Source organism: Salvelinus namaycush, chromosome 17 (genome assembly GCF_016432855.1).
Source record: "Salvelinus namaycush isolate Seneca chromosome 17, SaNama_1.0, whole genome shotgun sequence".
Taxonomy (NCBI): domain Eukaryota; kingdom Metazoa; phylum Chordata; class Actinopteri; order Salmoniformes; family Salmonidae; genus Salvelinus; species Salvelinus namaycush.
The window spans coordinates 22611114-22681415 of NC_052323.1; the positions used below are offsets into that span (position 1 = coordinate 22611114).

Consider the following 70302-nt stretch of genomic DNA (forward strand, 5'->3'; position numbering starts at 1 on the left):
GTCTTCAATCATCAACATTGTGCTCTGTCCTGTACTTCAAACAACTCAGCCAAGACACTGCTCCAATACACTCAAGATAATAAATTATTCAGACCCTTAATGTAATTAATGCCACTTAACTGATGCTTTTATCCAAAGCGACTTACAGTAGAGTGCGCATATATATTCGTATGGGTGAATCAAATATGAGCCAACCCTGACTGAGGGCCACTGAACCACTGACTTCATTGTGAGACGAGAGGATGGACAGTGTCACGGTGCTGTAGCAGCAGCTCTTCATGGTCTGCATCTTTACTATCACTACAAACCATGACGTGCTGCTACGACAGCTGCCTGAAATACGTGCTCACTGGTTCAAAGGTAACTTTAAAAAGATGAAGTGTACATAGTAAAATGTGTTGCATTAAATAGGAAGTTGGTTGGGATACCATCGAGGATCAACTGTTATGCAAAAGATATGGAAAGAGATTAATGTGATCTCCAGCCAGCTATTTTACAGGAGACGACTTAACGTAGGCCCTACTAGGCCAAGAGTACTCAAAGAAGCAAAATAATGTTTAGTAGTATGTATTGGAAAGCCTGTAAGACTAGATATTTTTCATGCAAAATAAATGTATACATCTCTGGTAAGAACAGTACATTTCTTGATATAAATTAATGGCGGTAAAAACATTGGGTAACAAAAAAAACATTGGGTATAGATAGCTCCTCCGGATGGACACTAGAGCAGCAGCAGAGGCCCAGCCCCCTTTCCTTCTGCCTCCATAAGGTATGGTTAAAAAATAAAATGTTTTCATTGATTGATCTAATAATGTGGCCATTTTGAGAAAGTAAGGAAGGCAAGTATACATTATTAAAGTATTATTGGAAGTCCATTTGTCAAGGGCTCCTTACCTCCAGTAAATGCCTGTTGTTTACGTTTCCTAAGCTCTAAACCTACAGGGCACATACAGGACTCCTTGACTTTGAATAGATTAGGTTGGGTTAGTGACAATTCCTGCCTTGTAAAAAAATAACAGTTAGGCTACCCATATATGACAATGTTAAAATGCAGTACAAGAACAGCAGGCCAATATTGTGTCAAACGTTTAAATAATTGTTTAGAAAATGTGTATAATCTGAAAATAATAGCTTTTTAAAATTTGAATGAATAGTGAATTGAGCGTGAGCAACAACTGATGACGCATAACAGCAGCCTAGAACATGACTAATCACACCCTTTGCAACATGTCCATTCTTATCACTCTTTTCTGTCAAAAGCAGTGGCCTGTGTCACAGTCATCCACTTGTACTAACACTGATTGATCATCACATAAAATGGTAATAATAATATAGCTTTTTTAATCAATGTGGTTCTGCTTACTAGACTAAATTTGTATGGTTTAAAGCAGTTCAACATGTGTACAAAATAGCCTATCCTTAAAAGGGCACATAATTTCAACAAAATGTTATTATTGTTATGATAGGCTACTATTTATACTGTTATGTAGGCTAATATATGTGTTGTACTAATAGTCTATCAGCCTATTCAGAGAATGTTTCCCCATCTTTTGAAAAAAAAAACGAACACATTTTGAAATGCAGTTATATTCATAATGTTGTTGCAGGAATAGCATGCTCACTTTACGTGCATCGATGTAGCCAATTGTATCGTTTCAGCTAAAGTTTGTTATTCGCAACAAAGTAGCCTAACCTTTTGCGCGCTACGTGTAATTAAACAATGCCGTGTTCATCATAAACCAATCGATGCAGCGCCACTGACTTATGTCATGTGTGAAATAACGCATATTCAGCAAAAACCTCTACCTTATTATGAAGTCAGCGGCAATAATAAGACATTGCGCAAAATGGTGAAAGTCGTATATTACAAACTCGAAAAGTATATTTTAATGAATTAAGTTTATAGTAATTAAACCTCCGAATTTACTAAATTACTGAATGGGTTGAACAGATGTGAATATGAGAAAAATACACGAAAAATAATCCCCAAAAATATCCAAACTTACCTCCAACCCAATCGAAAATGGCGCCGAAACGTGAAAAAAAAGTCCTACGTTTCATTGTATGCTCTCCAGCAAGGCTGCAGTGACGGCTACATCATCCCCCATGGCGTAGTCGGGGGAGGAGAGCATTTCAGTCTGTCGTGGCACTCTTTTTTTTTTACGAAGAATAATGTTCAAGAATAATGTTCATGATATCAAATCATTTTACTTTGCAGGAAAAATGTATAAGAGTCATGGAACGCTATATCAATTCCCTGAAATAAAAAACTATTATTTCTTTATGAATGAATGAAGTACAGACAAATATAGAGCCACACCTACCTACAGAAACTATTTACTCCCCTACCACCACCACCAGCCTTATGTAGGCCTAGTTTTCAACCATTAGAATTAGTGGATCAACAAAACAGCACTTTTATTCACATACAAAATATGTGTTTGCATTCATCAATAAATGGTCCATTTTTTACCTTTATTTAACTAGGCAAGTCAGTTAAGAACAAATTCTTATTCTCAATGGCGACCTAGGAACAGGTGGTTAACTGCCTTGTTCAGGGGCAGAAAGATCGATTTTTACCTTGTCAGCTCAGGGATTCGATCTTGCAACTTCCCAGTACTAGTCCAATGCTCTAACCGCTAGGCTACCTGCCGCTCCATTGACCCCCTGTATATAGCGTCGTTTGTGTTACTTTTTATTTGTAACGATTTTCGTCGTCAGATGAAGAGTAATCGGACCAAAGCGCAGCGTGGTAAGTGTTCATGTTAATTCATTAAAAACAAAATAACAAAGAGAATGAAACGAAACAGTCCTGTCTGGTACAGACAAAAAGACAGAAAACAACTATCCACAAAACACAGGTGGGAAAAGGCTACCTAAGTATGGTTCTCAATCAGAGACAACGATAGACAGCTGCCTCTGATTGAGAACCACACCCGGCCAAACACACAGAAAAGAAAACAGAACACAAAACATAGAATGCCCACCCCAACTCACGCCCTGACCAACCAAAATAGAGACATAAAAAGGATCTCTAAGGTCAGGGCGTGACAGTACCCCCCCAAAGGTGCGGACTCCGGCCGCAAAACCTAAACCTATAGGGGAGGGTCTGGGTGGGCATCTATCCGCGGTGGCGGCTCTGGTTCGGGACGTGGACCCCGCTTGGCCCACTTATGTGGCACCTCTTTTGCGGGGACCCTCGCCGCCCACCCCGTACTGGGGACCCTCGCAGCGGGCCCCAGACAGGAGGGCGACTCTGGCGGCTCCGGACAGGAGGGCGACTCTGGCGGCTCCGGACAGGAGGGCGACTCTGGCGGCTCCGGACTGGAGGAAGACTCTGGAGGGAGGAGACGCAGAGACAGCCTGGTGCGTGGGGCTGCCACAGGGCCCACCAGGCTGGGGAGACCTACAGGAGGCCTGGTGTGTAGAGGAGGCACCGGATAAACCGGGCTGTGGGGGAGCACTGGAGCGCAGCCTTGGCACCACTCCTCCAGGCTGAATGCCCACTTTGTGCCCACCCCTGTGCAGGCACAGGTCGAACCGGGCTGTGGGGGCGCACTGGAAATCTGGTGCTTACCGCTCGCACCTCTCCAATAGGCTCAATGCCCACTTTCGCCCGGCACGGGCGGAGCGCAGGCATAGGATGAACAGCACCCTCCTAGCGCCCCGGAGACACAGTACGGCGCAGGATACCCTGGGCCGAAACGGCGCACTGGAGACCAAACACGCTGAGCTGGCACAATCCACCCTGGCTGGATGCCCACTCTCGCATGACACTTGCGGGGGGCTGGCCTATAGCGTTCCGGGCTATGAGCGCGCACTGGGGACACCTTGCGCTTCACCGCATAACACGGTGCCTGACCAGTACCACGCTGCTCCCCGTGTGCCCCCCCCACAATTTTTGGGGGGCTGTCTCTCGTGCCTGCTGCGCTGCCTTGCCTCATATCGCCGCCTCTCAGCTATAGCTGTCTCCAGCTCTTTTTTCGGGCGGTGATATTCCCCAGCCTGTCTCCAGGGAACCTTACCGTCCAATATCTCCTCCCAAGTCCAGGAGTCCTGAACCCTCTGCTCCTCGTTACCACGCTGCTTGGTCTGTTGGTGGTGGGTAGTTCTGTAACGTTCGTCGTCTGAAGATGAGGAATCATCGGACCAAAGCGCAGCGTGGTAAGTGTTCATGTTAATTTATTAAAAATAGAACACTAAACAAAATAACAAAGAGAATGAAACGAAACAAAACAGTCCTGTCTGGTACAGACACAAAGACAGAAAACAACTACCCACAAAACACAGATGGGAAAAGGCTACCTAAGTATGGTTCTCAATCAGAGACAATGATAGACAGCTGCCTCTGATTGAGAACCACACCCGGCCAAACACACAGAAAAGAAAACATAGAACACAAAACATAGAATGCCCACCCAACTCACGCCCTAACCAACCAAAATAGAGACATAAAAAAGATCTCTAGGGCCTCCCGGGTGGCGCAGTGGTCTAGGGCACTGCATCGCAGTGCTAGCTGCGCCACCAGAGTCTCTGGGTTCGCGCCCAGGCTCTGTCGCAGCCGGCTGCGACCGGGAGGTCCGTGGGGCGACGCACAATTGGCATAGCGTCGTCCGGGTTAGGGAGGGTTTGGCCGGTAGGGATATCCTTGTCTCATCGCGCTCCAGCGACTCCTGTGGCGGGCCGGGCGCAGTGCGTGCTAACCAAGGGGGCCAGGTACACAGTGTTTCCTCCGACACATTGGTGCGGCTGGCTTCCGGGTTGGAGGCGCGCTGTGTTAAGAAGCAGTGCGGCTTGGTTGGGTTGTGCTTCGGAGGACGCATGGCTTTCGACCTTCGTCTCTCCCGAGCCCGTACGGGAGTTGTAGCGATGAGACAAGATAGTAATTACTAGCGATTGGATACCACGAAAATTGGGGAGAAAATGGGATAAAACTTATTTAAAAAAAAAAAAAAGACAATTTTTTTTAACTTAAGTTTATTTGGTAAATATTTTCTTAACTCTTTCTTGAACTGCATTGTTGGTTAAGGGCATTTAAGTAAGCATTTCACGGTAAGGTCGTATTCGGCGCACGTGACAAAAAGTTTGATTTGATTTATCTGTGGTATAATAAATAAATAAAATAATATGGAGTATGTGGATATTCAAATACACAACACAAAGCAGAGGTTTTTCCAATTCATGGAATTATATTTTGAACCATGAAAAATATTTCTAAAGGACTACCCAAGTCTAGCCTACTCAGACTCCCTCAGATTTTAGCACTTTTTTTGTTGTTGGTATCACCTGACCCTAGTAATGGCCTTCTTATCTCCTGGCCTAACAGCTAATGACGTCCTAGTCTCTTGGCCCAACAGCTTGTGTCTGTTATTAAGAAGACAGGGCTGTATTGGAGCAGGTTTTAAGAGCTTCAAGCTCCTTGGCATCCACATCATCAACAAACTAATATGGTCCAAGCGCACCAAGACAGTCGTGAAGAGGGCACGACAAAACCTATTCCCCCTCAGGAGACTGAAAAGATTTGTCATGGGTCCTCAGATCCTCAAAAGGTTCTACAGCTGCACCATCGAGAGCATCCTGACTGGTTGCATCACTGCCTGGTATGGCAATTGCTCAGCCTCCGACCGCAAGGCACTACAGAGGGTAGTACATCACCGGGCCCAAGCTTCCTACCATCCAGAACCTCTATACCAGGCGGTGTCAGAGGAAGGCCCTAGAAATTGTCAAAGACTCCAGCCACCCTAGTCATAGACTGTTCTCTCTGCTACCGCACGGCATGCGGTACCGGAGTGCCAAGTCTAGGTCCAAGAGGCTTCTAAACAGCTTCTAACCCCAAGCCATAAGACTTCTGAACAGCTAATCAAATAACTACCCAGACTATTTGCATTGCCCCCCTCATTTACGCTGCTGCTACTCTGTTATTATCTACGCATAGTCACTTTAATAACTCTACCTACCTTTGAAGTCGGGAGTTTACATACACCTTAGCCAAATTGTAGTGAGGTGCGTACTGGTGGCAGAGAAGTCAGGCGCAGGAGAGCGAAAACTGATTTACAACAGTGTCGTTTAATATCCATAAACCACCGTCAACAGAACAATACAAATAAATGGGTCAAACAAAACCCGGTAATACCAGCATACCGTGCACAAGCACTACGAGAAAACAATTACGGACAAGGACATGGCGGGAAAACAGAGGGTTAAATACACAACATGTAATTGATGGAATTGGAACCAGGTGTGATGGAAGACAAGACAACACCAATGGAAAATGAAAAGTGGATCAGCGATGGCTAGAAGGTCAGTGACATCGACCGCCGAACGCCGCCCGAACAAGGAGAGGGACCAACTTCGGCGGAAGTCGTGACAGTACCCCCCCTTGACGCTACCACTGGCCAGCAGCTCGTCGACACCGGCCTCGGGGATGACCCGGATGGCGAGGCGCAGGGCGATCCGGATGAAGACGGTGGAACTCCTGCAGCATTAAAAGGTCCAACACGTCCTCGACTGTAACCCAGCACCTCTCCTCCGGACCGTACCTCTCCCACTCCACGAGATACTGAAGGCCCCTCGCCCGACGCCTCGAATCCAGTATGGAGCGAACGGAGTACGCCGGGGCCCCCCCAATGTACAGAGGGGGCGGAGGAACCTCCCGCACCTCAGACTCCTGGAGCGGGCCAGCCACCACCGGCCTGAGGAGAGACACATGGAACGAGGGGTTAATACGGTAATCGAGTGGAAGCTGTAACCTATAACAAACCTCGTTCACTCTCCTCAGGACTTTAAATGGCCCCACAAACCGTGGACCCAGCTTCCGGCAGGCGGAGGGGCAGGTTTCTGGTCAAGAGCCAGACCCGGTCCCCCGGTGCAAACACCGGGGCCTCACTGCGGTGGCGATCTGCGTTCTCCTTTTGGCGCCTCACGGCCTGCTGAAGGTGAACACGGACAGCTTCCCATGTCTCCTCCGCGCGCCTGAACCAGTCGTCTACCGCAGGAACCTCAGTCTGACTCTGATGCCAAGGCGCCAGAACCGGCTGGTACCCCAGTACGCACTGGAAGGGAGAGACGTTAGTGGAGGAGTGGCGAAGCGGCCATCTCGGCCCATTACTCGCGGGGTGAAACCCTGAAGTAAGGCTGACCGAGACCCCCAGACGTTCCATGAACGCCTTCCAGACCCTAGACGTGAACTGGGGACCCAGATCAGACACTATATCCTCAGGTACCCCGTAGTGCCAGAAGACGTGTGTAAACAAGGCCTCCGCAGTCTGTAGGGCCGTAGGGAGACCGGGCAGAGGGAGGAGACGACAGGACTTAGAGAAACGATCCACAACGACCAGGATCGCGGTGTTACCCTGTGAGGATGGAAGATCAGTCAGAAAATCCACCGACAGGTGCGACCAAGGCCGCTGTGGAACGGGTAAGGGGTGTAGCTTACCTCTGGGCAGGTGCCTAGGAGCCTTACACTGGGCGCACACAGAGCAGGAGGAAACATAAACCCTCACGTCCTTAGCCAAGGTAGGCCACCAGTACCTCCCGCACAAACAGCGCACTGTCCGACCGATCCCAGGATGACCAGAGGAGGGTGACGTGTGGGCCCAATAGATCAACTGGTCACAAACAGCAGACGGGACTTACAGGCACCCAGCGGGACACTGGACGGGAGCGGGCTCTGCACGTAATGCCTGCTCAATGTCCGTGTCCAGCTCCCACACTACCAGCTCCATCAGGCAGGAGGCGGGGAGTATGGGAGTGGGTCAAGGTCACGCCTTGACCTTAGAGATCCTTATTATTCTCTATGTTTGGTTAGGTCAGGGTGTGACTCGGTTGGGAAATTCTATGTTTTCTATTTCTTTGTTTTTGGCCAAGTGTGGTTCCCAATCAGAGGAAGCTGTCTATCGTTGTCTCTGATTGGGGATCATACTTAGGCAGCCCTTTTTCCCACCATTAGATTGTGGGATCTTGTTTTCTGTTTAGTGTCTGTACCTGACAGAACTGTTCGCTTTTGTTTTCGCTTTGTTATTTTGTTTGAGTGTTTTTTGATAATAAAAATCATGAACACTTTCCACGCTGCGCTTTGGTCCACTCCTTTCGACGAGCGTAACAGAAGATCCCACCAAAAACGCAGCGTGGCCAGGATGAATGGACATGGGAGGAGATCCTGGATGGAGAAGGACCCTGGACGCGGGCTGGGGAGTTTCGCGTCCAAGGGAGCAGATGGAGGCAGCGAGAGAGGAACGGCGGCGATACGAGGAGTTAAGTCATCGACGGAAGACCGAGAGGCAGCTCCCCAATTTTTTTGGGTGGGGGCACACGGGGAGATTGGCGGAGTCAGGGTTTATACCTGAGTCAACTCCCCGTGCTTACCGTGAGGAGCGAGTGACCGGTCAGGCACCGTGTTATGCGGTGATGCGCAGTGTCTCCAGTGCGCATTCACAGCCCGGTGCACTCTGTACTAGCTCCCCGCATTTGCCGTGCTAGAGTGGGCATTCAGCCTGGACGGATTGTGCCGGCTCAGCGCTCCTGGTCTGCGTCTCTTCGGCCCAGGATATTCTGCGCCAGCTCTATGCACGGTATCCCCAGTTCGCCAGCACAACCCAGTGCGGCCTGTGCCAGCTCCCCGCACTTGCCGTGCTACAGGGGGTATTCAGCCAGGACGTGTTGTGCCAGCTCTACGCTCCAGACCTCCAGTGCGCCTCCACGGCCCAGTATATCCTGCGCCGGCTCTACGCACTATGCCTCCAGTGCGCCTTCTTAGCCCAGTGTGTCCTGTGCCAGCTCTTCACACTCACCGAGCTAAAGTGGGTATCCAGCCAGGACGCGTTGTGGCAGCTCCACGTACAAGGCTTGCAGTACGTCTCCTCAGTCCGGTGAGACCTGTTCCTGCTCCACGTACGAAGCCTCCAGTGATGATCCATGGCAAGAAGCCTCCAGTGATGATCCATGGCAAGAAGCCTCCAGTGATGATCCATGGCACGAAGCCTCCGGTGATGATCCATGGCCCGGAGCCTGTAGTGATAATCCATGGCACGAAGCCTCCAGTGATGATCCATGGCCCGGAGCCTTCTGTGAAAATCCAGCGCACGAAGCCTCCAGTGACGATCCATGGCCCGGAGCCTGTAGCGACGGTCCATGGCACGGAGCCTGCAGCGACGGTCCCCGGTCCGGAGCCTCCAGCGACGGTCTCCGGTCCGGAGCCTCCAGCGACTATCCCCGGTCCGGAGCCTCCAACGACGGTCTCCGGTCCGGATTCTCCAGCGACGGTCCCCAGTCCGGAGCCTCCAGCGAGGGTTCCCAGTCCGGAGCCTTCAGTGAAGGGTTCCCAGTCCGGAGCCTTCAGCGAGGGTTCCCAGTACGGAGCCTTCAGCGAGGGTTCCCAGTCCAGAGCCTCTGGCGACGATCTACGGTCCGGGGGTCCCGGCGACAATCCCTGCACCAGAGTCGCCACCGAAGTGGGGGGAGCCTCAAGCGGAGCGGGGTCTGCGTCCCGCACCGGAGCCCCCACCGAAAGTAGATGCCCACCCGGACCCTCCCCTATAGGTTCAGGTTTGCGGCCGGAGTCCGCACCTTTGGGGGGGGGGGGGGGGGTACTGTCACGCCCTGACCTTAGAGATCCTTATTATTCTCCTTGTTTGGTTAGGTCAGGTTGTGACTCGGGTGGGAAAATCTATGTTTTCTGTTTCTTTGTTTTTGGCCGAGTGTGGTTCCCAATCAGAGGCAGCTGTCTATCGTTGTCTCTGATTGGGGATCATACTTAGGCAGCCCTTTTTCCCACCATTAGATTGTGGGATCTTGTTTTCTGTTTAGTGTCTGTACCTGACAGAACTGTTCGCTTTTGTTTTCGCTTTGTTATTTTGTTTGAGTGTTTTTTGATAATAAAAATCATGAACACTTTCCACGCTGCGCTTTGGTCCACTCCTTTCGACGAGCGTAACAATAATAGTAGAGAGAATGATTTATTTCAGCTTTTATTTCTTTCATCACATTCCCAGTGGGTCAGATGTTTGCATACACTCAATTAGTATTTGGTAGCATTGCCTTTAAATTGTTTAACTTGGGTCAAACGTTTTGGATAGCCTTCCACAAGCTTCCCACAATAAGTTGGGTAAATTTTGGTCCATTCCTCCTGACAGAGCAGATGTAACTGAGTCAGGTTTGTAGGCCTCCTTGCTCTCACACACTTTTTCCAGTTCTGCCCACACATTTTCTATAAGATTGAGGTCAGGGCTTTGTGATGGCCACTCCAATACCTTGACTTTGTTGTCCTTAAGCCATTTTGCCACAACTTTGGAAGTATGCTTGTGGTCATTGTCCATTTGGAAGACCCAGTTGCGACCAAGCTTTAACTTCCTGACTGATGTCTTGAGACGTTGCTTCAATATATCCACATAATTTTCCTTCCTCGTGATGCCATCTATTTTGTGAAGTGCACCACTTCCTGCAGCAAAGCACCCCACATCATGATGCTGCCACCCCCGTGCTTCACGGTTGGGAATGTGTTCTTCGGCTTACAAGCCTCCCCCTTTTTCCTCCAAACATAACAATGGTCATTATGGCCAAACAGTTCAATTTCTGTTTCATCAGACCAGAGGACATTTCTCCAAAAAGTATGATCTTTGTCCGCATGTGCAGTTGCAAACCGTAGTCTGGCTTTTTTATGGTGGTTTTGGAGCAGTGGCTTCTTCCTTGCTGAGCGGCCACACAGGTTATGTCGATATAGGACTCATTTTACTGTGGATATAGATACTTTTGTACCTGTTTCCTCCAGCATCTTCACAAGGTCCTGCTGTTTTTCTGGGATTGATTTGCCTTCAAAGTATGTTCATCTCTAGGAGACAGAACGCGTCTCCTTCCTGAGCGGTATGACGACTGCATGGTCTCATGGTGTTTATTCTTGCGTATTATTGTTTGTACAGATGAACGTGGTACCTTCAGGTGTTTGGAAATTGCTCCCAAGGATGAACCAGACTTGCGGAGGTCTATAATTTTTTTCTGAGGTCTTGGCTGATTTCTTTTGATTTTCCCATGATGTCTAGCAAAGAGGCACTGAGTTTGAAGGTAAGCCTTGAAATACATCCACAGGTACACCTCCAATTGACTCAAATGATGTCAATAAGCCTATCAGAAGCTTCTAAAGCCATGCCATCCTTTTCTGGAATTTTTCAAGCTGTTTAAATGCACAGTCAACTTAGTGTATGTAAACTTCTGACCCACTGGAATTGTGATACAATGATTTTAAGTGAAATAATCTGTCTGTAAACAATTGTTGGAAAAATTACTTGTGTCATGCACAAAGTATATGTCCTATCCGACTTGCCAAAACTATAGTTTGTTAACAAGACATTTGTGGAGTGGTTGAAAAACGAGTTTTAATGACTCCAATCTAAGTCTATGTAAACTTCCGACTTAAACTGTACATGTACATACTCCCTCAATTACCTCAAATAACCGGTGCCCCCGCACATTGACTCTGTACCAGTACCCACTGTATATAGACTCGCTATTGTTAATTTACTGCTGCTCTTTAATTATTTGTTACTTTTATTTCTTACTTTTTGGGAGGAATTCTTCTTAAAACTGCATTGTTGGTTAAGAGCTTGTAAGTAAGCATTTCACTGTATTCGGCGCATGTGACAAATACGATTTGATTTGGAGACACATTGTCTGTTTCACTGCAAGACAGAGAGCCAAGAAAGAGCTGTAGTGAACATGTGACCCTGCGGAAGCATATTCCTGGGCTAAGTTTGTCCCAAATAGTACCCTAACCCTATATGCTATAGTGCACTAGTTTTGATCAGAGCCCCATGCACTACATATGGAATTGGTGCCATTTGGGACGTAACATGGTCTGGTCTCGGTAGAGAGAGATGCAACTATGTGAAGCTATGAGGTTTGGTAAAGGGGTCATGGATGGTTGAGAGCAGCGTCTATTCAGAATGAAATTAAATTGTTTTTGTCATATGCGCCGAATACAACAAAACCTTACAGAGTTTAAAAAAAGTAAGTGAGACAAATGTGCTAAATAAACGGAAAAATAGTAACACAATTAACATAACAATAACAAGGCTATATACAGGGGGTACAGGTACCGAGTCAATGTGCAGGGGTACACGGTAGTCAAGCTAATTGAGGTAATATGTTCATGTAGGTAGGCGTAAAGTGACCATGCATAGATAATAAACAAAGAGGAGCAGCAGCGTATGGGAAGAGGGTGAAGGAATGTGAATGTGTGTGTGGCGTCAATATGCATGTGTGTGTGTGTGTGTCCATGTGTGTGTGTTGGAGTGTCAGTGTAGCATGTGTTAGTGTGTGGTTAGAGTCCAGTGAGTGTACATTGAGCCTTTGCAAGAGAGTCAGTGCAAAAAATAATAATAAATAAGATTAAAATAAGGGGGTTCAATGCAAATAGTCTGGGTAGCCATTTGATTAATTGTTCAGCAGTCTTATGGCTTGGGGGTGGAAGCTGTTAAGGAGCCTTTTGGTCCCGGTACCGCTTGCCGTGCTGTAGCAAAGACTTGGGTGGCTGGAGTTTTTGAAAAAAAAATGGGGGCCTTCCTCTGTCACTGCCTGGTATAGAGGTCCTGGATGGCAGGGAGCTCGGCCCCAGTGATGTACTGGGCTGTACGCACTACCTTCTGTAGCCCCTTGCGGTCGGATGCCGAGCAATTGCCATACCAAGCGGTGATGCAACCAGTCAGGATGCTCTCGATGGTGCAGCACACAGGCGGCTGGTGGCACCTTAATTGGGGAGGTCGGGCTCATAGTAATGTCTGGAACGGACTATATGGAATGGTATTAAACACATCAAACACATTGTTTCCATGTGTTTGATAGTGTGGCCGATGTGAAATGGCTAGCTAGTTAGCGGTGGTGCGCGCTAATAGTGTTTCAATCGGTGACGTCACTCGCTCTGAGACCTAGAAGTAGTTGTTCCCCTTGCTCTGCAAGGGCTGCGGCTTTTGTGGCGCGATGGGTAACGATGCTTCGTGAGTGACTGTGGTTGATGTGTGCAGACGGTCCCTGGTTCGAGCTCGGGTTGGGGCGAGGAGAGGGCCGGAACCTATACTGTTACATTGATGCCGTGACCCGGATCAACATATCAGCTGCAGCAGATCGCCGGGGGACCCCTACACAGAACTGGATCGACATCACACGTTTAGAACATTTGAGGGCAAGGTGAACTTTGGACAATATGTTGCGTACACCTCAGTTGTATGAGACTACAGAACAGGAGAGAGAAGACATATCAGGTGTTGGTGATAACAATGTGCATGTTACTCCGGTTGGTGTTACTGTGAGAGGTCCACAAGGTATTGCCACTGGGGTGGGGCGGGGGGCTCATAGTGCTAGAGCCAGTCCTCTTAGATACCCAGCAGTCGATACTAGAGTGCCAAGTGTTAGCAGTAGCCAACCAGAGCATGTTAGCAGTAGCCAACCAGGCAACGATAACAGTGAAGAGTCCCAGAAAGCCATAGGGGGTGAAAATGAAAACCGAACCCAATTTCAAGCCCTAGCAGAGTTAGTCAAACAACTGGGCAGTGAAATAGGAAATCAAGTTGCCGCTAGTCTAGCAGGGGCTGGTGCAAGCACTCCCCCTCCCCAACCAATAGTAGAAGTACCTGATTGGTCAAAGGTCAACCTAATTCTGAAGTCAGACAGAGAACCACCCCACTTCCGGGTTGATAGCACAGACAGGTGCACAGTGACTGAATGGCAAGAACTTATGCAAGCTTACTTGAAAAAGAAGGGATGCAGTATATCAGAACAGGGGCAAGAGATACAGGATAGACTGATGGGGCGGGCTAAAGACATAGTCAGAATTGGGCTCAGTGGAAACCCTCTTGTTAATATAAGCAGAGACCCTAAAGCCATATACAATATCTTGAGGCAGCACTTTGGAGAAGCAATCTCATCCACAATTCCATTAGGATACTTCTATGAAACATTACCAAGACAGTCAGAGAGCTGCTTGGATTATTGGGTTAGACTGAACAAAGCAATTGACCTTGCCAATGAGTGGTTGCAAAGACAGGGAAAAAGAGTGGATGATCCAGGTCATGAGGTGACCATGATGTTTGTTGAGCACTACCCTGATCCAGCACTATATGCCGCTCTTAGGTGCAGGCCTATTGAAAATTGGACCGTTGGAGATTTGCAGGCAATGATTGACAGCCATCACAGAGACAAACAGTCAGCCAGACACAGGGCGCAAAGTACTGCCAAGGTAGAAGTTGTGATGACGCCCGACGCTTGGTGTATGACTCAACAACAAGCAGTCGGTCATGATAATTCAGCCACACCCATTAACAGTGATCAGGCTCCATTGAACAAAGTGATTTCTCTCCTGGAAAAGCTCCTGTCAACCCAGGAATAGAATCAAAGGAGAACTTCGGCCAGAACGCCACAAACTAATACAGCTGCTGGTGCCTGTAGAATTTGTAAGGCCTCAGACCATTCAACTCAGTCGCACTGCTTTAAGGAGGGTTTATGCTTCAAGTGTCACAGGACAGACCACAGAGGCTTTGAATGTCCAGCAAGAAAACAAGTTGGAGAGGCAACTGCCGAGGCTCCCCCTGGGCCCGCTAAACTAACATGCTCACGCCAAGAGGGGGGCAGTGTGGGCGAACATGTTACACCCCCACAGAACATCACAGATATACGTACTGGAAACACAATGAAAACCGAGGCGATTTATCCGAAAATAGAGAGTAAAGACAGTCTTTTCTATGTTCCAGTAATGGTGTAAGAAATTGTAGAACTTCAAGCTCTGATAGATAGTAGGTCTATGACCTGCACTTTAAGTGAGTCAGCTGAAGACACACTTCTGAGATGTAATGTGATAAAACCAGAGTCTAGAAAGCCAACTCAAGTAGTACTTGTAGGCTGTGGGGGCAACCAGGCACAGCCTAAGTATGAATATGACTTGAACATTGATCTTTTAGATTGCAAGATGGCAGTGTCTGTTTTAGTTGTACCTGGCCAGACAGACGATATGATAGTTGGATCGAACGCCATAAAACACATAATGCAACAGGTTAAGAAAACAAAGTGGTATTGGGACAGCCTATCCAAACCTGCCAAAGGAAATTCACATGGACTTTTACTCAGCATGCTAGCCAACGTGAACCGCTGGCACGGTGACAAAATAGCAGACAAAGTGGGAACCGTAATGCTCAAGCAGAGTGTGACTCTCATGCCTCAACATGAACATTTGGTCTGGGGAAAACTGAAAGAAAAGGTGCCGCTATCAGTTGGTAGTACTGTAGTCATAGAGGCCACTACAGCACGATCTACACCAAGAAATGTCCTAGTAGGATGCACTGTATGTCCTTTGAGGGGTGACAAGTGGGTCCCCATGAAAGTGATCAACATGTTGGACCACCCTATTGTTCTCCGCCGTAACACCAAGTTGGCTGATGTGCACCCATGCCTAGCCCTAGAAGACCTAGAGCTCTATTCCAGCCATGCTGAGAACCCCAGTAAGGTCCAGTCTGCTCTTCAGAATGTCACCCAAGCTGGGGAAGAATGTTCAGTTAGTGGAAAAAGGGTAAAGGAGTATCTACAAAAGTTGGAAGAGTTGGGCTTAACAGAAGTTGACAGAGTCCTGTGAAGTGTCTGATATGTGGAAAGGAAAACTAGTGGACCTTATTGCTCAGTATGAAGGCATCTTCTCCAGGGACCGACTTGACTGTGAAGAAGCGAAGAACGTCATCCACCGTATCCGACTCAAAGATGAAAAGCCTTTCAGGCTGCCGTACAGGAGGGTCTCTCCATCCGACTACCAGAAACTGAGGCAGACGTTAGAGGAAATGGAGGAGCGAGAGCATCGGCTTGATGGGGCAATGGGTATGCATCTTTCTCTGTCCTCTGGTTCAACCATCTGAAATCAGTGCAAATTCTCAACTCTCCTGACGGCTTCCAAACCAGGACAAGGGGGGAGGCCCACTCACTACTGGACTTTCGGATGATGCCCCGCTCCTCCATTCCAATACCATTCCATTCACTCCATTCCAGCCATTATTATGAGCCGTCCTCCCCTCAGCAGCTTCCTGTGGTGCAACTGTATAACTTTTTGAGGATCTGAGGGCCAATGCCAAATCTTTTCAGCCTCCTGAGGGGGAAGAGGCATTGTGTTTGAACCATGATATGTCCTTAGTGATGTGGACACCAAGGAACTTGAAGCTCTCAACTTTCTCCACGACAGCCCTGTCGATGTGAATTGGGACGTGCTCGGCCCTCCTTTTCCTGTAGTCCACGATCAGCTCCTTTGTCTTGCTTACGTTGAGAGAGAGGTTGTTGTCCTGGCACCACATTGCCAGGTATCTGACTTCCTTCCTATAGGCTGTCTCATTGTCGTCGGTGATCAGGCCTTCCACCGCTGTGTCGTGGCAAACTTAATTATGCTGTTGTAGTCGTGCGTGGCCACGCAGTCATGGGTGAAACAGGGAGTACCCGAGGGATCTAATCACTCACCCCTGAGGGGCCCCCGTGTTGAGGGTCAGCGTGGTGGATACATTGTTGCCTACCTTACCACCTGGGGGTGGGTCATCAGGAAGTCCAGGATCCAGTTACAGAGGGAAGTGTTCAGAAGGATGTTACAGACTACTAGAGCCACACACACACACACACCACAAGAGTGTATTAGAGTTTATTTTATTTCCCAGCATTTTAAAAATGATTTTACAGAATAGGATTTGGGGGGGTGCATTATGTTCCATAAAGATTTCATAATGATTTTTCATTTCACAAGTAGTAGTTATTACATATTTCTAGAATGTAATTGATTGATGAACATTTACGTACAATTTTATCCACTGTATATTTATTACATAGGCCCAAGCCTACTCTTCCAGAAGATTATGCAGTAAGGCCATGGCTGCCCTTCTATCGTCAACAATATGTAACAAACGTTTGAAGTTGACATGTTGCACACATTACATAGATCAAGTGTCTGGAGGGGTGACCCGTCATAACAATTGATCAACACCGTAAATTCATATAAGTAGAAAATTGGGCTGTTGGACTGTATGACGTCTCTAGGATATAACTCACAATCGCTGCAGCCATTGGTCAATTGTCTGCTTTTCAAACGGGCACATTAAAGACTTTTTATTGGATCCTTCTGCTGTCGGTCAGCCTGAAAGCACCAAAAGGGGCGGGAAATTTGGTACTGGTGGAGCGTTCTCGGCTGTTCCAGTAGCAGATTGATTAACAAAATTGGTCATCGACTATAGCAGCTAGCGACACTTTTTCAGAGTATTGTGAAGGGAAATGCTCGATATATGGCTGAGGGAGAACTATACAAGTTATGTAGGTTGATGAACCTCTGAACATGGTAATGTAACTTTCAAACTAGCATAGCTTCATCATCACATCACCATTTGATTTAGCTAACGACGTTACCGTTAACTAACGTTAGCCAGTTGGTTTGATATCCTATTATCTTCGAGCTAACTCACGTTAAATAGCTTTTGCCGTTCTATATACAAGCTGATAACGAGACGTCGTTATACAAACTACAGTCATTTTGGATTGTATCGTTTCAATTGTCGACATGGATTCACTTGGCTAACGTTAACCTGTCTTTCTAAACAGTTGGCTACATATCACTTGCTTGCTCCTCGAGACTAGCTAACGTTAACTGGGAACCACTATTTTCACGCACTTTGATATCGAAATAGTTTCCCCCCGTAACAGGTTGAGAATTACTGTAACAGATGAGACTGAGATTACGGCTAGGGAAACGGTTATCTAGCGAAAATGCTCTCCTTACCTGCTACGAAAATCACTTTGTATCGAAGTGCGGTGAGGAGGGTTTCCCAAACTCTGTCGGTGGGGGGAAACCATGTTTGGGAAACCATGCCCTAGTTAACGTTTACTCACTAGCTAGTTTAATTAGCAAGTACCGTAGTTAGCAAGCAACTTGGCATTGTCTGTAGATAGCTAGGCTAACTAGCATAGGCCAGGGTTCTGTGTGAGCTCTGATTAGCTTGCTAGCTAGCAGCAACAAGTACTAGAAGTTGCCTTAGCCAAAGATAACCGGAAAAATATTCACGAGTGTCACTTGCTGGAACTTAAACCAATAGAAAATTGCACGAGCCTAAACAAACATTAAACTTGTTGCTGGTTAACTCCACAGGTGGGCTATGTTTGCTCTATTCATGTCGGTGTTTTTCAGATCCATCAATCAGCATTGGTGTAGTTGCCTACATAGAACGTTGCTTTGCATCACCATGTAGCTTCGCATGGGTGGCCTGGAACGTCGCAGGCGTTTCTGAAGACATCTTGAATCAGCTAAAAGAGGACACCAGGATGAGCAATCAAGAGAAGATGGAATTGGACCTCGAAATCCCATCTTCACTAGTTCAGAGTGACGGACAACTGAGACGTTCCAACAGTGCCCCAATGATAAATGGCCTAAGGTTTTTAGAAAATGTTATCTTACTTGTATCACTCTGCACGTCACATACCTTCAGACTTGCGATCTAGTCATCATTCAACTACCTTCTCTGCTGTGAGGCGTGTGGACAATTCAGTCATGCAACAGAAAACCAGCAGAGTTAACAAGGCCACCAGTCTCTCGATCAGGCTGAGTTGGTAGTATAATACTCTGACACTCGGCGCATTGTAGTCAATGTATATGTCCCAAATGGCATCTTATTTCCTATATAGTGCTCAACTTTTGACCAGAGCCCTATGGCACCCTATTCCTTACATTGCACTACTTTGGTCAAAAGTAGTGCACTATATAGGGTGCCATTTAGGACACCAACATGGTGGTGTTAATGTGTCTGTCCTTTTCTAGTGAACATTCCCAGGTGTTCCAGAGTGAGATTCTATGCAGCAGGAGAAACAGCACCACTGTTGTCAACCGCCCTAATATAGTATGGAAATGAAGAGTATAATCAAAATAATCTGCTTGTACTCTTACTAAGTAATATCTTATAGACTGGGTGATTCATTGAAGTCCATCTTGCAGGTCCCTTCATCACCCATTCGTGTCCCCAGCACTAGGCTTCATCAGCTCAAACAGGTAAGTACGACTGCATTACATGCTCATTAGCCCAAGCTATTATTTTAGCTGCTCTGCATGTCAGCCCCTTATCCATAGGGAGTGTCTGTGACTGCAAAACAACACTTAAAATGTATTATATTTCCTCGCTGTCAAAATGTGCAAAAAGGTCTTCTATCCATTTTTGCAATTTGATGCTTTTAATGACTGTTAGCAAGCTGGACAGAGTGAAGAGACTAAATACATTTCTATAGTTTAGATTTGGTTTGTCATTTCAATGTCTAAGTGGCACCTTATTCCCTACATAGTGCACTATTTCAGAACTCATGGTCTCAGCAGTCTGATTTTGTAATATTCTCCAACAACTGTTGACTGGACTTGTCTGTCAGCCTGTTTGAGGCGTAGGTAAGACACCATAATATCACTCACCAACCTCCTGTCTATGCTTCTTACAGGAGGAAGGTGTGGATTTGATGAATAGAGAGACTGCCCATGAACGGTAAGACTCATGCATTGAGGCTTGCTAGTTGGTGATGGAATTCAGTTTATTGGCCTTCAAGACATTAAGCTATTTATGTACCACTCTGTAATATGATATTGTATACTTTGTCAATAACTGTGGTTGATTGTCATTGGCTCAACCCTTTCAGGAAAAAAGTTTGGATGCATTTCTTGTCTACCATAGGGAGGTTCAAGCAGCCATGCAGATGAGCCAGTCCTGGGAGGAGAGTCTGAGCCTGGTGAGAAATGATGACGCTCCCATGGTAACAAGGAGATTTCCTCTTCCACAAATAGGCATATGCACTCCACCATTTGAGGCTCTCACCACTTCAGCGTTCATGTATTTAGGCAGAGCACTAGCATGTAAGATAAATTTGGCTTCATCCCAAATGGCATCCTATTGCCTAAGTAGTGAACTACTTTTGACCAGAACCCTATGGGCCCTGGTCAACTAAAGTAGTGCACAAAATTAAGAATAGTACTGTTTGTGCATTTGGTTTGATGGGCTACCTCCCCACTGTTGCCCTGGGCCAGTGAGAGCTCCTCTCCTTGTAGGGGGTGTGACCAATAACATGCTTCAGCCAATGTTCTCTGAAGAACAGAATCAGTTGGTAGTATAATACTCTTCCAACCACCGTATAGTATAATGAATTGTTACATTTACCCAGATTACAATCTTCCTTGTGCAACCCCCCCCCACACAGAGCGACAATGACTTTGAGAAATCTGCATCGTCGTCTCCAAAGCGGATCGACTTTATGCCCGTGTCCCCTGCCCCATCACCTACTAGAGGGATAGGGAAAAAGGTATGTGCATCCACTGCAACTCTAGTACTGATGCCTGGCAGATGGAACCAGAAATGTATCTCTGGCAGAGTCCTGGCTAATCATAATATTTTCCTCTCCAATGAGCAGCAGTGCTTCTCCCCTTCATTGCAAATCCTGGTGAGCAGCCACGGCCTATCCCCCAGCCCTATACCTAGCCCAACGCGACGCTTCAGGTGAGTGCTCTGACTAGGGCTAGCTCTTATCACTGACAACTGCCATTCATAGTCATACACCACATTGTCATTACACTATTCATCAGTTTGATTAGTGAGTCACTGCTATAAATGTTGTCTCGTTGGCGGTCTTCTCTTGTCTCTAGCCGGCGGAGCCAAAGCCCCATTCACTGCATCAGGCCCAGCATCCTGGGGCCCATCAAACGTAAAGGTGGGTCAACCCGTATGTATGCTTTCACAGGTCAAAAAGCATTGCTAATGCCACATCCATACATGGAGTGTACAAAACATTAAGGACACCTGCTCCTTTTCTAGCTTTAATATTGTGGCTTCGATCAATGGAATTGCACCCAACTCAGTATCAGGTAGGGTTTCTTAATGCTTTGTATACTTGGTATGTCTCATGCAGGCATACAGTGCATTCGGAGAGTATTCCCTTTTTCCACCTATTGTGGTGTTACAGCCTTCTAAAATGTATTTAAGATATTTTTTTCTTCAATCTACGCACAATACCCCATAATGACAAACTGAAAACAAGTTTAGATTTTTTTTTGTTGCAAATCTATTAAAAAAATAGATTCAGACCCTTTGCTATGAGACTCAAAATTGAGCTCCGGTGCATCCTGTTTCCATTGATTGTCCTTGAGATGTTTCTACAACTTGTTTGTTTCTTCTTTGATGTTTCTACATTGGAGTCCACCTGTAGTAAATTCTATTGATTGGACATGATTTGGAAAGGCACACACCTGTCTAAGGTCCCACAGTTGACGGTGCATGTCAATGCAAAAACCAAGCCATGAGGTCGAAGGAACTGTCCCCAGAGCTCCGAGACAGGATTGTGTCAAGGGACAGATCTGAGGAAGGGTACCAAAACAATTCCGTAGCGTTGAAGTTCCCCAAGAACACAATGGCCTCCATCATTCTTAAATGGAAGAAGTTTAGAACCACCGAGACTACCTAGAGCTCCCAAAAAAGGTTCTCTGGTCTGATCGAAACAAAGATTGAACTCTTTGGCCTGAATGCCAAGCGTCACGTCTGGAGGAAACCTTGCACCATTCCTATGGTGGTAGCAGCATCATGCTGTGGATGTTTTTCACCGGCAGGGACTGGGAGACTAGTCAGGATCAAGGGAAAGATGAACGGAGCAAAGTACAGATCCTTGACGAAAACATGCTCAGGACCTAAGAGTTGGGCAACGGTTCATCTTCCAACAGCCAACACAACGCAGAAGTGGCTTTGGGACTGGTCTCTGAATGTCCTTGAGTGGTCCAGCCAGAGACCGGGCTTGAACCTGATCGAACATCTCTGGAGAGACCTGAAAATAGCTGTGTTGCGACGTTCCCCATCCAACCTGACCGAGCTTGAGAGGATCTGCATAGAAGAATGGGAGAAAGTAAAAAAAATACAGACTTGCCAAGCTTGAAGCGTCACACCGAAAAGATGAGGCTGTAATTGCTGCCGAAGGCGCTTCAACAAAGTACTGAGTAAAGGGTCTTGATACTTATGTGAATGTGATGCCATTTTCTAAACCTGTTTTTGCTTTATCATTATGGGGTATTGTATGTAGATTGGGGGGGACAATTTAATCAATTGTAGAATAAGGCTGTAACTTAACAAAATGTGGAAAAAGTCAAGGTCTGAATACTTTTCCGAATGCACTGTACATGCATACATCAGCCCCTTTAACTGTTGGAAGTTTGGAGCTTAAGGTGTGAGGGCATTTTGTGAGTTGGTGTTATGTCCTATGGATGTTGGTTCTCTATTGATGACCTGTCTTTGTCTTCTGTAGGGGAGATGATGGAGACTGAGAGCCAGCCAAAGAGGCTCTTCCAGGGGACCACCACAATTCTGTCCTCTGATGTACTCGTGCCCCAAGTCCAACTGCCAGACTTCACCTCCAGGTGAGTGTTCCTCAGACTTGATCAAAGCTACCCCTGCAAACACATGTTACAACTGTTTAGCATTGGCTGCCAATGGTCTCTTGACAAGACTATTTGTTTCACAAGTTGAACAGTTTCAGTTCCCTCTCTGCCATTAGGCTAGACTTTGCACCTCCATATGATGAACATTATCACAATGTGACCCATTGTCATTGAATATCTAACAGTTTGCTTGATGAAATGGGTATTTTCCTCTCGCCAGTCTCTCTCCGCCGGATGTGCTGGACGGCAGCCTCAGCAGTGTGGGTTCTTCCACTGGCTCGCCATCTAAGATGGAGGGCATCTCTGAGTCTCCTTCCTCCAGTAACTCTCCCTTCAACCCCCTCCAGGACCACTCCCCAAAATGAACAAGGGAACATGAGACTCTAAACAAGAGTGAAGGCACGAAAGCCACCTCAACTGTACGACACCCCCCCCAAATCACTTTGCTTTAGCTAATGTGGGAATCCCTTCCCATGCTGTTTGCTTTTGCTAGGGGAGGAGAGTCTAGGTATTTGCATTGAAAGGAAACCAAAGCCCTGGATGTGAGCTGTGGACACACCATGCTGTAGTAGACTAGTGCGATGCTATGAGAACAGTAGTTAGATATGGATCCTTTACATGGTGCTGCTTAGCCCCACAGTGACCAGAACAGCCAAGTTGTCAACCCTGCATCACATCACTGTCAGCTTCCAGCCCCATCCCCTACTTCCTTTTCCAGCTTCACACTGGAGGGACTGAGCACTGGATGGAGACAGTCGCTCACTAAGTCAGTTTTCCTGTTTTCTTTATAGAAAACTAATTCTCCAGGTGTTTTTGATGTGCACAAAACTGTCCGCAGGTCTTGTATGAATGAAAGGATATAACTTGTTCCCATTTGTAAGTATGTATATAATTTTTCGTGTCATTAGTTTTATGTTTTGTGATTGGCTGAGTGATGACTGCGGGCACAGGGCTTCAACAGTGAACTAACAGTTCTCTCGAGGGGATTGGAAATGTTCTTACTAGTCATTTATCCTGAAAGAACAGTTTTCAGTTTATAGTCACCAAGATGTGGGGTATCATTCTGGTTAATTTTCTAAATTTGGCACTTAATCTGGCCCCCCTCTGGTATTAGGTAACTACAGTTGCCAGTGGTTTGGGTCATGTCTACCCATCCCTGCAGATTTTACTCTGAAGGGAAGTAAGCGGGGGGAGGGGGGGGGGGGCACACAGTCTGGATTTGAACACTACAGACTCGGGTCTCTGAATCCTACTGCCTGGATATATCTGTAGACCTGCAGGATGTGCAACAATTGTGTTTACTTCTGAAGCTTTTAGGGAAATAATTTGTTTTCTTGTTTGAAGCCACTTTGTAAATGTAACTGACTTTTTTTTAGGCTACATTATTGCATTTTATATTGAACATTAGAATAGCTCACCCTATTCTCAATACTCTGCAATTAAATCAATAGATTGGTTTAGGATAAGCACACTGAGGTAGAGGACAGAACATGGTGGCATTTCAAAAGGGATTGGGTGAGTGGGCTTATGTCGGTCTACTGTGGTCAACATTTGTCCTAAAAGCTTTGTGCAGAATGTGTCACTGGATTGGTTGGTTATGAATAACATTTGCAATGAACATTCATAAGCAATACCAAAGACTTATCAGGGGAACTGTGAAAGCAAACTTCAGTTATACACTGATTCACAAATTCATTTTAAGGCCGCTGTAAAACATTTGGGTTCAGTAATTTCAGTTCAACTCTTAAATTTGATATTTTCCCCTCGTTCAGGGTATGGTGTCTTTACAAAGGGAGTGGGAGACTTCATGTACAAAAGTGATTATACATTTTCATTGATATATGTAAATGAAACAGCGTTATGAATACTGAGTGTCTTTAAAGAAACTGCAAGCTGGTCGATCAGGTATGCTTGCACTGCTGTCAATGTAATTGGTGTTTTTTTTAAATTATTTTTGATTATATCCTGTTCATTTTTCAATTTGTCTGAATGTCTAGGGCATGAGATTGGCAAAGTAAATTAAGTGTATATGGGCAGGTGGGAGACTTGTTAGACTGCTTGCCAAAGTTTTCCCCCCTGAGCCTTTTAATTTGAACACGAGGGTAAATAAATTGTCTATTTCCATTCAATGACTTCTGGTTGTTGGCAATGTTTTGCTCATCTCTTTGGCCTCTTCATTATGCTTTGAATTGACAATTTTTTTTCAGAACAATTGAGTTTTTTTCAATTTAACCTATTTACTGGAGTCCTGCTGAGACAAGTATATTTTGCAGATGAGCCCTGTGTACACAAAGCAACGCAATCAAAGAAAAACATTCAGTAAAAAGGCTTTTTGGTTTAAGTTGAGCAAAAAAAATCAGATAAATGTGTAAGCAAGGTTTGAAATTATTGTTTTAGTCAAACATCTGTTTGGGGTTCTTGCGGTCAATCTGCAATTTGTTCAAGAAAAAAATTGGCCCGCGGCTGAATCAAGTTGATGCTCCCTGCTCTAGCAGCACCGATTCATCAAATTTCAGAGTAAGGTGCAAAAAAAAACGTATTTGAGTTAATGACGTACGGTGGAAGTCTATGCAGGAGGGAGTTGTTGCTGCCCATTTCTTCATAATGTGTTTGGCCTTGTAGCCATGTCCCAAGCTTCCAGTCACTTGTGGACCCCTCATCACTGGCTCACAAGTGCTGAGTAGGTGAACTGATCAGACTTGTATAAAGAGATCGCCTTACTATCTTGTGCTGATTCAAGATTTTTTATTAGGCATTTGATGGAACAACATTGACATTGTACAGCAAGTAAACATGTCTTTCATCGGAAGAGGACATTTCCTTTGGTCACATTTGAAATCTTTTTGTTTTGTATATTGCGTCTGGAAAAGTAACACTTCCGTTCAGATAAGTATCCACACGTGCATGTAACTGCATTTAGTCAGATTCAGTCAATACTAGCTACAAAAGAGTACATTGTTTTATTCTAAGCAGACAATATTAAGATGTGGTTACAGGTGAAGACCATAAAAGCTTTTTAATGACAAAGCTGCAATATGTAACTTTTTAGGTGACCTAACCAAATTCACATTGAAATGTGAGTTATAGCTGTCACTCACTGAAAGTCTGAAGCGGTAGATCTGTTCTGTGCACTATTTCTATGCTTCCCGGTAAGTTTGTCTTAATTTAGGTTTTATACACCAGCTTCAAACAGCTGAAAATATATTTCACAGCTGTTTCAATGGAACAATGATTCTCTACACTAAACATGGCTTGTTTTGTCACAAACAAATTAGGCAAACGATTTGAATTTCAGCAACCATGGCAGAGCGATTTCTACATATTGCACCTTTATGTACATGAAATCACAACTTCAAATTGCCCTAATGTGTAACAGCAAATCGCCAACTTTACCATTGTCTGTTACTTAATGGCCATGGAACTCGACACAGGATATGAAGTCAAACACAATTTAATGACCCCCATGTTTTTATACAAACGCTTCCTCCCACGGCTGCAGACCCACACAATGCCCTCCATCCACAATGTTATTTCTGTGCCCGCTGCATCAGTCAGTATTATGTTTTTATTTCAAAACAATTAAATGTATGTTTTTGGGACAGAGGAAGGGGGAATTGACCGGATACCCCCTCCCCCTCAACACTACCCTTTCAAGCATGTAGTTGCCTTGGGTGAGTGAATGTTCTCTTCTCTTTTGTATCCTCTTCTCCTCGTTCTCTCTTTCCAGCCCCCATAGCACTTCATGTACGCAGGATAACCATTGTAAGAAGACCTGTAACATAGATAAACAATCAATTCTCAGCAGGATTATGCTCCAGCAGTATCGTGCAGACAGAATGGATAGAACAAGAGTAATCAAAGCAAACCCCATAGTCTAGTTTAGTGTACTGCTTTTGACCAGGGCTTATAGGCCTCTGGTCAAAAGTAGTGCACTATATAGGGAATAGGGTGCCATTTGGGACGTAGAAGACAACGTGTGTGTGTGTGCGCTGAGTGACTCCCATGAAGTATTATCAATTCATATCCATTGAAATTGGTGATAGAATGAAACATAGCGAGCATGCAATTGTTCATCAAGGGTTTGCTCACCTAGAACGTAAGCAGCTACAAGTTTCTTGGTAACACTTAAGTGGAGGTAGACAGGCACGGTGGATTCTTGCTCCCCCAGTGTGGGCAGCATGAGGGCAGCCATACACACCAACCCCAACAGCACCGTCAGCAGGCTTGGGCCCCCAGACTGAGAGCGGCTCTCTGTACAACACACACACCCACACACCATAACAATCCACTGCTCTCACTTGATCACTCCTGTCTTGTATTGGTGTCTGGCACCACCAAGTGTCAGGACAATATAATGACATGCAGTGCCTCCATTTCAGTTAGTTCACCTAAACAACAAATGTAGCCTGCATAATGTTGGCTAATATATTTTTGGTCTCAGGGTACATAACACACTTAATAGGTATTGATAGCTAAGTTTGGGCGAGATATCCCTTTTCAGCAGCGAGTCATACTCCTACCTGTCTGGAAGGTGGTCTGCTCAAAGAAGACGCTGTCTGCTAGCTGTTCCCTCATCTGTCGCTCTTCCTCCTGGGGCCGGGGGCTGGGGGGCTCCTGGGCAGCCGAGGGCCTCAGAGTGGCCGTCACTTCCTTCCGGCCCAGGGCCTTCCTCTGGCTCTGCTCAGACACCTGCAGCCGGAACTTATCAGACACCCCATAGTGACATGCCCGCACATCTTTGTGTCGAATCACTCTGAGAACAGACAGACACACAGAGGAAAATACAAAGGAACGATAAGAATATTTGACTGGAATGACTGCATTTTCTAAGCAGAAGCTTGCTTCCAATTAAATAATTCTCTATTATTGCTTGCTATTTCATAAGTTGCACTCAGGCTTGCAGGGGCACATCATGTCCTTCATTAATATGCCTTAAAGGAGGATAACTGATGGTCCTAGTTATGACATGTAATAGTAAGCTTATTACTCACATGTCAACACAGCACTGTGGTTTGACGGCTCCGGTGGCATCCACCACGGTATACTTGTTGGGCGCTGTGCATAGCACTGACCGAGAAAATAAACTGTGAATGAGTAGTGTATACTCAACAGTATCAATGTGGTTCTCTTGAATCCTTAATTGATGGCTAAAATGGTTCTTATATCAATACCTTGTTATCTTGAAACCCAATGTTTTATTTACCTTTGAACTTGAGGGCGAACTCATAGGGGTTGTAGAGGGTGAGAACCTGCTTGTGGGAGGTCTGCTCGTCCGCGTAGAAGACAAGCTCTGTGGGGAACACGAACACGGGAAGGCTTCCTTCCACTAGCTCAGGCTGTCCACTCTGCTGCTGCATTGGCTCCAGCTGAGCTCACTCCCCAGTCCTTTTCTCTCGTCCTATGTGTCTGGCAGGGCCCTCTCTCTGGAAGCTCTGCAGGTGTGTCTGGCAGGGCCCTCTCTCTGGAAGCTCTGCAGATGTGTCTGGCAGGGCCCTCTCTCTGGAAGCTCTGCAGATGTGTCTGGCAGGGCCCTCTCTCTGGAAGCTCTGCAGATGTGTCTGGCAGGGCCCTCTCTCTGGAAGCTCTGCAGATGTGTCTGGCAGGGCCCTCTCCCTGGAAGCTCTGCAGGTTTGTAACCTCCCCTCACGTGCAGATGGCCCTTCCCACGCACCCTCAGCTCCTTAGCAGCATAACGTAGTGCTGCACCCTGGTAAACAACAACAGTCTCAGTGGTGAGACTTCATTCCAACCAAGTACACCACAGATTAATGACTAATTGTGTATAGTTATAAAGTAGCAGTCAAAAGTTTGGACACACCTACTCATTCTAGGGTTTTTCTTTATTTTTTACTATTTTCTACATTGTAGAATAATAGTGAAGATGTCAAAACTATGAAATAACAAATATGAAATCATGTAGTAACCAAAAAAAAACTATAAAAATATATTTTATATTTGAGACTCTTCAAAGTAGCCACCCTTTGCCTTGACAGCTTTGCACACTCTTGGCATTCTATCAACCAGCTTCATGTGGAATGCTTTTCCAACAGTCTTGAAGGAGTTCCCACATATGCTGAGCACTTGTTGGCTGCTTTTCCTTCACTCTGCGGTCCAACTCATCCCAAACCATCTCAACTGGGTTGAGGTCGGGTGATCGTGTAGGCCAGGTCATCTGATGCACCACTCCATCACTCTCCTTCTTGGTCAAATAGCCCTTACACAGCCTGGAGGTGTGTTGGGTCATTGTCCTGTTGAAAAACAAAATGATAGTTCCACTAAGCACAAACCAGATGGGATGGCATATAGCTGCAGAATGCTGTGGTAGCCATCCTGGTTAAGTGTGCCTTGAATTCTAAATAAATCAGACAGTGTCACCAGCAAAGGACAGATTTCCACCGGTATAATGTCCATTGCTCGTGTTTCTTGGCCCAAGCAAGTCTCTTCTTCTTATTGGTGTCCTTTAGTAGTGGTTTCTTTGCAGCATTCGACCATAAAGGCCTGATTCACTCAGTCTCCTCTGAATAGTTGATGTTGAGATGTGCCTGTTACTTGAACACTGTGAAGTATTTATTTGGGCTGCAATCTGAGGTGCAGTTAACTCTAATGAACTTATCCTCTGCAGCAGAGGTAATTCTGAGTCTTCCTTTCCTGTGGCGGACCTCATGAGAGCCAGTTTCATCATAGCGCTTGATGGTTTTTGCGACTGCACTTGAAACTTTCAAAGTTCTTGAAATATTCCGCATTGACTGACCTTCATGTCTTAAAGTAATGATGGACTGTTGTTTCTCTTTGCTTATTTGAGATGTTCTTGCCATAATATGGACTTAGTATTTTACCAAATAGGGCTATCTTCTGTATACCACCCCTACCACCCCTATTATTTCGCCACTATGGCCTATTTATTGCCTTACCTCCCTAATCTTACTACATTTGCACACACTGTATATAGACATTTCTATTGTGTTATTGACTGTACTTTTGTTTATCCCATGTGTAACTCTGTGTTGTTTGTGTCACACTGCTTTGCTTTATCTTGGCCAGGTTGCAGTTGTAAATGAAAACTTGTTCTCAACTGGCCTACTTGGTTAAATAAAGGTGAAATAAAAAATTTAAATAAAAAAATACCCTTATCACAACACAACTGATTGACTCAAATGTATTAAGAAGGAAAGAAATTCCACAAATTAACTTTTAACAAGGCACACCTGTTAATTGAAATACATTCCAGGTGACTACCTCATGAAGCTGGTTGAAGGAATGCCAAGAGTGTGCAAAGCTGTCATCAAGGCAAAGGGTGGCTACTTTGATGAACCTCAAATATAACATATATTTTGATTTGTTTAACACTTTTTTGGTTACTACATGATTCCACATGTGTTATTTCATAGTTGTGATTTCTTCACTATTATTCAACAATTTAGAAAATAGTAAAAATAAAGAAAAACCCTGGAATAAGTAGGTGTGTGCAAACTTTTGACTGGTACTGTATATGATTATGGTAAATATTTATAATCCATATTTCATCCCTTCATTAACTTTTCATGTAATATGATAAGGGAGACTGTATTAATTTAGAGTTGGAGGTTATTCCATTGTACCAATGCCAGGACCTGTGTACAATACAATGGGAAAACATCAAGATTAAAGCATTTGTGGTGTGGTCACAAACATATTTTCATTTGATTTGAAATGGCAAGAATCTGTAAATATTAGTCAGACTGTATGTAAATAGTATCTTAATAATAGCCTATTGATGGGGGTGGGTGTTGGGGGTGATACAGTAGCTTAAAATCTGCAGTAGGTCCATATGGATTCTCTCTTTTAATAACATAGCTAGTTAAAGTCTGCCTCAACATGGCTAATCACGTGAACATGTTTTGTTTACTTGGAGAATTTCAGAACTGGACGAAACACATTCATGTGTGAAATTGTTTCGCAATAGTTTTGTGAACTTTGAATAACGCACCAGAGGACAATATATCGACGAAGTGATTAATTAAATTATTAACACTGAAAACTTTACTGTAGCTAGGCACTTTTTGTTCCAAAATATGTTAGCTGAATAGCAACATTTTAAACAGTAATCTTAGCTAGTTCACTAGTTGCTTTACAAATCCAAAGGTAACGTTACATACGACATTATACGATCTAGCTAAATAGCCGAGACTAAATATATTGCACTCTAGTCAATCCATGCTAGTGACGTGTTGCTGATTAATGCCAAATTATGTTTGGCTTGCTAACTAGCTACACGGATTTCATAACAATAACAAGCTAGTTAGCTATCAACATAACAAAGTAGTTAGGTAGCTAGTTGAGTGATTGGGGGGGTGAACGCTTTCCAACTTGACTGTACACCAGATGTTTATATAGCTAATGTTACGTACACCATGATCTGCCAAATAACGTCGTTAGCCATCAAAACAAAGACGCATTAACGTTAGCTAGCAAGCGAACCACACTGGCAACCGTAGCTATTTTGGTGACAGGCTAGCTGACACAAGCAATGTCATTCCAAAAATGTCATCTGTATCTGAATAATTCATAGGAACTGTTGCAAATAGTAGTGTTTTACCTTATTGTCGTCAATTTGTGGGGGTATTGTTTTGCAGAGCCCACCCTGTTTTCTGTCGTTCTTTTCTTTGTCAATACTGCAGGTCACGCTGTGAATTCTGGGATATCGGAGGGAGAAGGAATTCCGCCAGAGTAGATTAATTACGTCATCAGTGTTCCTACCATGACATTATAATATGGAGTATGGACACACTGTATTTACCTGCTGTTAAAGCCACATTAAATAAAATGTGTCAACTGGGCAAGACTTGATTCCTTGTCAAGCACTATTTTTCTTGATTGAGTTAGTTCATTGCATTATTTTGTTGCATGCTGTCATGTGGCTGGACCACATGGTCTACTTAGAGCCTCAGAGCAGGCCTAGATTCAGTTAACTCTTGACAAAGTCTGAAAGCTTACTCAGTACTGGTGCAATTATAATACTAATACTACTAATAATGGTATCTTAAAGTCACATATTATTTGCTTTAATAACAACCTTTATATATATATATTGGTTATTACACTCTAGACCACTTGTGTAGTGCACAAATGATTCTGAACAGGTGACAGGTCCATGCACCTGTCAATGTGCCTGCATTGATATGTAAACGTTTTATAGGCCAGGGTTGAAAACATTCAACATTTGTGTTCAACAATATAGAGAGTCAACAAATGTCAACATTTTTATTAATTGAGACTTATTGAAACATCAGGCTTGCAAAATGCATACACTGTTTATAAACTCTGTAGCCCATAAAGTGATGTTTGTGTGTTGTGTCATCAGTGATTATTATGCAAGATTGCTCACTTCCTGTAACCGATAAAAGGATCTACCGTAAATCTGCATGTAAATGTACTGGCAGCTATCACAGCAGTTTATTTTACTGCCTGCTACGTTTAGGTTAAGGACAGCAAGTCGACAACCCTCCCTCTCCGTCATATTCAGCCAAGTACACGAGTCTCTAGTTAAGACAGCCACAAAGTCAAAATTGGCAACGACAAAATAAGCTTATTAGCAGTGTGGTAAGGTTAGATAAATCGAATTGTAAGAAGATAAATGGTAGAAATGGGCGGGGTTTAGCCATAATTATGACTTTGTGGCTGTGTTAACTAGTGACGACCCAAACAGGCAGAGGGGCGGTCGCTGCATATGTCCCTGACCCAAAAAACGAAAAGGTTTTGGTAAACAGTGTGCTCCTACTGTCTTTAAAACGTCTTCTACAGAAATTACACAACGATTCCCAAGTAGCAGAAACATAAGATAAGGAGCCATGATGAGGCAGCAGCAGAACATTCACCTTCGTGCAAGCACGCATTCGCACTGGAGATTTTGCATTTTGCAATATGGCGCTTCGAGGTGCTGCTTGCACAGAGATTAACATGGAGGGGAAGGTGAGGGAAGGCACGATTATTATCAAAATCGTACGGTGATGCGACTCTCTCGCACCCTCCCCCACCAAGACAGTAAAACGGGAACGAGGGATGGGGGGTCGTCGTCCTTTATGTTCAACTATCCCATACCACTAATTCATACTCGCAAATTATGAGGTCATATTGCTTTTTGAGTATATGTTGTATGTATGTGAAGTCATTACAACGTTATACTATGCAGAATAGAATGGCCATATCATCAATATTTGTATTAATGTATCTTCTTGCAAAAGTACATGGATCCCCTCTCTGAATGATCCTCTGTTTAGCAGAACAGAAGCGAGAAATCATCTCGACCTTATTATTACATATTTATGCACGACAGGGAGTGGCCACTGTGGTCAGGCTCAACCAATACGATCGCAGCGGTGAAAGGAAGGCGTTTCACTCTGTTCGGAAGATAACTTCTCTAACAGCGCTAACCCAGCAGTGCTTAGGAAAGACAGATAGAGTCAGGCAGCGGCAAGGGGTGGCTGTACGACCCTCTTTTGGGGGGGTCTGATTATTACAAAAAAATATACACACATATATGCATGCCCCGGCCGCAAGATAGGTCATATGACGATAATAGTTATTTTAGAAAGCATATAGCTATATATCTATACATTTAAGATGCCTATTTTACTTTTCCTGATAGACACGTCCGCTTCTATGAATCAGCGCACTTATTTGGGTACGACGTATCTGGACATTGCTAAAGGCGCGGTTGAGATCTTTATGAAGGTAAAGAATAATTTTACCCCAATTTTTTTCAGCTTACTATTTGCCTTGATAGTGTTGAGGGTCCCTTTGACATATTCAGTCGAAATTAACATGTATTGTTTCGTTTTCTTTAACAGCTGCGTGCCCGAGACCCGGCTAGTAGAGGCGACAGGTACATGCTAGTTACATTCGATGATCCACCATACGGAGTTAAGGTAAATAAATACTGTTCAATTGTTTTATATGTGATTAAGGCGCGGATATTTTGCTGACAGTGAGACTTTACTGTCCCTCTGGTTTGTAGCTGCGAATTGGGCGGCCTCCCGGTGGCGAAAACGGCAAATTTTTGTAAAAAATACCCGCAGACCGGTGCAGCGCTGCCTCTGAACATGGCGGACATTTTGCTTTTGTGTTGGGAGAACTCTCGGGCGCTGAGATGGAGGCGGAGAGATATATTATCTTTCGTGACGTCTCTATTTATGTGGGCTAACTCATCCTGGATTGGTCAACTGTCCTGCACCTCTTCACGAGTCCTCCTGTTGCATTCGTTCTGTGGCTGAACTCTATGCACTCGCATTGGCCAATGTGGACTGGGCGACTCAAACTTATTTGATTTGATAAAACCCCCTTTATCATAGAACATGATAATTTCACACGACACTCAATATTTTCATCTAAATCTGAGTTTTTACCGTAAGGTGCCCATTCTGTAGTTTACACTATCATAATTTCATAATGATCAAATGCCCTTATAAAGTGTCAACATCATAACCTCCCCCAGTCTGTATACACACCATCATCATTAAAATGGTTAATGTGAAGGTTAAAGGTTAGGATAGGGAGGTCTCAAGGATCAGGATAGAGATGACCATTTCCCAATGCCCCCACCCTCGGCCTTGCACTCGTAGTATAAACAGGGTCCCTTTTCTTGCTATAAACAGGGCCTTCTCAAATGGAATAAAACATCCTAACCCATGCCAATAATTAAGCAACAAGCAGAGGCAGCAGGATGTAATGTTTACCAAATCGAATTTTATCAAATCAAATTTCATGTAATAATGTGGCATAGGCACATAAGCGCATAAGACTTCTGCCTTATGGGTAGTTATCGACTGTTCTTTCTGCCACCACCATGCAAGCAGTACCGGTGCACCAAGTCTGGTAACCAACAGGACCCTGAACAGCTTCTACCCCCATAAGACTGCTAAATAGTTTGTAAAAATAGTTGACCAATAGCTACCCAGACTATCTGCATTGACTCTTTTTGCTCTAACTCTTTTTGACTCATCACATATGCTGCTGTTACTACTGTTTGTTATCTATCTTGTTGCCTTGTTACTATATCCCTACCTATATGTACATATCTACCTCAATTACCTCGTACCCCTGCACATTGACTTGGCGCTGGTACCCCGTGTATATAACCAAGTTATCGTTACTCATTGTGTATTTATTATTACTTTTATTATTACATGTTTTACCTTTTCTATTATTTCTTAATTGTTTCCTCTCTGCAATTTGGGAAGGGCCCGTAAATGAGCATTTCACTGTTAGTTTACACATGTTGTTTATAAGGCATGTGACAAATACAATTTGCTTTGTTTTGATATCCCATTCAACTCTGCCCCAAAGCAGGAAAAGATGGAGTGAAATATGTTCTCCATTTTAGAGTATGTGAGAGGCAGCTAACACCAAAGCTCTCAAACATGGAAATAATATTTCAATGACAAAGTTATCTCAGTTTACAAAACAATTAGATGTGACTGTTCGAATGAACCCATATGAATCCTGCAGTCACTGCAGCAGCTAGCTTTATCATCGGGATGTCAGTGTAACATTACACCAGACTTAGGAACATGAATAAGCAGTTGGGGCTAACTTGCTGTCAAGTATCTGACAGCATTTTTACATTTTAGTCTTTTAGCAGACACTCTTATCCAGAGTGACTTACAGTTAGTGCATTCATCTTAAGATAACCATGTATTAATCCTGTATGAATTCCCTGTCACATGTCTATTCATGCACTCTTGTTGGGGGATGGGCACATATGTTGTATAGTAGTCAAATGAGTAGTGCTGAAGTGCATTGCATGTAGCCTATGTTATAATGAATGTGTAAAGGCCAAGTGTATGAAACTGCATTGTTGCTTCTTTCATGTGCAACGTTGCCGAGGTGCGGAAGGTGTGCCTGCATCAGTGTATGCTGCTGTAGTTGTGTGGTTTGACAGTGACAGTACTGTAGAGTGGCTTATTCCCTGGCACTTCATTAGCTTTGTCTCTCTGGCAGGTGGCCAGACATCCTCCCAGGGCTTTTCTACACCCCCCCCCCCCCTCCAATGCATACACATATCCCCTCCTCCTTCTCCAGGTCTTCTTCCTCTCCATCCAAGGATAGGTGGTGGTTCATTAGCTATTCCATTTCACATTCCTTGGTGTCAGAGCTTGTTCAGTTTCTGTTTCTGTATTAAATTACCAGATAGGCCTATAAACCTTACTTGTCTTCAGAATTTTCCTTGAGGGCATTTTTCCTGATTTGTTGCGAATTAATGGATTATTATCAAGGGACTTTTGATGAAACTATTCAAAAGCAGAAGTGCTAAGCGTTCTGGGAAATAACTAGCTAACTGCATGGCTACTGAAATGTCCCTTGTTTGTTCTAGGCACTTTGGAGAGAAAGCTCCTCCCTGTGTTAGGTTTTGACAACCAGATGAACAGAGTTTGCCCAACAATAACCCAGCCTGTAATGTCTTGCCTACCTTGCCTGGTGAGAGATGGAATCTGACTACTGAACTTCTGCACCTCTACTGAGCAGTGTGGTTGTTTAGCCCTGTTTTATTATTCATAAGCTATTCAGCCGCCAATAAGAGAGGAGTTCCATGGAGATGCTGCTGGATAAAGACAATGCTGTCTTTTCCTCCTCACTCTGACTTCACTTGTTGTCCCGTTCCTGGACCGTCGAGGGGGAGGTCATTCTTCTCTTCCTCTTCCTCCTCCTGCCCCAGCGCTGACATTTTTTTTCTCACTTGGATTTTGTTTTTCTCTTTCACACTCCTTTCCTCTCTAGAATGACATGTTATTAGGCAGAAGATGTGTACTGTGTGTACGCTATGCATGCTGAAGCAGTTCATCCACGTTCTGTCATAAAGAGCACATGTTCAACTTCATAAAAAAACGTGACAGGGTTGACCGTAAAAGGGTTGACAATTTCATCTTAAATCAGCTATAAATCCCCTTGTTACAGGAGGAATGGAGTCTTGTTGTGTTCAACAAGGAGTGGCAATTGAGTTCATTTTTAAAACATTTCTAGCCTGTCTATCTATGGGTAACAGGGTTGATGTGTTATGCTCAACCCACTCAGTTTTCCATCACAAAATGGCCAAAAAAAGTACCTGCTTTTACACTATGATTTGACTATTAGATGTTCAATGTTTCTTTTGAAAAAACATTTAGTAAAAGGTATAGTTTCACCACATTAAAACGAGAGTTCACTTCATGTAATAGCACAGACGCAAATGAATCACTAATTACATGAAATAGATAATAATGTTCAGGAAAGACTTTGTCAAAGCAAGATAACTAGGGCTTTATAATGATAGTGAAAACTTTTGGAAATGTTGGGGTTAAGTGGGTTACAATTTTCCTGGAAGTCACAGAAGGTGCATGGGGGGACATGTCAATATGCTGAATTTTGGCATTTTAGCAAGTCGTTATCCATATAAAAAAATCTGATTAATTGAATAATCCATGTGGTCTATATTACAGGGCACTTCATTTAATATAACAGGCTTTTAAAATGAAATATTGTTGCACAATTTATACTTAAAATAACAAAGGGATGCAAAAGGCAGTCTTTTTGTGGAATGACTCCAAATGTTTAACATTGTGTTATAATCATTCAGGCTTGTGTTTACACATGTCTGACCGGTACATCCAGGGCTGTCATTCACATGTCTGACCGGTACATCCAGGGCTGTCATTCACATGTCTGACCTGTACATCCAGGGCTGTCATTCACATGTCTGACCAGTACATCCAGGGCTATCATTCACATGTCTGACCAGTACATCCAGGGCTATCATTCACATGTCTGACCTGTACATCCAGGGTGTCATTCACATGCCTAACCAGTACATCCAGGGCTGTCATTCACATGTTTGACCGGTACATCCAGGGCTGTCATTCACATGTTTGACCGGTACATCCAGGGCTGTCATTCACATGCCTGACCAGTACATCCAGGGCTGTCATTCACATGCCTGACCGGTACATCCAGGGCTGTCATTCACATGCCTGACCGGTACATCCAGGGCTGTCATTCACATGCCTAACCAGTATATCCAGGGCTGTCATTCACATGCCTAACCGGTACATCCAGGGCTGTCATTCACATGTCTGACCGGTACATCCAGGGTTGTCATTCAGTAATATAATGTGCATATAAGGTATACTTCTGCCCTCTTCTTATGGGATTCTGGTTTAGGGCCACACATCCTAACAGTCATTCCTTGACCCTGTCTACTAAGGACTTGACTCCCACTGGGGTCTGTAGCGGGGCCTGTAGCTGGGCCTGTAGCGGGGTCTGTAGCGGGGCCTGTAGCGGGGACTGTAGCGGGGTCTGTAGCGAGGTCTGTAGCGGGGTCTGTAGCGGGGCCTGTAGCGGGTCCTATAGCGAGGTCTGTAGCGGGGCCTGTAGCGGGGTCTGTAGCGGGGCCTGTAGCGGGGTCTGTAGCGGGTCCTATAGCGGGGCCTGTAGCGGGGACTGTAGCGGGGACTGTAGCGGGGTCTGTAGCGAGGTCTGTAGCGGGGTCTGTAGCGGGGCCTGTAGCGGGTCCTATAGCGAGGTCTGTAGCGGGGCCTGTAGCGGGGTCTGTAGCGGGGCCTGTAGCGGGGTCTGTAGCGGGTCCTATAGCGGGGCCTGTAGCGAGGTCTGTAGCGGGTTCTGTAGCGGGTTCTGTAGCGGGGTCTGTAGCGGGTCCTATAGCGAGGTCTGTAGCGGGGCCTGTAGCGAGGTCTGTAGCGGGTCCTATAGCGAGGTCTGTAGCGTGTTCTGTAGCGGGGCCTGTAGCGGGTCCTATAGCGAGGTCTGTAGCGTGTTCTGTAGCGGGGCCTGTAGCGGGGTCTGTATTGGGGCCTGTAGCGGGGACTGTAGCGGAGTCTGTAGCGGGGCCTGTAGTGAGGTCTGTAGCGGGGTCTGTAGCGGGTCCTATAGCGAGGTCTGTAGCGGGGTCTGTAGCGGGGTCTGTAGCGGGGCCTGTAGCGGGATCTGTAGCGGGGCCTGTAGCGGGGCCTGTAGCGGGGTCTGTACTCGTGTCTGAAACCTACTCCGCTTCACTGGCTGTGAGTCTGTGACCCCTTCCCTTTGCCTTCCATATGATCACAGCTCTTTGGGCTTGTTAAGCAGCCTAGCTTTCACTGCAGTGATAGTTCTGATTTCTACCATGCTCACGGTGCTCTCATCTCCTGCTCTCATGACCAGTTAGTTCATCACCACCCTTCTGAGTCAGAAATGCACAATGACATGATGCATCACGTGCCTTCAACCTGGCACATTTTGGTTCTGCTCCTTAACTAAAAGATAATGGGAACTTAATGTTTTTTATTTATAGGAGTCTGCTTTCTCATAAGTGGGGCTTTTGCGTGGAACAAGTTGTTATCTGTCTGTTTATGGAAAGCGGTCTCTTGTCCTGCAGTCAGTGTGTGCAGGAACCCAGCATGACTTAGCCTAGGCCCCAGCTGCTGTATCCTGGCTCATAGACTGCCACTGTTCTATCGGGGGTGGGGGGACCTAGCTATATTCAGCTGCTATACCCTGGCTCATAGACTACCACTGTTAAATTGGGGGTGGGGGGGCTTAGCTATATACAGACACAAGTACATATAAAAATGTTTGATAATAAATCATTCATGATGACGTAATCACTTTTTTCATTGTGAATTTGATGTTGTCTTTTTCTTGGCACTCTAACTCGGTGTCTGGGTTGCCGAGAGACATTTGAAGACGATGATGTCAGTGCTACATTCAGGATGTAGGCTAGCTCTATGGCTTGTGTCATGTTGTATTCCTGTTTCACCACATGGCATGAAGCACAGCCCACAAATAAATCACCTACCACAATATAATGTTGACAATCCAGTCTCAATATCCTAACCCTTCCCCAAACGTCACAACATCAGCATAGTGGAGCACATTTTTTTCTAATGCATACATCCTTGACCCTCTTTCACTCTTTTTCATGTCTCCCTCCACCTGTTTTCCCTCCCTTTCCCACCCCACCCATCAGACAAGGTTGTCTTAAAACAAGGGACTCTGGTTGCACACTTATACAGCCTTTAATGAATTGTTGATTTGGAGGGGGGGGGGGAAGAAGGTTGGGCGGGTAAAATTGAATTACTCTTTCGTTTGAATTATTGAGTGTGAGTTAAGAGTTCTACAGCCTGCCAGTAGGGCTTTGTCTTCAGTTCTACAGCCTGCCAGTAGGGCTTTGTCTTCAGTTCTACAGCCTGCCAGTAGGGCTTTGTCTTCAGTTCTACAGCCTGCCAGTAGGGCTTTGTCTTCAGTTCTACAGCCTGCCAGTAGGGCTTTGTCTTCAGTTCTACAGCCTGCCAGTAGGGCTTTGTCTTCAGTTTTACAGCCTGCCAGTAGGGCTTTGTCTTCAGTTCTACAGCCTGCCAGTAGGGTTTTGTCTTCAGTTCTACAGCCTGCCAGTAGAGCTTTGTCTTCAGTTTTACAGCCTGCCAGTAGGGTTTTGTCTTCAGTTCTACAGCCTGCCAGTAGGGCTTTGTCTTCAGTTCTACAGCCTTCTTTATTTATTTATTTTTGTTTAACCTTTATTTAACTAGGCAAGTCTGTTAAGAACAAATTCTTATTTACAATGACGGCCTACAGCGGCCAAACCCGGAGGACGCTGGGCCAATTGCATTTCTTCTACAGTGAAGGAATGCAACATGCTACTTCACATATACAATTGCTTTAGCATTGTTTTATGCTATTTTTCACTACTTCATAAGTACATTGGAGTAAACACATTCTAGAGGTTAGATATAATAACCCATGCCTTGTATCCAAGGACTACAAACACTTAAAAGTTAAGCCAACTCTGTCCTGTTGTATTTCCTGCTCAGTGTCCATGTCACCTCCAAACTCCCACCCTCTATTTCTCTCTTCCTCCTTCTCCTCTCTCTCTATAGGACGCATGGTACCGCTTACGGTGGGGCTGGTAAGCCTGCAGGTCATCCGTAGATTAAGCATAATGCTGTAACAGTAAGGTACTTGACCTCAGTGGAGGAAAGAGCGAAAGCAGCCACTCACTCACACTCCCCTACTAGGCTGCTCTCTTACGGGAAAGCCCCGGTCTCGTGGGAAAGCCCCGGTCTCGTGGGAAAGCCCCGGTCTCGTGGGAAAGCCCTGGTCTCGCGGGAAAGCCCTGGTCTCATGGGAAAGCCCTGGTCTCGTGGGAAAGCCCTGGTCTCATAGGAAAGCTCTGGTCTCATAGGAAAGCCCTGGTCTCATGGGATGAGCAGCTTCAGGAAGTGCTTCAGCAAGAGCCAATAGTGGCCATTACTTTGTGTTTTATGAGATATTTTCTACATTACAAATAGACCTACCATTTTCAAACCAAGCACTCTAAAGGCATAACCTAAGGAAGATGTAATCTCGTAGCTTCATAGTATCATAAACATATTATTTAAAGGGATAGTTTACCTAAATTACAAAATTACACACTGGTTTCCTTACTGTGTAAGTATTCTATGGACAAGGTATGACAGCAATCTATGCTTTGGTTTAGTTTCCCTGGCACTGTTTCCACATGCTAACGTTTTAGCATTTTTGGCACAAATCCCATTCACGTCAAGGGACAGATATTAGCATTTTTTGCGCATCATATCCAAATTAGCTAAAAGTATCTAAAATTGATTGTGAAGCTCAGCAAAGTCACTTATAAATGATTTTAACATGATCCGTGAAAAATGCTAATTTTGGTCCCATGACTTGAATGGGATTTGTGCCACAAATGCTTAAACGTGAGCATGTGGAAACCGTGCCAGCGAAACTAAACCAAAGCATGTATTGCTGTCATACCTTGTCCCTAGACTGCTTCCAGGGTAAAGAAACCAATTAGTATTTTGCCATTTGGGTGAACTAACCCTTTAATATAGAGCCTAATGTATGATCAATATCTTTCATCTGTTGTGATAATACATATTTTCTTTAGCCTATATGAGTATGGAGCTGTTACTGTATGTCTTTAACCTAGCACTAATATGTTTAATTTGAGTCAGTGTGTAGTTGTCTTTAACCCAGCACTAATATGTTTAATATGAGTCAGTGTGTTTGTACGTGCAAACATGCCTCTGTGCTCTGGGGTCAATGTAATGTAATACTGTCTGTGTATGTGTGTGTAAGAGTGAGCGTGTGTGTGTTGTGTCCACTTTCATGACTGGTGTTTATGTGGGTGGATCATGCAGTGTATTGTGATGACGCAAGACTCCCTCTGTCTGCCTGAGTATGCAATGTATTGCATTCCCTTCATATGGTGTGTGTGTGTGTGACACACTATCCCTGTGTGTATTTCAGGCGGGCTGGAAGGAGAACCATGCCACGTTTATGAGTGAACTGAAGAACCTGCAGGCGTCTGGACTGACCACTCTGGGTCACGCTCTCCGCGCGGCCTTTGACCTACTCAACCTAAACCGCCTTGTCTCTGGCATCGACAACTATGGACAGGTATTCATGACACTCACCCCTCTACACCTTTAAATATAACATACTTTAGTATAAAGTACATCACCCAGGTCATAGAAATAGCATGTTTTCCCCCCAACAAATCCTATGGAATATCAGGCAATAGTTAACTTTTTTAAACATATTATTATGCACAAGCATTTTGTACAATAGCATGCAATACAGTGCATATAGATTTGAGGAATATTCCGTTTGTGTCTGTATTTGTGTATATCAGCCAATATGAGCAGCATTAGACCATTCGGGCTAGGCTAGCGGTGAGCAGGAGTATGTAAATCTTCTTAGTGTTTCTCGGCAGGTAGCATAGTGGTTAGAGCGCTGGGCCAGTACCCGAAAGGTTGCTGGATCGAATCCCCGAGCTGACAAGGTAAAAATCTGTCATTCTGCCCCTGAACAAGGCAGTTAACCTACTGTTCCCCGGTAGGCTGTCATTGTAAATAAGAATTTGTTCTTAACTGACTTGCCTAATTAAATAAAGGTTAAATAAATAAATAAATAAATAATAAAAAAATAAAATAAAAACTCCCTGTTAGTGTGTGTGTTTGTGTGTAAATAAGAGAATGCTGGCGGTAGGAAGCTCAGCAGCTAAGGAGTTGGACCTGTAGCCGAAAGGTGTCCGGTTCGATTCCCGGGCCGGGCGCTAGAAAAAGGGCGGAATTAATCTGGCAACTTGAGGGCTACTCTGGGTTCACACCCTCAAGACATTCCCCTAATGTTGGGCCTTTGAGCAAGGCCCTTAACCCCACAACCCTGTACTCGTCTCAACTGTCTGTTTGGTGTCTGGTGGTGGGGGGCTGAGAACACAACACAATATTTTGTGGTTCTCTGCAACATCTGGACAATAAAGTTGTATTGTATATCACAGGAGGTTGATGGCACCTTAATTGGGGAGGACGGGTTTGTGGTAATGGCTGGAGCGGAATTCGTGGAATGGTATCAAATACATCAAACGCATAGTTTTCATGTGTTTGATGCCATTCCATTGGCTCCATTCCAGCCATTAGTATGAGCTGTCCTCCCCTCTGTCCTCACAGAGTACCACAACGACAATCATCTCTCAGCCTGACCAACAGCAAACCGTTTTTTTAACCCATGAACTTCCCTGTCTACCCTCAGGGCCGTAACCCGTTCTTTCTGGAGCCGTCGGTGATCATCACCATCACGGATGGGAACAAGCTGACTCACACCTCTGGGGTGCCGGATGAGGTGAGCGAGGACACTGGCCGTTCCTCTGACTGGTTAAATATAAGTCAGAGGCCGTGCTCATAAAGCGTCTCAAAGTAAACGTGCTGATCTAGGATCAGGTCCCCCTGTCCATGTAATCTTATTAAGGAAAAACTGATCCTAAGTTAGCACTTCTACTCTGAGAAGCTTGATACATATGGCCCCAGGTTTAAAAGCAGTGGACTGTGGTCCTGGCTAGGTCTAATGAAGAAGGAACAGTTTCACTCTCCAGCCAGTAGAGTTCTACTGTGGTCCTGGCTAGGTCTAATGAAGAAGGAACAGTTTCACTCTCCAGCCAGTAGAGTTCTACTGTGGTCCTGGCTAGGTCTAATGAAGAAGGAACAGTTTCACTCTCCAGCCAGTAGAGTTCTACTGTGGTCCTGGCTAGGTCTAATGAAGAAGGAACAGTTTCACTCTCCAGCCAGTAGAGTTCTACTGTGGTCCTGGCTAGGTCTAATGAAGAAGGAACAGTTTCACTCTCCAGCCAGTAGAGTTCTACTATGGTCCTGGCTAGTAAGTGAGGCTGTTAAAGAGAGCCCACATTTGAAGCAGGCAGAGAATTCCAGGACATATGATTCTTCATGAGCTGCATGTTATTCAGATGACTCACATTGTCTAAATCGTTATTACACTATATAAGAAGAAACCAACTCACCTGGGCCCAATTACAAGACAAATTAACAAGTCCAGTAACAAGTCCAGTAACAAGACAAATTAAATGCTAATCCAATTTTCACATCTTCCCCACCTCTACATTTGACATTTTAGTAATTTAGCAGACGCTCTTATCCAGAGCGACTTACAGGAGCAATTAGGGTTAAGTGCCTTGCTCAAGGGCACATTGTCATTTTTTGTTGTTGCCTACTGTAGTCGGCTCAGGGATTTGAACCAGCAACCTTTCTGTTACTGGCCCAATGCTCATAACTGCTAGGCTAATTGCTGCCACCTCTAACATGCCCCTCTCCCTCCTTTGTGCTCCTCTCTCCCTGTCTCCAGCTCCACCTGCCCCTGACCTCTCCACTGCCAGGCAGTGAGCTGACCAAGGAGCCATTCCGGTGGGACCAGCGTCTCTTCGCCCTGGTGCTGCGTCTCCCTGGGGCAGCCACGCCCGACAGCGAGCAGCTGGGCAGCGTCCCCAACGACGAGTCTGCCATCACCCAGATGTGTGAGGTCACTGGAGGTAGGATGCCCCCCATAGAAATAGTTAACGTCCTGCTTTTACTTCCTGCCCTAGTCCTATGGGTACACTGACAAATGTCTGCCAGTTCACCCATTATGGCATCATTGACTTCAATGGAGATGCCCATTCTACTCATTCTAACTGGCTCTGGGGTGGGACTGTGTCTGTTGTGATGTCAAAATGTGTAATGTATAAAAACACAGACACAAGGTCACAGTCTATATATGCTCTCAACAATTTAATGGGTCAACCAACATTTGGGCACAGAGTACCTTCTTCAGGGTCCAGGCTATGTATCATTTAACATTTGCAATGTTTCCAGAGACTGGAAATTAAATCTGCAACTATCTATGTATTGTCAATACTTTCTGGAAGATATAGAGTACCAGTCAAAAGTTTGGACACACCTACTCATTCCAGGGTTTTTCTTTATTTTTTACTATTTTCTACATTGTAGAATAATAGTGAAGACATCAGAACTATGAAATAACACACATGGAATCATGTAGTAACCAAAAAGTGTTAAAATCAAAATATATTTTATATTTGAGATTCTTCAAAGTAGCCACCCTTTGCCTTGATGACAGCTTTGCACACCCTTGGCATTCTCTCAACCAGCTTCATGAGGTAGTCACCTGGAATGTATTTCAATTAACAGGTGTGCCTTGTTAAAAATGTATTTGTGGAATTTATTTAATTCTTCATGCGTTTGAGCCAGTCAGTTGTGTTGTGACAAGGTAGGGTTGGTATACAGAATATAGCCCTATTTGGTAAAAGACCAAGTCCATATTATGGCAAGAACAGCTCAAATAAGCAAAGAGAAACAACAGTCCATCATTACTTTAAGACATGAAGGTTAGTCAATCCGGAAAATGTAAAGAACTTTGAAAGTTTCTTCAAGTGCAGTCGCAAAAACCATCAAGTGCTATGATGAAACTGCCTCTTATGAGGACCGCCACAGGAAAGGAAGACCCAGAGTTACCTCTGCTGCAGAGGATAAGTTCATTAGAGTTACCAGCCTCAGAAATTGCAGCCCAAATAAATGTTTCACAGAGTTGAAGAAAGAGACACATCTCAACATCAACTATTCAGAGGAGACTCCGTGAATCAGGCCTTCATGGTCGAATTGCTGCAAAGAAACCACTACTTAAGGACACCAATAATAAGAAGAGATTTGCTTGGGCTAAGAAACACGAGCAATGGACATTAGACCGGTGGATATCTGTCCTTTGGTCTGATGCGTCCAAATTTGAGATTTTTGGTTCCGATGTCTTTGTGAGACTCAAGAGTAGGTGAACGGATGATCTCCGCATGTGTGGTTCCCACTGTGAAGCATGGAGGAGGAGGTGTGATGGCGTGGGGGTGCTTTGCTGATGACACTGTCTGTGACTTATTTAGAATTCAAGGCACACTTAACCAGCATGGCTACCACAGCATTCTGCAGCGATACACCATCCCAGCTGGTTTGGGCTTAGTGGGCCTATCATTTGTTTTTCAACAGGACAATGACCCAACACACCTCCAGGCTGTGTAAGGGGTATTTGACCAAGAAGGAGAGTGATGGAGTGCTGCATCAGATGACCTGGCCTCCGCAATCGCCCGACCTCAACCCAATTGAGATGGTTTGGGATGAGTTGGACCGCAGAGTGAAGGAAAAGCAGCCAACAAGTGCTCAGCATATGTGGGAACTCCTTCAAGACTGTTGGAAAAGTATTCCAGGTGAAGCTGGTTGAGAGAATGCCAAGAGTGTGCAAAGCTGTCATCAAGGCAAAGGGTGTCTACTTTGAAGAGTCTAAAATCTAAAATATACTTTGATTTGTTAAACACTTTTTTGGTTACTACATGATTCCATATGTGTTATTTCATAGTTTTGATGTCTTCACGATTATTCTACAATGTAGAAAATAGTAAAAAATAAAGAAAAACCCTTGAATGACTAGGTGTCCAAACTTTTGACTGAGAGTGTACATGCAGAATAACACTAATGCCGGGACGATACCAGTATCACCATACTCCTTAGTATCATGGCAAGGAAAGAAAACACGAAGTGGCTTTAACCTCTTTAGGAAAACAGCCCTAATGTTGGAAACAAACATCGTTATGTTGTCATCTAGAGTCACACAATAATTTACATACAGACGGTTTTTAAAGGACAAAATAACTGCTTCTTGTTTTAATTTTTGTCATGGAAAAGATATTGCAATACTGGTATCATTATAGCCCTTAATAACAGGTCTTCTCCATCTCTCTGTCTTTGTCCTTCATCCCTCCCACTCTTTCTTTCTCCAGGTCGGTCATACTGTGTACGGACTCAGAGGATGCTGAACCAGTGTCTGGACTCTCTGGTCCAGAAGGTTCTGAGTGGTGTCGTCATTAACTTTGAAAAGACAGGGCCAGATCCGCCTCTGGTAGGCGAAGGTATGTCCTAACAGGAATGCGCTCTAACTTCTTGTGTATGACTATGCGTGTCAATGATGAAGTGTCCTCTGATGGTCTCAAGGTGACTCTCTCTGACACCGCTTGACTGATGTGTTCCAAACAGCTGCTTCTGGCTGTTCTTCTGTTTGTGTTCGGTTGAGAAATGGACACCTCATGTTGTTTGCTTCTACAGATGGTATGGTTGACCCGAGCCGGCCCGTGTTGTCCTTCAGCCCACAGCCCTGGCACAGCTGCCACAAGCTCATCTACGTGCGACCCAACCCCAAGACAGGGGTGCCTGTAGGCCACTGGCCCATCCCTGAGTCCTTCTGGCCGGACCAGAACTCCCCCGCTCTGGTGAGAGGATGCCATTAACCCCACAGTTACTGATGCAGTAACACTAACGCAAGCTCATTAGTCCCTCCATTTTGAAATACTAAGATATTGTTTGTGTGATTATTAAGCAGTCAGTTAATGGGTCAAGTGAAAGAGGATGAGAGTTAAGCATTATGCTCCTCTTAAATCCAGTACTTAGTGTTAAATGTGGCTCTGCACTCTTGCCCCCTGGGACCTGTAGTTGTCCTGGCCCTCTGGGACCTATAGTTGTCCTGGCCCTCTGGGACCTATAGTTGTCCTGGCCCTCTGGGACCTATAGTTGTCCAGGCCCTCTGGGACCTATAGTTGTCCTGGCCTCTGGGACCTATAGTTGTCCAGGCCCTCTGGGACCTGTAGTTTTCCTGGCCCTCTGGGACCTATAGTTGACCTGGCCTCTGGGACCTTTAGTTGTCCTGGCCTCTGGGACCTTTAGTTGTCCTGGCCTCTGGGACCTATAGTTGTCCTGGCCCTCTGGGACCTATAGTTGTCCTGGCCCTCTGGGACCTATAGTTGTCAAGGCCCTCTGGGACCTGTAGTTGTCCAGGCCCTCTGGGACCTGTAGTTTTCCTGGCCCTCTGGGACCTATAGTTGTCCTGGCCTCTGGGACCTTTAGTTGTCCTGGCCTCTGGGACCTTTAGTTGTCCTGGCCTCTGGGACCTATAGTTGTCCTGGCCCTCTGGGACCTATAGTTGTCAAGGCCCTCTGGGACCTGTAGTTGTCCTGCCCTCTGGGACCTGTAGTTGTCCTGCCCTCTGGGACCTTTAGTTGTCCTGGCCCTCTGGTACCTGTAGTTGTCCTGCCCTCTGGGACCTGTAGTCATGGCCCTCTGGGACCTGTAGTCCTGGCCTCTGAGACCTGATATTGTCCTGGTCCCCCGGTACCTGTAGTCCTGGCCTTTGAGACCTGTAGTTGTCCTGGCCCTTGGCATCCTGTGAATGATTGCTCCTCACTGTGTCTTTATTGCCAAGAACTGGGGGTGAAGTTTGCTTAGGACTCTCTCTGTGTTTTTCTTTCTCTCTGTATATTGACTATCTGTAGTGTTACTGGGGCAGTGCCAAGGACAGAGGGTCAGGGTGGATGCTGACTGACTAGAGTCTGCCAGCTCCATCCTACTGTTTAATGTTCTGTCTCTACTCTCTTTTTCAACCCCCCCCCCCCCACACACACACACACACACACACACACAGTAGTTCCTGTGGTGTCGGCATGGCATTGGTATAGTTTCAGGATGTTTATTTCTCCTCAACAAGGACAGCATTGTATGAAATGCTCTAAATGTTCTCTGTCATTCTCTCCCTTTGCCCACCACTAGCCTCCTCGCTCTGCTCACCCCATGGTGCGTTTCACCTGTGTGGACTGTGAGCCCATGGTGATTGACAAGCTACCCTTTGACAAGTACGAACTGGAGCCCTCGCCACTCACCCAGTACATCCTGGAGAGGAAGTCTCCACACATGTGCTGGCAGGTAGGAGAAATGCTCCCACACACAACCTCAAGGAGTTATGGTGTTTGTATTTCTAGTTATGCTGTGGGATGTTGTTTGTGCTGAGCCCTCTCTCACTTTCTCTCTCTCTCTACCCCTCTCTTTTTCTTTCTCTGTTTCTCTCTGTCTCTCGCTCCCCCTTTCTTTCTTTCTTTCTCTCTCTCTCTCTCTCTCTCTCTCTCTCTCTCTCTCTCTCTCTCTCTCTCTCTCTCTCTCTCTCACGCTCTCTTTCTCTCTCTGTCTCTCTCTGTCTCTCGCTCCCCCCCTCTCTCTCATGCTCTCTCTTTCTCTCTCTGTCTCTCTCTGTCTCTCGCTCCCCTCTCTCTCTGTCTCTCTATGTCTTTCTCTCTCTCATTCTCTACCCTCCTCACTGCCCCCCCCCCCCCCTGTCTCTGTCTCTCTTTCTTCCTGTTTCTCCCCTCTCGCTGTCCCCCCCCCATTCTCTCTCTCTCTGTCTCATTCCCTGCAGGTCTTTGTGAACAGTAGTGGAAAGCACAGTGACCTGGGCCAGCCCTTTGGCTACCTGAAGGCCAGCACGGCTCTCAACTGTGTCAACCTCTTCGTCATGCCCTACAACTACCCTGTTGTTTTGCCACTCCTTGGTAAGTGAGATTGTGGATGTCTTCTATGCTGAAGCTGTAACAGTATACAGCCATACATTAGCGACATTTGTGGGGTGTTTCTGTTATATGTATTTGAAATAGGTATTTAAATTACTTTTGAGTATTTTGTCATTTGTGTTTGGAAGGCCTGAGAACCTGACTAAAATCACCATGTATTTGGAAGGCCTGAGTACCTGACTAAAATCCCCATGTATTTGGAAGGCCTGAGAACCTGACTAAAATCATCAATGTATTTGGAAGGCCTGAGAACCTGACTAAAATCCCCATGTATTTGGAAGGCCTGAGAACCTGACTAAAATCATCAATGTATTTGGAAGGCCTGAGAACCTGACTAAAATCACCATGTATTTGGAAGGCCTGAGTACCTGACTAAAATCCCCATGTATTTGGAACACCTGAGAACCTGACTAAAATCCCCATGTATTTGGAAGGCCTGAGAACCTGACTAAAATCACCATGTATTTGGAAGGCCTGAGTACCTGACTAAAATCCCCATGTATTTGGAAGGCCTGAGAACCTGACTAAAATCATCAATGTATTTGGAAGGCCTGAGAACCTGACTAAAATCCCCATGTATTTGGAAGGCCTGAGAACCTGACTAAAATCATCAATGTATTTGGAAGGCCTGAGAACCTGACTAAAATCACCATGTATTTGGAAGGCCTGAGTACCTGACTAAAATCCCCATGTATTTGGAACACCTGAGAACCTGACTAAAATCACCATGTATTTGGAAGGCCTGAGAACCTGACTAAAATCCCCATGTATTTGGAAGGCCTGAGTACCTGACTAAAATCACCATGTATTTGGAAGGTCTGAGTACCTGACTAAAATCACCATGTATTTAGAAGGCCTGAGTACCTAAATAAAATCCCCATGTATTTGGAAGGCCTGAGAACCTGAATAAAATCCCCATGTATTTGGAAGGCCTGAGAACCTGACTAAAATCACCATGTATTTGGAAGGCCTGAGAACCTGACTAAAATCACCATGTATTTGGAAGGCCTGAGTACCTGACTAAAATCCCCATGTATTTGGAAGGCCTGAGAACCTGACTAAAATCATCAATGTATTTGGAAGGCCTGAGAACCTGACTAAAATCACCATGTATTTGGAAGGCCTGAGTACCTGACTAAAATCCCCATGTATTTGGAAGGCCTGAGTACCTGACTAAAATCCCCATGTATTTGGAAGGCCTGAGAACCTGACTAAAATCATCAATGTATTTGGAAGGCCTGAGAACCTGACTAAAATCACCATGTATTTGGAAGGCCTGAGTACCTGACTAAAATCCCCATGTATTTGGAACGCCTGAGAACCTGACTAAAATCCCCATGTATTTGGAAGGCCTGAGTACCTGACTAAAATCACCATGTATTTGGAAGGCCTGAGTACCTGACCAAAATCCCAATGTATTTGGAACGCCTGAGTACCTGACCAAAATCCCCATGTATTTGGAAGGCCTGAGTACCTGATCAAAATCACCATGTATTTGTAAGAACATACTTCAGAGAATGGTATTTTGTATTTTCAAAATATATTATAATGCTTCAGAATTTTGATGCCCCATATCACCCCAAATTTGCTGCATTGGTTTAAGAAATGTTAGGTCACTATCGTGTTGCCCTGAGAGGTATTGGTGGAGGAGGAGCGAGGATAGTGCCGTGAATATGGTCCCAAAGGTGGAAGTGAACTCTTGTTTTTTGTTATTGCCATACTATCACTACACTCTCTGTCATTTGGGAAGTGATTCCTGTACCTCAACTTTATGTCAAACCCCTTTATGCCTCCATCTGCACTTCTGATTAAATGATACTCATGGTAAGGCATGGAATCTCATTTCTGACACCAATGCAGTGTATGTTGAGTAATAGGGGCCACAAAGCTCTGAAGACTAACAATATATGAAGTGGGATATTGGTACTGTTCATAGCGTGTAAACCGAAGGTCACAGGTTGTTTTACGTGCAAATGTATGTATTTCAATTAAATAAATAAAAAATACCCAGTTTTGTGTAGATTATTTTGATACATTGGTCTTTAGGGTATTTTGTAACAAGATACTTTCTGATTGCCAATCTCTGGGTGTTCTTGGATGATTATGCTTGTCTCAGGTCTTTTTCCTCTTCCCAACCCCCAACCCTGCTGTCTTCACAGATGACCTGTTTAAAGTGCACAAACTGAAGCCAAACCTAAAGTGGCGGCAGGCCTTTGAGATCTACCTGAAGACCATGCCTCCTTACTTTCTCTTGGTAATGTACTGTTCTTGGTCAATGTCATATATGTAAATATATATTTGTATCCATATGTGCTATATGTATTTCATGTTTGTTTGATGGTGATGCACTTTCTCTATGGGCTCTCTGTGTTTCCATACAGCCATTGAAGAAGGCACTGAGAATGATGGGAGCGCCCAACCTCATCTCCGACAACATGGACTGTGGCCTCAGCTACAGTGTCATCTCCTACCTAAAGAAGCTTAGCCAGCAGGTGGGGCTTCCCTTCACCTGGGTAGCATCCTAAATGGCACCCTATTCTCTATGTAGTGCACTACTTTGTCCAGGGCCCAAAGTAGTACACTATATAGGGAATAGGGTCCCATTTGGGATGCACACCTAGACTTAGTATATATCTATAGCTTTCAAAGTTTGTACAACGTGATACGTGTTTAACAAGGGTCACTTATGTAGGTCTGAATACACTTTAGGAGCACACCCAGCTGGTGTGAATTAGTGAATAAAGAACCTGTCTTTGTCTCTTTCTCTGTCTGCAGGCAAAGATGGAGTCGGATCGCCTGATCGTGTCTGTAGGGAAGAAGGCTCCCCAAGAGACTGGGATAAAGGTGAAGAACCACTCCAACACCCTGTCCCTGGCCCACCGCAAAGACTTCAAGCAGCTCCTGCAGGGTATCACCGGGGAGATGTCCCTCCGCCTTGCAGACATCAACTTCAAGGAGTTTGCCGGCTTTCAGATTGCACTGCTCAACAAGGTACAGAACCGGCAGGGTGAAACTCTGAGATGCCTGAGAGGATAACTGTATCCCAAATGGCACCCTATGCCATACAGTGGGGAGAACAAGTATTTGATACACTGCCGATTTTGCAGGTTTTCCTACTTACAAAGCATGTAGAGGTCTGTAATTTTTATCATAGGTACACTTCAACTGTGAGAGACGGAATCTAAAACAAAAATCCAGAAAATCACATTGTATGATTTTTAAGTAATTCATTTGCATTTTATTGCATGACATAAGTATTTGATACATCAGAAAAGCAGAACTTAATATTTGGTACAGAAACCTTTGTTTGCAATTACAGAGATCATACGTTTCCTGTAGTTCTTGACCAGGTTTGCACACACTTTTGGTCCACTCCTCCATACAGACCTTCTCCAGATCCTTCAGGTTTCGGGGCTGTCACGGGGCAATACGGACTTTCAGCTCACTCCAAAGATTTTCTATTGGGTTCAGGTCTGGAGACTGGCTAGGCCACTCCAGGACCTTGAGATGCTTCTTACGGAGCCACTCCTTAGTTGCCCTGGCTGTGTGTTTCGGGTCGTTGTCATGCTGGAAGACCCAGCCACGACCCATCTTCAATGCTCTTACTGAGGGAAGGAGGTTGTTGGCCAAGATCTCGCGATACATGTCCCCAACCATCCTCCCCTCAATACGGTGCAGTCGTGCTGTCCCCTTTGCAGAAAAGCATCCCCAAAGAATGATGTTTCCACCTCCATGCTTCACGGTTGGGATGGTGTTCTTGGGGTTGTACTCATCCTTCCTCCAAACACGGCGAGTGGAGTTTAGACCAAAAAGCTCTATTTTTGTCTCATTAGACCACATGACCTTCTCCCATTCCTCCTCTGGATCATCCAGATGGTCATTGGCAAACTTCAGACGGGCCTGGACATGTGCTGGCTTGAGCAGGGGGACCTTGCGTGCGCTGCAGGATTTTAATCCATGACGGCGTAGTGTGTTACTAATGGTTTTCTTTGAGACTGTGGTCCCAGCTCTCTTCAGGTCATTGACCAGGTCCTGCCGTGTAGTTTTGGGCTGATCCCTCACACCTTCCTCATGATCATTGATGCACCACGAGGTGAGATCTTGCATGGAGCCCCAGACCGAGGGTGATTGACCGTCATCTTGAACTTCTTCCATTTTCTAATAATTGCGCCAACAGTTGTTGCCTTCTCACCAAGCTGCTTGCCTATTGTCCTGTAGCCCATCCCAGCCTTGTGCAGGTCTACAATTTTATCCCTGATGTCCTTACACAGCTCTCTGGTCTTGGCCATTGTGGAGAGGTTGGAGTCTGTTTGATTGAGTGTGTGTACAGGTGTCTTTTATACAGGTAACGAGTTCAAACAGGTGCAGTTAATACAGGTAATGAGTGGAGAACAGGAGGGCTTCTTAAAGGAAAACTAACAGGTCTGTGAGAGCCGGAATTCTTACTGGTTGGTAGGTGATCAAATACTTATGTCATGCAATAAAATGCTAATTAATTACTTAAAAATCATACAATGTGATTTTCTGGATTTTTGTTTTAGATTCCGTCTCTCACAGTTGAAGTGTACCTATGATAAAAATTACAGACCTCTACATGCTTTGTAAGTAGGAAAACCTGCAAAATCGGCAGTGTATCAAATACTTGTTCTCCCCACTGTATATAGTGCACAACTTTTGACCAGAGCCCAGTGAATAGGGTTCCATTTGGGACGCAGACGATGTTCCTAGATTGACGTGGCAGACAGGGTTTCTGTATCTCATTACTTCCGATCTCCTCAGGATCTAAAGCCTCAGGCGTATCGGAACGCCTATGACATCCCAAGACGGAACCTTCTGGATCAGCTGACACGGATGCGCTCCAACCTTCTGAGGACTACTCAGAAACTTATCAGAGGACAAGATGAAGGTAGGCAGGCTTGAAAGCTGCTTAACCCCCTAGAGTTGGTTGATGCACTGGTGCGTCAATCTAAGTTACATAACAAAAAAATCCCCATCAAAATCCGTCAGTTTAAGCTAGAGATATCAGTTTTTTTGCATTGGATGCTTCTCAATCCACCGCATCTGCCCGCCAGTGTCGCACTTCTGCATCTGAGGTGAAAGGTGACAGAGCTAGAGCGGTGTTTGTCAGACCATGAGACATCCTGAAAATCAGTCTTTTCATGTAAACGTCTGAAGCGTCCGAATGGTTTGACCTACAAACTTTTACTCTACGGCCCCCACCAAGTGTCAGGAGAGTCGTCGGTACCGACGATGTGCCACCTTCTGTTTGGTAGCGTCCGAACCATTTGGGCTACAAACCCCATTGTGGAAAGGGGAGATTCTCATGAACATGATGGTGTTCTCTGTTTTTGCTCTACGACCCCCACAAGTGTCATGGGACTTGTCTGAAATTAACCGGTAGATTTAAAAAAAAATAAAAAAAATGGAAGTATGACGGTAGTTTTGTTCCTACCCAAAAAAAGGGGTTAAATATGTGTAAAAAAATATATATATCTCCTTAGATTTAGGACAGACAGTTCAAAACCTTGCTTCTTATGATTTATTTTGTGACTGTCATTTTGAAATGAATGAATGTGTTATTCAATGTGTTTCTATGGGCTATAGTAGTAAAGGCCAACATCTATATTTTATCAAAACATTGTTTTATATTATTATTTATACCTAAAGAGGTCCTAAAATTCAAAATCAAACAGCTAAATGATCCATAGTAAAATTCCATATGTCAGCTTAGTGCCCCTCCCCCCCCTCCCCCAACGGTTTAGAATCTAAAGAATGAATCATCAGTTAGATTATTCTTGTCAGTCTATTGACTACAGTATGAAAAGATTATGTAAGAAGTGGAAAAATGTCACATGAACTGTTAATACTAGCCACCCTAAGAATGTATTTATATGGTAAATGAATGAATACAACAGTGGGCTTTTATGCTGATTGAAATTAAATGAATTTGTTTTGACATTGAGTATGTGCTGGTTGTTAGACTACCTTCACAGTATACCCATGGTTCAGATGGGCAACTATCAGGAGTATCTAAAGATGATGCCGTCTCCTCTGAGAGAGATCGACCCTGACCAACCCAAACGCCTGCACACCTTCGGCAACCCATTCAAACAGGACAAGAAGGTACAAACATACACACACACACACAGCAGAGATCAGCAAAAACAGCAGTGATAATAGTGTGACATCATCATTCTACAACCACTTGGTTTGTTTGTTCTTGATCCCAGGGGATGATGATTGATGAGGCAGATGAGTTTGTAACGGGTCCCCAAAGCAAGAAGAGAGGCATTACGGGGGACCCCAACTCGGGGGCTGCTCTGAAGAGAAGGCGGAGTATGTCCCCTTTATTGCGTCGGCCCCAGACTCCACCAATCATCACCAACCATGTAGTGGGGAAGGGGTCCAATGGGAACGGGGCCCAGGGCCAGGATGGCATCATCAAGCCCATCCCACTGCACAAAGGTAGGGGTGAGTTGCTGAGGCTTCGGACCTGACTGTCTCTCTGATGCCGACTGACTGGATCCCTCCGAGACCATCAACACTTCCTCTTCTCTCGATACCATCTGAACTGCATCAACTCCCAGAGAAATTCCCTTCCATCCTGACTGACACTTAAACATTTGTTTTTGTTTAAATAATGTTTTTAATGATATGTTATAAGCTCATGGATTTCAGTTTGTATTGATTGCTATATGAGTGTAATAGAACTGGACACATACAGTATGGAAATGGCAGATCTCAGTCTACTGAAAGTGTTAGTTAGTGGTCAGAAAATGACATGCAGACATAAAACTTTAACTTCAATATAAAATGGATCTTCATTTAAAACAGTTTCCCTGTTGAGGGTATTCATCATCTTGATAATGTCATGAAATGTGCTCTTCTGCCCCCCACAGGAGCAGTGGGGAACAGCGTGCTGGGCACAGAGAGTAACGGGGAGGGGGGTGTGGGGCCTGAATCAGGGGACGGCTGGCCTGGAATGGTGGTGGACGGTGTGGGAGGGGGCACAAATGCACTCATCCTGGAGGAGAGAGAGAGTGAGAGGCCTGGGATGTGTGCGGGGGACAGTGGGGAGGACAGTGGCGTGGAGGAGGACAGGTTAGGGGAGGGTGGCCTGGATGAGCGGCCCCCCTCAGAGAGACAGCAGCAAAGCTGTGAGGGGGACCAGGAGGGAGAGCTGGAGGGAGATGAAAATGGAGCAGACCAAGCTGAGCCTGAGGCGGTCACCATAGCCCCACTAGATGGCAGCAATGCTGAGCTGCGCACACGGGTCATCAAGGAGGTCCGCAAACCTGGCCGCAGTGAGTAGTGATACACATACTACTTAGAAGAGTACTGAGTAGTGATACACATACTACTTAGAAGAGTACTGAGTCGTGATACACATACTACTTAGAAGAGTGCTGAGTCGTGATACACATACTACTTAGAAGAGTACTGAGTCGTGATACACATACTACTTAGAAGAGTGCTGAGACGTGATACACATACTACTTAGAAGAGTACTGAGTCGTGATACACATACTACTTAGAAGAGTGCTGAGTCGTGATACACATACTACTTAGAAGAGTGCTGAGTCGTGATACACATACTACTTAGAAGAGTGCTGAGTCGTGATACACATGCTACTTAGAAGAGTGCTGAGTCGTGATACACATACTACTTAGAAGAGTACTGAATCGTGATACACATACTACTTAGAAGAGTGCTGAGTCGTGATACACATACTACTTAGAAGAGTACTGAGTCGTGATACACATACTACTTAGAAGAGTGCTGAGTCGTGATACACATACTACTTAGAAGAGTACTGAATCGTGATACACATACCACTTAGAAGAGTGCTGAGTCGTGATACACATACTACTTAGAAGAGTACTGAGTCGTGATACACATACTACTTAGAAGAGTGCTGAGTCGTGATACACATACTACTTAGAAGAGTACTGAGTCGTGATACACATACTACTTAGAAGAGTACTGAGTCGTGATACACATACTACTTAGAAGAGTACTGAGTCGTGATACACATAATACTTAGAATAGTACTGAGTCGTGATACACATACTACTTAGAAGAGTGCTGAGTCGTGATACACATACTACTTAGAAGAGTACTGAGTCGTGATACACATACTACTTAGAAGAGTACTGAGTCGTGATACACATACTACTTAGAATAGTACTGAGTCGTGATACACATACTACTTAGAAGAGTGCTGAGTCGTGATACACATACTACTTAGAAGAGTACTGAGTCGTGATACACATACTACTTAGAAGAGTACTGAGTCGTGATACACATACTACTTAGAAGAGTGCTGAGTCGTGATACACATACTACTTAGAAGAGTACTGAGTCGTGTCCCGTGTCCCATAGTGTAGAGAAGTCCCTTATCTTCCATCTGCTGGACCACCTCCACTGACCCCTGACTGTGCCTGTCCTTGTTCCCAGACTATGAGACCATATTCAGGCTGCTGGAGGAGGTGAAGGGGTCTGTGACGGTCCAGAGGTACTTCATCCATCACACGATCAAGGAGGCTGCCAGGTGAGACCCACTGTCTGTCTGTCTGTCTGTCTGTCTGTCTGTCTGTCTGTCTGTTCATACCAGACTACCCACAGTACAGACTGACCCACCATCTGTCTGTCCACACCAGACTACCCACAGTACAGACTGACACACCGTCTGTCTGTCCACAACACACTACCCACAGTACAGACTGACACACCGTCTGTCTGTTTACACCAGACTACCCACAGTACAGACTGACACACCGTCTTTCTGTTTACACCAGACTACCCACAGTACAGACTGACCCACCATCTGTCTGTCTACACCAGACTACCCACAGTACAGACTGACCCACCGTCTGTCTGTCTACACCAGACTACCCACAGTACAGACTGACCCACCGTCTGTCTGTCTACACCAGACTACCCACAGTACAGACTGACACACCGTCTTTCTGTTTACACCAGACTACCCACAGTACAGACTGACCCACCGTCTGTCTGTCTACACCAGACTACCCACAGTACAGACTGACCCACCGTCTGTCTGTCTACACCAGACTACCCACAGTACAGACTGACCCACCGTCTGTCTGTCTACACCAGACTACCCACAGTACAGACTGACCCACCGTCTGTCTACACCAGACTACCCACAGTACAGACTGACCCACCGTCTGTCTGTCTACACCAGACTACCCACAGTACAGACTGACCCACCGTCTGTCTGTCTACACCAGACTACCCACAGTACAGACTGACCCACCGTCTGTCTGTCTACACCAGACTACCCACAGTACAGACTGAGAACAATGAAAACAACACAGTGTAACTAAGCTCCACTCTGTAGGAGAATATTGCTGCAATCTTGCTTTCATCATTCATTCATTATATTAATTTTCAGCAAGGGTGGTTACATCGGTCTGTGTGATATTTGGAAATAAAAAATTAAGGACACTGTTCTTAATTTAAAAGCATAGTAATTCTTAATTTAAAAGCATAGTAATTCTTAATTTGACAGCATAGTAATTCTTAATTTACCATATAGTAATTCTTAATTAGAAAGCATAGTAATTCTTAATTTGAAAGTATGCTCAAAATTATTTGAAAGTTATTTGAAACTACTTACTTCACTGCTGTTACCCATTTAGAGCTCTATCTGCGATTCCTCCCCAGGTTTAGTGCTGTCAGTACACTGTACACTGCAGACATAAATTGTGGGCCATAAGTACATTGCAGTCATTATTCTGCTTCGTCAAAGCAGTCGTTGCATCCGGTCGTATAACACCTCCACTGCAATGCAGTTGCAAACCTCATGGCCTCTGTTTCCTTCCATTTTTCCTCTGTACTTATTTCTTTCCATCCCTTTCCCCCCCTATTTCTTTCTCTCTCTTTCTCTCTCTCTCTCTTTCCTCTCCTCCCAGGTTTAAGAAGCGGGTGCTGATCCAGCAGTTGGAGACAGCTCTGGAGTTGATTGAGGAGAAGGAGCTGCAGCTCCCTCCTGTCCGCCTTTACAACGACCATGGTAGATAGTGAAGAAGTGGCCTGCAGAGGTCCCTGCTCAGAAACACAAAGACATGTACAGGAACAGGGTACTCTCCTTCACAAGACATGTACAGGAACAGGGTACTCTCCTTCACAAGACATGTACAGGAACAGGGTACTCTCCTTCACAAGACATGTACAGGAACAGGGTACTCTCCTTCACAAGACATGGACAGGAACAGGGTACTCTCCTTCACAAGACATGGACAGGAACAAGGTACTCTCCTTCACAAGACATGTACAGGAACAGGGTACTCTCCTTCACAAGACATGTACAGGAACAGGGTACTCTCCTTCACAAGACATGGACAGGAACAGGGTACTCTCCTTCACAAGACATGTACAGGAACAGGGTACTCTCCTTCACAAGACATGGACAGGAACAGGGTACTCTCCTTCACAAGACATGGACAGGAACAAGGTACTCTCCTTCACAAGACATGTACAGGAACAGGGTACTCTCCTTCACAAGACATGGACAGGAACAGGGTACTCTCCTTCACAAGACATGTACAGGAACAGGGTACTCTCCTTCACAAGACATGGACAGGAACAGGGTACTCTCCTTCACAAGACATGTACAGGAACAGGGTACTCTCCTTCACAAGACATGGACAGGAACAGGGTACTCTCCTTCACAAGACATGTACAGGAACAGGGTACTCTCCTTCACAAGACATGGACAGGAACAGGGTACTCTCCTTCACAAGACATGACTTACACATGGTCCAACAACACCCCATAGGATGTAAAGTTGGGTGTTGAATGGAGAGAAAGAAGGAGGCAATATAGGAGACGACAGAGAGCTGAGGTCCCTCCCTATCTATGTGTTGTGACATTGTGCCTCAACAGCACTCACACATGGAGATGGAAGGGTCAGGGGTTATAATTCGGGAGGGAGGAGGAGGGTAGGGCCAGAGCCAGACCAATATGGGGATAAGTTAAGAGACTCTGGATGTAATCCACTCCATTAGTGACTGATGCCATTGCAGACCATATGGCTAATTCAGTTTGTCCACAGACATTGATTCATTCACACACACACACACACACACACACACACACACACACACACACACACACACACACACACACACACACACACACACACACACACACACACACACACACACACACACACACACACACACACACACCATAGACTTAGATAGACATCGCATCATTGTATCTGTCTCTTTATGCCGTCTGTGAGAGCATGGGTAGTGCCATTGAGGCCATCTCCATTTTGAAGTAGCCCATTTTCTTATTCTACTACTTCTATGAGTTGGTAAACAAACTAAAGGGCGCATACTGTCCTCTAGAGTGTGTTGTTTGAACAGGTATAAAGCCAAGGTTTTGCTCACAAGTGTAATTATTTGGCTTGTCCCTTCATGTGATCCTTCCTTAACCCATAGGAAGTCCCACCCAGTGGACTACTTCAAAATGGTGAAAGTCCTTAATGGCGCTGCCCATGCTCAAACTGGCTTTTGGGAACTAGTTCTCTATCTATCTCTATGACACACACACACACACCTTTTGAATCAGCTCTTGCACACACTGTAGTGCAGTTCTGATTAGTCATTATAGGACAGGAAGGATTTTTCATGTGAGGCATGTAATAATGGAACTCTTATTACAGCAATTTTACATGTAGTGTAATTACTAGTAATACTGGTAATGACTATTGACAATACAGCTGTAGGACAACTGTGCTCACATTACAGTTTAGAGCAATAAGGATATCTGCCAACTGATCAGAAGGTTTAACATTAGCCTATTTATGTTTGGCCTAGAAATATACATTTGATGTAAGAAACACTGTGTACTGACTACATAGGCGGTGTGGCTCACATGAGAAATCTGATCTACCTCAAGTCTTCTAGGTGTTGGAGTGTTGTGGGTATTTTGTGTTGCATGGGCCTGCAGGAAAATAATACCATGTCAAATGACATACTGACCTAAGATGCCCTCCATGGATCAACTGTCCCAGCATGGGAGCTGTCCTCAAAGCAATAGCACACTTCATGTAGGCTATGTTCAGTAACGTGTGGACTTGGTTCAATAAAACATTGGTGCAGTCACTGAGAGGACGCCAGCTGTTGGGGTCCATCTTGAGGGTCTGGACTGGAGCCTGGCCTGCTGTCTCCGCTCTCTCTCTCTCCCTGCCTTCTCCTCGGCACTCTAGTGCATTATATACGGAATAGGGTGCCATTTTGGAAGCGCCCCGAGTGTCACAGTCTCCCCATTGATTCTCTGCTCCCCGTTCGTCGGTCACCTTTTTCTGGACTAGCACAGCTGGGGAACAACCAACCTTCTGTATTTCAGAGAACAAACACAAGCTACCCATTTCTCTTTTGTCTTCCCCCCCAAAGTTTCTTTTTAAAATGAAAGATTGTATTTTATTGTTCATAAATCTAAACTATTTTTGGATGGTGTTCATACCAGAACATAAAAAAAGAGAATATTTTGAGAGTAAAAGTTGTATAAAGGCCATTTTGTTAACTGTTATATATAAAATTGAAAATGTACAATTCTTTTTTAAATAAACAAAAAATAAAAGAAACAAATTACAAAATGTACTATGAAGTGTATTATTAAATATGTTGTGCACTTAGTAAGTGGAATTGTGTCATGTCCAATTGCTTGTTGAAAATGTAACAAGTTCGGTCGTCTGGGTTATCGTTGAGCTTTCAGTCGGGAAAGTTTCTGATTTTAAACTTGTACATCTAATCATGTCTACGTTCAAAATGGCACCCTTTTTGTCAAGGGACCATACGGCTCTGGTCTAAAGTATTGCACTATATAGGGAAAATGGTGCCAATTGGGACGTACATGTATTACAGCCTTGACTGAGAGCCCTGAAGTATCAATCTGTAACCTAACTACTGCATCCTGACCCACAGATATACACTACATGACTAAATGTATGTGGACACCTGCTCGTCAAACATCTCATTCCATAATCATATGGAGTTGGTCCCCCTTTCCTACTAGAACAGCCTCCACTCTTCTGGGAAGGCTTTCCACTAGATGTTGGAACATTACTGTGGGGACTTGCTTCCATTCAGCCACAAGAGCATTAGTGAGGTCGGGCACTGATGTTGGCCGATTAAGCCTGGCTCGCTGTCGGTGTTCCAATTCATCCCAAAAGTGTTCGATGGAGTTGAGGTCAGGGCTCTGCAGGCCAGTCAAGTTCTTCCACACACCGATCTCGACCAACCATTTCTGTATGGACCTCGCATGGTGCACGGTGGCATTGTCATGCTGAAACAGGAAAGGGCCTTCCCCAAACTGTTGCCACAAAGTTGGAAGCACAGAATCGTCTAGAATGTCATTGTATGCTGTAGCGTTAGGATTTCTCTTCACTGGAACTAAGGGGCCTAGCCCAAACCATGAAAAACAGCCCCAGACCATTATTCCTCCTCCACCAAGCTTTACAGTTGGCACTATGCATTGGGGCAGGTAGCGTTCTTCTAATATCTGCCAAACCTAGATTTGTCCGTTGGACTTCCAGATGGTGAAGTGTGAGTCATCGTGTTTCCACTGCTCCAGAGTCCAATGGCAGCGAGCTTTACACCACTCCAGCCGACGCTTGGCTTTGAGCATGGCTTAGGCTGCTCAGCAATGGAAACCCATTTTGTGAAGCTCCCGATGAACAGTTATTGTGCTGATGCTGCTTCCAGAGGCAGTTTGGAACTCGGTAGCGCAACAGAAGATTTTGACGCGCTACGTGTGGTCCTGTTCGACGGTCCCGTTCTGTCAGCTCGTGTGGCCTACATTTTGCGGCTGAGCCGTTGTTGCTCCTAGACATTTCCACTTCACAAAGCGTAAAGCTGCCACTTTCAAGGAGTGGGACTCTAACCCGAAAGCTTATAAGAAATCCCGCTATGCCCTCCTACGAACCATAAAACAGGCAAAGTGTCAGTACAGGACTAAGATCGAACCGTACTACACCGGCTCCGACGCTCGTCAGATGTGGCAGGGCTTGCAAACTATTACAGACTACAAAGGGAAGCACAGCCGAGAGCTGCCGAGTGACACAAGCCTACCAGAGGAGCTAAATAACTTCTATGCTCGCTTCGAGGCAAGTAACACTGAAACATGCATGAGAGCATCAGCTGTTCCCGGACGACTGTGTGAGTCTGTAATACCAACATGTTTCAAGCAGACCACCATAGTCCCTGTGCCCAAGAACACTAAGGTAACCTGCCTAAATGACTACCGACCCATAGCACTCACGTCTGTAGCCATGAAATGCTTTGAAAGGCTGGTCATGGCTCACATCAACACCATTATCCCAGAAACCGTAGACTCACTCCAATTTGCATACCGTACTAACAGATCCACAGATGATGCAATCTCTATTGCACTCCACACTGCCCTTTCACACCTGGACAAAAGGTACACCTATATGAGAATGCTTTTCATTGACTACAGCTTAGTGTTCAACACCATAGTGCCCTCAAAGCTCATCACTAAGCTAAGGACCCTGGGACTAAACACCTCCCTCTGCAACTGGATCCTGGACTTCCTGACGGGCCGCCCCCAGGTGGTAAGGGTAGGTAACAACACATCTGACACGCTGATCCTCAACACGGGGGCCCTTCAGGGGTGCGTGCTCAGTCCCCTCATGTACTCCTTGTTCACTCATAACTGCACGGCCAGGCACGACTCCAACACCATCATTAAGTTTTCTGACAAACAGTGGTAGGCCTGATCACAGTCAACGATGAGACAGCCTATAGGGAGGTCAGAAACCTGACCGTGTGGTGCAAGGACAACAACCTCTCCCTCAACATGATCAAGACAAAGGAGATGATCGTGGACTACAGGAAAAGGAGGACAAGCACGCCCCCATTCTCATCGACGGGACTGTAGTGGAGCAGGTTGAGAGCTTCTAGTTCCTTGGCGTCCACATCACCAACAAACTAACATGGTCAAAGCACACCAGACAGTCGTGAAGAGGGCACGACAAAACCTATTCCCTCGCAGGAGACTGAAATTATTTGGCATGGGTCCTCAGATCTTCAAAAGGTTTTACAGCTGCACCATCGAGAGCATCCTGAAGGGGTATGGCAACCTGTCGGCCTCCGACCGCGAGGCACTACAGAGAGTAGTGCCTACGGCCCAGTACATCACCGGGCCAAGCTTCCTGCCATCCAGGACCTCTATACCAGGCGGTGTCAGAGGAAGGCCCTAAAAATTGTCAAAGACTCCAGCCACCCTAGTCATAGACTGTTCTCTCTGCTACCGCATGGCAAGCGGTACCGGAGCGCCAAGTCTAGGTGCAAGAGGCTTCTAAACAGCTTCTACCTCCAAGCCATAAGACTCCTGAACAGCTAATCAAATGGCAACCCGGACTATTTGCATTGCCCTCCCCCCACCCTCTTCTACGCTGCTGCTACTCTCTGTTATTATCTATGCATAGTCACTTTAATAACTCTACCTACATGTACATATTACCTCAATTACCTCGACACCGGTGCCTCCACACATTGACTCTGTACCGGTACTCCTGTATATAGCCTCCACATTTACTCTGTACCAGTGCCCCCTGTATATAGCCTCCACATTGACTCTGTACCAGTGCCCCCTGTATATAGCCTCCACATTGACTCTGTACCAGTACCCCCTGTATATAGCCCTGCTAGTGTTATTTACTGCTGCTCTTTAATTATTTTTTATTAAAACTGCATTGTTGGTGAAGGGCTTGTAAAATAAGCATTTCACTGTATGGACAGCAGGTATCCTAGTGGTTAGAGCATTGGACCAGTAACAGGAAGGTTGCTGGATCGAATCCCCGAGCTGACAATGTAAAAAATCTGTTGTTGTGCCCCTGAACGAGGCAGTTAACCCACTGTTCCTCGGTAGGCCGTCATTGTAAAGAAGAATTTGTTCTTAACTGACTTGCCTAGTTAAATTTAAAATACGTTTACACTTGTTGTATTCGGCACATGACAAATAAAATTTAGTTGACCAGAGCAGCTCTACCAGTGCAGAAATATGACGAACTGACTTGTTGGAAAGGTGACATCCTATGACGGTGTCACATTGAAAGTCACTGAGCTCTTCAGGAAGGCCGTTCTGCCAATGTTAGGCTATGGAGATTGTATGGCTGTGTGCTCAATTTTATGCAATGGGTGAGGCTGAAATAGCCAAACCCACTAATATAAAGGAGTGTCCACATACTTTTGTATATATAAACTGTAGTGTATGTGCAAGACATTACATGCATTTAGTTCCCTTTGACCAATAAATGCAGAAATAAAATCTCAGTATGATTTTATTAAGTTAAAAACAGGGAGTTAATCTTAACCAAAATGTAAAATGAAGAAAAAAAATACATCGCCTCAAATTAATGTACCATTAGTCTCTACTTAGTGTTCATAGTATCATTAGCATTTCTGGAACACTGCTTTACTCTGCTTTCCATGCTGCACCCTTCAGGCTTTGTGACTCTGACTGTAATAACTCTTTATTGCATACAGAATAAGCTCAAAAGTCTAATTTCAAACTTCAGGAGATCAGGGGTGTAATCATTTAAACAAGAGTGTTTCAATTGGACAAATTCAGATTAGTCCCTCCTCGCTTCATTTGCTTCCATTTAAGAAACGTTTTGCAACAGATCGGCATAATGAATGGTCATGAATTCTTTAACTGAAGTGAAGGCTTTTTACTCCATAAAACAAATCTCATATCTGCAGATAAAATATGAAATAAATAGTTCCAGACAGCTGCTCATGATAGACATATGTGTGGCAAACGAAACATAAAACATTCTATTATGCCCCTTGTCCAACAAAGGGGAACATTTCCCCCATGCTGTTAGGAAGGGGTAGGGGATGAGATGTCAAATCCTTACAACTCCTAAGCAATAACAATTATATACAAACAAATATGCCTGAAAAACTGAGGGGTTGGTTGGCACAGTCAGGAGTTAAATATGATAACCACATTTATGGAAAGATGCAAATTTGTACAGCATATTAATATATGTACAAAGACAAATTAAAAGTGGGATAAATTACCCTCCATCTAACCAATAAGCTCATCTGCACAGAAATAAAGACATGGGGGCAGAGAAGGCCAGTCTCAGTGCAAATGCTCCAGCTTGCGAAGCCGCAGGGGGTTGGGCAGGGCCTGTGGGTTCGGGACAGCGGAAGCCTCTTGGTCGGGGGAGCGGAAGAGCACCCTACCCCGATGATTGAACATGTAGAAAGATGGGTGGTTCCTCAACGTGTCAAATGTCCTGAGAAACGGGAAGAGGGCATTGAGTCAAGTTTAAACTATACTCATTATGTTTTCAGTGAGATGGGTCAATAACATAGGGCTATCCATATAGGAAAGTCTATGACTAATATGAAATGGTGGCTTACTTGTTTTTCAGCTCTGAGGAGGCATCCATTTCTTTGAACTCTCCCGCGATGTGGACTATACCATAAATGGTCAGAACAAACGCTAACAAAGTCTGTAAGACAATCTGCAAAACAAAATGAAAACAATGTAGCAAACGGAACAATGAATACAATAGATAAACATCAAAGAATAAAATAAATAGAATGTAACTAGCTACAACAGTATTAAATAACTTACATCTACTGGTAGGGTTTCATTTTCTTTTTCTGTCAGACGCATGTAGGATCGATCTGGTGGTAGAAGAGAATAACATTTATCACACTGGAAGCAATGTGGCTACAGTTAAGACCAAAACAAGTTGGTAGCCTAGTTCCATCCATAACAGGGGTATATTCACTCCGCGGTTTGTGGCTAAACGTTTCTTAAACGGAAGCAAACGAAATGGGGAGACCCCTATCTGAATTTGTCAAATAGTTTTATTTGCAAAACGGAACTGTTTGGACTAATGATTACACCCCAGATGTTGCAATCTAATTTGCATAACTGTTAGATAGTAACTTACTTGGGCTTTGGGAGGATAGCTTCCTTGTTTTCAATGTAACGAAGGCTTAGTTAGTAAATTAAAAAAAAATATATATTTTATGCTAACATTGTACTAACATATCGCGTTGGCAAGCAGACATTGACTGATCTACAAACAATGACTATTTATTTGTAGATCAGTCAGCAGTCGCCTGCACTGTCGAAAAGCCCATTGTTAGCTACTGTAGCTGCTTGCAGTGACAATCATATGATATGCTAAGTAGCTAACTAACTAAATAGCTAGTTAGTAGTTAGACATGTCTGGCATATTAACTCATTTCCATTGCTTGCTAAACTGTTTTGGCTGATGTGGAAAGGAAATTAGCTAGCTAACTCGCGCTAGTTGACAGGCCGCAGTTCACTGCATGGCTAATATCTATGTGGATTTTGATCTAAACAGCAAAATAAAAACCCAGATATGTTTATCTTCTTTTTTGATATCGCACTTACGTTGCGCCGCTGAGAAAGCTGCATGAGCCAAGGCAAATAGACCAACACATACAACACCTTTCCAAAAAGACGAAGCCATCTTCATGAGGAAAGAAAGGAAATGAACAGTGTCGCTACAAAATGTCGTAAGCGATGAAGATGAACCAGGAAGTGAGATATTGAGCTTTTCTTCTTCCTCTGGGGATTCTTTTTATGTCGGATGGCAACCAACTTTAAGGTGCTTTACCGCAACCAACTGGACTGGAGTGTAGACCAGAGACGGAAGGCCTAAACCTACCCAATGTTCTCAATATTATAATCTCACTAAGGAAATGAAATCCATAATTAAATACTACATCCCCTGATAATTTCCCCAAAGTAGTCAAATGCCTTCTTCTTTATTGGCTGATTTCTCCCAACTCATAGGAATCCCCACCCAGTTGACTACTTTAAAATGGTGGAAGCCTTCAATGGCAATGTCCATACTAAAACGAGTCCTCTATCTTTCTCTAACAACAGGCACAACTCAGATATAAAGTAGTTTTTTTTTATTTGCCCAAAATGCCACGTGCGTTTACTTATATCAGTTCATTCGTAACAACCCTATTATTTGACAAAATAAGCCTCACATAGAAAATAAGTAATTCCATTTTTTGTTGACCAAATTCAACACTTTCTCATTGACCTCAATTAAAAAATCCTTCACTTCGTGGGTTTATTTTCGTGGAAAGATTTTGGGCGGAGTAAAACCTTTACCCTTCGCCTCTTCCTCTCTGATCTCATGGATTATGAAATTAAAAGCCTTTTTAGTCCATTACAGAGCATACATTGAATATATGTTTGATTTAGGATCGAATTATGCTACCCTCACTTCATATCATCTTTGCTTCCTTTACAGTTTTCAAACAAGGACTTCTATTCTAAAGTTTCTTTAAACATTTTTACCTGGAAATAGTTACTTGAATCTTTTATTCTCCAAAAATGGGTTGTTCCACCGCTAACCCAATCACAAAGAAGAAGAAGAAGAAGAAGGGATGCTTGCCCAAAAAAGTGATGTTAGGATATATAAATTATCCTGTACAAGCTTTTTTGCCGAATACATTACATTGTTACAGGTGTCAAGCTTATGTGCATGTATGTGGCAGCAGTGTGTAGGAGGGAGGTTCCTAGGTGTGAGAAGTGTGCAGAAGACAAAGGAATGTGTAGCATGGGGAAAGTAGTGGTATATGTTAGTTGTAGGGGTGGGGTGCTCATGGGGCTGGGGATCAACCTGCGAGAGAGGCAGGTTGAGGTTTCCAGGGTTATAGTAGTGCAGAAGTTGTCTTATGCTGAGGCAGTGAAGAAAGTAGAGGAAGATGGGTCAAGGGGAGGGACCCTGAGAGGAGTGGTGTGAGTAGTAGATATGTACCAGTACAGAAGGATAGTGATATATTTATAGCAATGGTTACTGTACTGCAGGGATGGTACGTAAGTCGCAGAAAATTGAGGTTGTGGTGGCAACTGCAGAGAGGTATTTGGGTGTATGAGACTTGACTTCAGAAGAGTAGTGGTATGCCGTCCTTTCTGGCTTTTGGCCTGAGGCAGGACTAGATAGATGTAAATAGTGGAGTAGGGTGGTGAGTTTTTAGTGAGTGTACTGTTAGATGGTAAGGTATTTGTTTATTTATTTTTAATTTTCAAGCAAGTATAAAGGAGTTATACTCCTATCTAGTAGGTGGCGGTAATGCAACATTTATTGGATGCCAATCGCCGCTAAATCTCATCGAAGAAGAAGGGTTGTTCTCGAGCTAGCCACGCACGATATTCTGTTGCTGGTAGATATAGGGAGCTGATTTTGTTTCAGTTTATAATAAACAAAGCCTTGATAAGAAACACCGTAGACATGGCAGAGGCGATTCAGAAGAAATTACAATCTGAGTTAGAAAAATACCAGCAGATGCAAAAAGGTATGTAGCTAACGTTAGCTCGCTAACTAGCTAACGTTAGCTATAGCTATAATGTTACATGCATGGTACATCTCTGCTGGCATGGTCATTTATTGTTACCTCAGCAGCTAGCTAGAAATTGACATATGTCTGGTTATACTGCAACAGCTAGCTATTAGGTAAAGTAACAGGTAACTTGCAAAATGTGCATTATTTCTTGAAATCTAACGTTAGACAACTGCCCTTTGCTACCTGATCTTCCATACCCATTTAAAGCGTATCTTTATAAAAACAAAAGTTATTTCAGTTTCAGAATATTCAAGCAAGCTAGCTGGTTAACACCTTGAACCTGCTTTGTAGTATACCCCTCTGATCTTCCATCCCAATAATAGGTCGTCGTAAGATCAATAGTTTGTACAGTTGGCTACACCCTATACAGCACAACCTATATTGCATAATATTACCATAGACATGGATATTAGCTATGTCCCATTTACATCACTCAGTATCACTGATCCTCGTGTACCCAAAGTTGTCATTGTTTACATGTGCATGTCAAGACCCACACTGATTTGCTAACGTTGCTTTTATTCCCTTTAGATGTTAGTAAGAGCATGTCAGCCAGGCAGAAACTGGAGGCTCAGGTGACAGAGAATAATATAGTCAAAGAGGTGAGTACACATCTCTATCCTTCTACAGTGGCGTTGAGGTTTCACAATGGATGTTCAGTAAGTATGAATGAATCCCAATATATATTCCGCTGATGATACACTTCCTTTCCGTCTTT

At 44.7% G+C, this 70302-nt stretch overlaps 5 protein-coding genes across 10 annotated transcripts in view; 3 read left to right on the forward strand and 2 right to left on the reverse strand.

Annotated features, from left to right (window-relative positions):
• Nucleotides 1–17166: 17166 nt before the first annotated feature.
• pabir2 (PABIR family member 2) lies at nucleotides 17167–24564 on the forward strand. Of its 5 annotated transcripts, none has more exons than XM_039012447.1 (11): nucleotides 17167–17332; nucleotides 18137–18419; nucleotides 18803–18881; nucleotides 18977–19030; nucleotides 19465–19508; nucleotides 19695–19773; nucleotides 20215–20316; nucleotides 20425–20510; nucleotides 20657–20721; nucleotides 22300–22411; nucleotides 22653–24564. In XM_039012447.1, the coding sequence occupies exons 2-11, from the start codon at nucleotides 18310–18312 to the stop codon at nucleotides 22795–22797; spliced, it is 876 nt and encodes a 291-aa protein (XP_038868375.1). In that variant the 5' UTR covers nucleotides 17167–17332; nucleotides 18137–18309; the 3' UTR covers nucleotides 22798–24564. The 5 variants fall into 5 exon arrangements, with proteins under 5 accessions (XP_038868375.1, XP_038868374.1, XP_038868373.1 ...); XM_039012446.1 differs by having other exon boundaries at nucleotides 18176–18419; XM_039012445.1 differs by having other exon boundaries at nucleotides 17167–18419.
• A 1303-nt stretch (nucleotides 24565–25867) lies between these two features.
• mospd1 (motile sperm domain containing 1) lies at nucleotides 25868–31106 on the reverse strand. Of its 2 annotated transcripts, none has more exons than XM_039012450.1 (6): nucleotides 31008–31106; nucleotides 27636–28139; nucleotides 27424–27499; nucleotides 26953–27185; nucleotides 26522–26683; nucleotides 25868–26204 (listed from the first exon to the last, which is right to left on the reverse strand). In XM_039012450.1, the coding sequence occupies exons 2-6, from the start codon at nucleotides 27787–27789 to the stop codon at nucleotides 26173–26175; spliced, it is 657 nt and encodes a 218-aa protein (XP_038868378.1). In that variant the 5' UTR covers nucleotides 27790–28139; nucleotides 31008–31106; the 3' UTR covers nucleotides 25868–26172. The 2 variants fall into 2 exon arrangements, with proteins under 2 accessions (XP_038868378.1, XP_038868379.1); XM_039012451.1 differs by having other exon boundaries at nucleotides 27636–28170; nucleotides 31008–31090.
• Nucleotides 31107–32862: 1756 nt separating this feature from the next.
• ints6l (integrator complex subunit 6 like) lies at nucleotides 32863–60321 on the forward strand. The gene is made up of 18 exons (XM_039012452.1): nucleotides 32863–33142; nucleotides 33259–33336; nucleotides 41696–41845; nucleotides 42980–43069; nucleotides 44084–44267; nucleotides 46557–46685; nucleotides 46879–47042; nucleotides 48373–48525; nucleotides 49013–49145; nucleotides 51323–51417; nucleotides 51545–51655; nucleotides 51939–52154; nucleotides 53943–54069; nucleotides 55144–55286; nucleotides 55394–55628; nucleotides 56063–56467; nucleotides 57622–57715; nucleotides 59103–60321. Exons 1-18 carry the CDS (start codon nucleotides 33032–33034, stop codon nucleotides 59209–59211), a joined length of 2727 nt encoding a protein of 908 aa, XP_038868380.1. The 5' UTR covers nucleotides 32863–33031; the 3' UTR covers nucleotides 59212–60321.
• A 5167-nt stretch (nucleotides 60322–65488) lies between these two features.
• On the reverse strand, nucleotides 65489–67748 carry mmgt1 (membrane magnesium transporter 1). The gene is made up of 4 exons (XM_039011863.1): nucleotides 67612–67748; nucleotides 66817–66869; nucleotides 66600–66703; nucleotides 65489–66472 (listed from the first exon to the last, which is right to left on the reverse strand). Exons 1-4 carry the CDS (start codon nucleotides 67694–67696, stop codon nucleotides 66316–66318), a joined length of 399 nt encoding a protein of 132 aa, XP_038867791.1. The 5' UTR covers nucleotides 67697–67748; the 3' UTR covers nucleotides 65489–66315.
• Nucleotides 67749–69343: 1595 nt separating this feature from the next.
• Nucleotides 69344–70302, forward strand: part of pfdn6 (prefoldin subunit 6) — a 1545-nt gene continuing 586 nt past the window's right edge. Inside the window, exons 1-2 of the mRNA XM_039011864.1 lie at nucleotides 69344–69536; nucleotides 70116–70186. Of these exons, the coding sequence (XP_038867792.1) occupies nucleotides 69473–69536; nucleotides 70116–70186 (135 nt within the window). The 5' untranslated portion in view covers nucleotides 69344–69472. The remainder of the gene's footprint in view (nucleotides 69537–70115; nucleotides 70187–70302) is intronic.

Excerpts from the sequence above, each read along its gene's own strand:
- pabir2 (XM_039012445.1), top strand. The coding sequence starts at position 18,310 with ATGAGCAATCAAGAGAAGATGGAATTGGACCTCGAAATCCCATCTTCA. Across the intron at positions 18,420-18,802 it reads CCAATGATAAATGGCCTAAG|TGAACATTCCCAGGTGTTCC; the intron begins GTTTTTAGAAAA and ends GTCCTTTTCTAG. Across the intron at positions 19,031-19,464 it reads GGCTTCATCAGCTCAAACAG|GAGGAAGGTGTGGATTTGAT; the intron begins GTAAGTACGACT and ends TGCTTCTTACAG.
- mospd1 (XM_039012450.1), bottom strand. The coding sequence starts at position 27,789 with ATGCAGCAGCAGAGTGGACAGCCTGAGCTAGTGGAAGGAAGCCTTCCC. Across the intron at positions 27,500-27,635 it reads GTTCGCCCTCAAGTTCAAAG|TGCTATGCACAGCGCCCAAC; the intron begins GTAAATAAAACA and ends TTTCTCGGTCAG. Across the intron at positions 26,684-26,952 it reads GCAGACCACCTTCCAGACAG|AGAGCCGCTCTCAGTCTGGG; the intron begins GTAGGAGTATGA and ends TGTGTTGTACAG.
- ints6l (XM_039012452.1), top strand. The coding sequence starts at position 33,032 with ATGCCTATTTTACTTTTCCTGATAGACACGTCCGCTTCTATGAATCAG. Across the intron at positions 51,656-51,938 it reads TAAAGAAGCTTAGCCAGCAG|GCAAAGATGGAGTCGGATCG; the intron begins GTGGGGCTTCCC and ends CTCTGTCTGCAG. Across the intron at positions 55,287-55,393 it reads CATTCAAACAGGACAAGAAG|GGGATGATGATTGATGAGGC; the intron begins GTACAAACATAC and ends TCTTGATCCCAG.
- mmgt1 (XM_039011863.1), bottom strand. The coding sequence starts at position 67,696 with ATGAAGATGGCTTCGTCTTTTTGGAAAGGTGTTGTATGTGTTGGTCTA. Across the intron at positions 66,870-67,611 it reads AGCTTTCTCAGCGGCGCAAC|ATCGATCCTACATGCGTCTG; the intron begins GTAAGTGCGATA and ends TTCTACCACCAG. Across the intron at positions 66,473-66,599 it reads TCCTCAGAGCTGAAAAACAA|GACATTTGACACGTTGAGGA; the intron begins GTAAGCCACCAT and ends CCCGTTTCTCAG.